The sequence below is a fragment of the Micromys minutus genome (assembly GCF_963924665.1).
Source record: "Micromys minutus genome assembly, chromosome: 8".
NCBI lineage: Eukaryota > Metazoa > Chordata > Mammalia > Rodentia > Muridae > Micromys > Micromys minutus.
In genome coordinates, this window is record NC_137977.1 from 487720 (window position 1) to 559570 (window position 71851).

A 71851-nucleotide genomic window follows, 5' to 3' on the forward strand; every position below is an offset into this window, starting at 1 on the left:
TCACAAGTGAGCCATTGCTTTTTCATCTCCATCATAGGAGTGGCATGGTGGCCGGAGGGAGAGGTGGCCTGAGTTAGCCCCCATTGCTTACTAATTCAGGAAACAAAGGGATGAAGGCAGCTTGGCTACTTCCTGGTTTCCCCCTTTAATTCAGTCTAGGACCATGGGATGGAGCAGCTTACAGTCAGTGTGGTCTTCCCACTTTAGGTAGCCTTTCTGGAAGCATCCTTGCAGATATGTGCAGAGGTGTGTTTCCATGGTGATTTCAAATTGCCAGTCAAGGGTAAGCAGCATTGTATGTATGTGTAAATGTGTAACACTGTGCGTCTAAGTTAGTTAATTAACTTAGTGCACGGGCTGGTTTTATGTCAGCTGTTACAAGCATGAGTCATTCAGCTGAGGAAATGCCAAGAGAGCCAACTGTAAGGCATTCTCTCAATTAGTGATCAATGCGGGAGGGCCCAGCCCTTGTGGCTGATGGTCCTGGGTTCTATAAGAGAGCAGGCTGAGCGAGCCTTGGGAAGCAAGCCAGTTAGCAGCATCCCTCCATGGCCATCAGCTCCTGCCTCCAGGCTCCTGTCCTTTTTGAGTGTCCTGACTTCCTTCAGTAATGGACTACAATCTGAAAGTATGGGCTGAATTAAAACCTTTCCTCCCCAACTTCCTTTTTAGTCATGGTGTTTTATCACTGCAATGACAAGGTGTGTGTATACCATGGCTCCTGAGTGGGAGACCATAGGACAACTTTTTTTTTTTTTTATTGAAAACAGGTTTTTGTTTGGTTGGTTGGTTGAATTTTGGCTCAGCATCATAGCATAGGCCTTTAATTAAAGCACTTACAGATGCCTAGTTCAAAAAACAAAAACCTAACACCAAACCGGAAGCCATGCTGAAGAGGAGAAGGAAAGTTTATGAGAACCAGATGGGATGGGGACACAGTAGGACCAACAACACACATAAACGCAGACACTGAGGCAGCATGCACGGGGCCTGCACAGGCCTGCACAAGATGGGGGTCCTGAAGCTGAAAGGAGAAGTGGGCTGTCTAGTGTCTGGTTCTTCACCCAAGCAGCGTCAAGTATGGGTTTCATCTTATGGAGTTGGCCTTAAGCCAAATCAGTTATTGGTTGGTTACTTCCACAAGAATGCGCCACCACTGCCCTAGCATATCTTGCAAGCAGGATGCAATGGTAAACCAAGGGGGTTGGGACTGGCTTGGTGTTGGCTTCTGCTTTGGTAGCATGCAGAGTGCCTTTCTGTTTCAAAGACAATGGAACATAGGACTGAAGGCTCTGGGGTAGGGACTAGCTTAATTTCTCCATGTTCATCGAGTTGTGTGGATGTTGTCTTTGGCTATGGGAACTTGATGTCTAAGCAGCAGCCTAGGTTGTTGGAAATTCCCATGAGCCCTCTTGGCTAACAACTCAGTTAACTGAGACCCAATTCCATAACCGGATGCTTTATTTGCTGACAAGAGATAGCACATTAGGATTCTGTCCTCCCACTGTTTGGCAATTTCATTTGGTTTGCCTTTAAATGGGTGTATATTTTAGGAAGTTCCATACAACCCCCCCCAATACCTCTTAATTTTAGTTGTCTTTTCCTGTATTCCCTTCTTCTACCCCCTGTCCCTCCCAAAATGATCCTTCTGTCTCAGCTCCTGCCAACCCATAATTATCTATTGTTTCCCTTTTCTAATGAGTTTTACTGTACTTCAGTCCAGTGGTTCTCAACCTTCCTAGTGTTTTGACCTTTTTAATATAAGTTTCTCATGTTGTGAACCTAAGCATAAAATTATTATTGCTTCTTCATAACTATAGTTTTGATACCAATATGAATCATAATGTAAATATCTGATGTGCAGGATCTCTAATATGTGGCTCCAAAGGTTGAATCACACTGCTCTAGACCCTTACTCTATACCTTGGTTATCCCTAATATCCACAGCTTTATATATATTTTTGAGACAAATTATCAAATTTGAGCCTCAATTCCCTTTGTAACCAAGACTAGCCTTAAACTTCGAATCCTCAGTGCTGTGACTATTGGTGTGGGCCACCATGCCTGGTGTAATAAGATGTTAGGGATCTGACCCAAGGCTTTATGTATTTAAGGAGAGGACTCAATGAGCTGAGCTGCATCTTCAGACCTTCAGTTTATTATATGAAAACGTATCTGTTTAAGAGACAGGTTTTTTTTTTTTTTTTTTTTTTTGGTTCAATACTAAGTGGTCCTTGTCTAAATCTCCACTGTGTTCTACACCAAAAGCACGTTTGTTACTTAGCTTTCTTTAGGACATGAGCATTAGCATAGCCCATTATATCGTTTAAAAATAGCAGGGCTGTGGGGCGTTGGTGGTGCACGCCTTTAATCCGGCGCTTGGGAGGCAGAGGCTGGTGAATCTTTGTGAATTCAAGGCTGCCCTGACCTACGAAGAGACTTCATGACAATTAGGGCTACAAGAAGAAACCTTGTCTGAAAAACAAAACAACTACAACAACAAAATCAAACAAAGCAACGGCAAAGCAAAAAGTTCTGTTCTGGTGTCCCTGCTGTTCAGCCTGTAGCTTTCACATTCACTGGTATAATGTGACTGCTCCAGGACTGGCCATCAAATCAGAACTCCAGCCACTGTTAGGAGAAGGGAGGGCCCAGAGGTTGTAAACACTTATGCCTATAGCCATGTCTCTCTGCCCTCTTCTAACTACAGGGACTTCTAAGTATATAACTAGAACGACTGCTATAGGCACGATTTTTTTGCAGCCTACTTTTAATAAGGGTTCAACCTCTCCTCTAGCCCACCACCGGGCAGAAAGTAGTAAAAGAGAAAAGTTATTAGGCTATGGGGAAGTGGACCTGTGCAGCAATAGTTCTTTGGGGGCGAGCTTGATCTTCTTCTGCAACAGTTCAGTCCCATAGCAAACACCAAATATGAATCAGCAGTCACAGACTGGTCCTCTGGGCAGGCAGACATCAGGCACGGACCAGCAGCTAGAGTTCAATCTACAGAAGCCACCATGCTTGCCAACTGGCCTGAAGTGAGGCTAAAGGAGCAGCAAGTTCTTGGAGAGTTTCTCTCAATGGCAGAGTTGCCACAAGTTGAGCTTAACAACACTATGTGAGGCGAACCAATACATGTGTGTCGCTAGTGAAGAATAGGGAGGTAGAGCCGACCAAAACTCAGTGCCTGGCCCCCACTGTCTTGTGGGGTCATGTTTATACTCCTTACTTAATGGTCCTTCCACATGTTTGCTATAGCCAAACATCCTTTCACCTGTGTCTGCTTCAGGAAAAGTCTTCCATGTGTTTGCTTTAGCAAGACATCCTTCCAGCTATGTGCCCCAGCAAAACATCATTTGATGTAACCAACTTTTTAAAGAACTAGAAGTTTCCATTTCAGTCCACTGCTGGGATTGGGGTGGGGGATGTCCAGCTTTGACTACATATTAAATTCCAAGTCAGTCTGAATTACAAGAGGTAGTGTCTCAACAACTAAACCACCAACCAATCCAAACAAACAAACAAACAGGAACAAACAAACAAACCCCAAAAGAGAACTGGGACGGGGGAGCCGGCTTGTCAGGCAGAAGCACTGCTTACATAAACCTGATGATCCAAGGTTAATACCTGGAGCCCAAGTGAAAAATGCCAGAGGAAATGGGAGGCGGAGACAGAAGCCTGCAAGAAGGTCTCTCTAGTTAATGCTTTGCCTTTCTTTCCCCTCCTTCCCTCTTATATTAATTAATTAATACAAATAACAGAGCAAGGCATGATGGCACGCCCTTGTCATCTCAGCACTTGGGTGTCAGAGGCAGGAGGATTACTTCTGATATTTAACCAGTCTGGTTCACACAGAAAGTTCCAGGCTAGCCAGAACTGCACAGCCAGACCTTTGCTTCTGTTGCTATGATACACAACATGAAAACCACAAACAAATAAACAAGCAAATCCCCAAAAAAGCAGGTGGATGGTACTTTAGTTTGCAGTTCACAGTCCATCACCAGGGGAGCCAAGGCAGGAACTGAAGCAGAGACCATGGAAGAAAGCTGCCTGTACCACCATGCTTTGTCTCAACTTCCCTCTCTTCCCCTCCCCCATAAGCCGTGGAGTCTGCCAATAGGCTCCTGTAGCCACAATCACAATACTCAGAAGAATCTGAGTCAGAAGAATTATTTGTTCAAAGCCACCCTGGGCTGTTTATCAAGTTCTAGTCCACACTAGGTTAAAAATTCAGAGAGTACTCGTGCGTGCGAGTGCATGTTTGTGTATGTGCACATGTGTGTGTGTGTGTGTGTGTGTGTGTGTGTGTGTGTATGTGTGATGTATTCATATGTTTTCTTTTAAGAATATTTTATTACATGCATTTACTATTTTTGTTTGTTACTGACCCTTTTAGTCTGTTGCTTAAAGTAGCAGCCCGATGCTGGAGAATTTATATACATTTATTTGGAAGCTAGAAAGACCAAGCACATGATCCTAGTATCTAAGGAGGGCCTTCTTGCAGCATCATGACCTATGTAGGGCATCGTCTTGCTGATTTGAATCTCTTTCTCTTCACAATGCCTTCATGGGTCCCTGCTGCCAAGAGATCATCTCACCTGAATTACCACTCAAGAGACCTCAGCATGTACCACTAAACACATGAGTCTGGGAATTCAATTCCCAGAGACACACATGTGGTGGCATCCCTAGGGAGCTGGTGATATAATGTCTCTGTGTGAGGGGAGGAAATGGCAAACTTAGGGGCTGGGGAACTCCATATGTCTTAATGTGACATTCATTCATATTTCGTACCTACTATGTACCAGGTACCCAAGGAAACCCTTAAGCAGAAGAAACCACCACCTCAGCATTACTGAGCCTGCATTCTAGTATTACTTTCTAATGCCACTATTTGGGGCTTCATTTTAATGCCCAGCATCTCATTACAATAGCTTTGGCAGACTCAGTCCTGCCTTGGCCGGTGTTGCTACATTTGTTTCTGTCAAAAGGTTTTGTACTGATAGTAAATTTTCCAGTTTAGAGATTTGACACTTTTTTCTTAGTTAACAGTTATCTTTTGTCCTAAAGGACACAGTTCAGTATATTTTTGTTGTTTTTTTTTTTTTCTTTTCTTTTCTTTTTTGAGACAGAGTCTCACTATGTTGCCTTAGCTAGCCTGGAATTTACTATGTAGACCACACTCACATAGATCTGCCTGCTTATGTCCAGAGAGCTGGGACTAAAGACATGTCCCACTGCCCTGGATAATAAATTTTATAGTAAAACAACTTGCTGATACTTCAAAGTCTCAAAACCTCATTTCTTTTATTGATTGATTTATTGATTGGTTGGTTGATTAGCTTTATAGAGTTTAGGTTGGCCTCCAACTCGGTATATTGTGGCCAAGAACACTCTTTGAGCTGATCTTGCTTCTATCACAAATCCTCCAAGTTCTAAAATCACATGAAGTACATCAGCTCAGAGCAGCACCAGATCAAGGTTTTTAAAATCCTTTTAATATTCATTGTGTATGTGTGCAAGCACTCAGGTGCATACCCTCCAACATGCACCATAAGGTTTGTAAGGAGGTCAGAGGACAGTTTGTGGGAATCCATTCATCCTTCTGCTGTGGTGGTCCCAGGGGTGGAACTCAGGTCTTAGTTGTCAACTAGATTGGATCTGGGCACTCTTTCAAAAGACTTTTCTTGATCTGGTCATCTGAAGCAGAAAGATGTATCCTAAAAGTGGGTGGTATCAGCAGGGTGTAGCGGCTTAAGCCTTTAATTCCAGTGCTCAGGGAGACAGGTAGTCAGATCTCTGAGTTCAAGGCCAGCCTGGTCTGTATAGAGGGTTCCAGGAGCCAGGGATATACAGAGAAACCCTGTCCTAACAAAGCAAGGTAAAGACAACAACAAATCCATAAAAGTGGGCAGTGTCTTGGTTGTTTGCTGCCCAGAGGATGAGAGGATGTGGAAGAAGGAAGCCTGTTTTGCACGCCAGTAGGCAAGCCCATCTCCTGTTCCCACTGCCTTCTTGGCTGATATTAGAGAGCCACTTTCTTTGGGCTTCCAGCATACACTTAAGGACCAGAAGTTCTTTAGGAATCCTCCATCTCTCTGGTGCCAGCTTGGGACTTCAGAGACATCTAGCATTGTAGACTATTACCAGGTTCTCAGCTGCTCCAGTCTGACTGACATATTCATGGTTGGACTATTCGGACTATGTCCTGTAAGTGATTCTAATAAATCATATAGTGATTTATTATTATAATGGTATAGATTGTAATAATTCATAATATATCATGCATCTACATATATGTCTTCATTCTGTCCGTTCTGTTTTCTTAAGATAATTGTGACTAATACCTTCAGTTTGGTATAAAGGTGGTATAAACCACCTTTAGTCGCTGAACCACCACAGCCACCCTTCCATCAAGGATTTTTGGCTTGGTTTGTTATACAGTCCAGATGGACCTCACACTTCTTCTGCCTCAGACTCCCAGGTACTAGGATTGCAGATGTACATCAACTCAGGCTGTCTGCAGCCTTCAGTGATCCCTAGTAGGTTACATTTTATCCTCTCTAGGCTTTGTCTTCTGTGTTCTCCTGCCTTTAATCAACTTCCTTCTCTCAAGTCTCTGAGCCCCTGATATCCTCTTTCCCTTGCTTCATTCCCTCACAAGTATCCTAAAGCAGAATTTTATTTTTTTTTCCAGCCAACAGTCAAACAGTGTACTGGGTATAGAAGACACTCTTACCTCTGGAACAAAGGAGGAGAAGGACAGGCAGTATTGTGAGGGAATTTGCATAAGGGTTCACAGCCCTTAGTTAGTAAATTTTCTATGTGTCTCTGGTATTTGAACTCATGACTCAGTGGCTGACTCACGTGGCTTCTGTCTGTCCATCCTGCCATTTCTACAGAGGCTTGGTACATGCTGAACTCTTGACACTAAGAAGGCCTTTGAAATTTGAAGGCTGAGCAGGGCTGGTGACTCAGGAGGCAGAGGCAGGTCTCTGAGTTCGAGGCCAGCTTGGTCTACAGAGTGAGTTGCAGGATAGCCAGGGCTACACAGAGAAACCCTGTTTTGAAAAAGCAACAACAGGAAGAAAGAAAGAAAGAGAGAGACAGAGAGAGACAGAGAGAGACAGAAGGGAAGGAGAGAGAGAGAGAGAGAGAGAGAGAGAGAGAGAGAGAGAGAGAGAGAAGGGAAGGAAGAGAGAAAGAAAAACTTGAAGGCAGACAGCTTGCTTTATTTGTGGATCTACACTGTGGTTTTGGCTAGACTTTAGCTAGGTACTACTTTATAAATGATCTAACATTTATACTGTTTTTGTTGGATAATTACATGCCTTTAATTGTGGTACCATAAACAGAGTAGTAATCTGACTTAGGATGTGCCAGGAGAAGTCATTTGATATCAGTCTATCTTAGTCCTTCCTCAGAGGCCAGAACTATGGTCAGAAAAAAAGCAACTTTGTGATACAGAAATGGTATCTGCTGACTAGAGAGCTAAAAAGTGCCTTCTAGCTTTGTTTTGATTTTCTTTCTAAGAAAGATTCGCCTGTTCTTATTTTATGAGCATTGTATACCCATACACGACGTACTGCATGCATAAAGTGCCCACAAAGGCAAGAAGATGTACAAAGAACCTGTCTCCAAAGTGAAACCAAACCAAACCAAAACGCAAAAGGGGTCTCACTAAGTAATCCTAGTTAGCCTAGCCCTAGGTAAAGCAGGCTGACCACAGACTTCTAGTGATCCTTCTGCCTCTGCCTCTTGAATCATGGGATTACCAGTATCTGCCATGAGTTAGCCAACCCTTTCCTCCTAGGGTTTGATTATATGGCAGTATCTGCTCTCTGAGGAAGGAGGAAAGCTGGTGACCCTGGTGTCTCTTCCCAGGGTTCTTTGTTTCCTTCATTCTTTTGACCAACAGCTTGTCATAGCCCGCCTGCTCCCCCATGTTAGTGTCAGTGAACTGTCCCTTCAGAGCACTGTGTTGTGGGACACGTAGAATGACAAGTCACTGAATCTTAAGTGCTTTGGTCCTGGTCTTCTGGCCTTTGCTTAAGGGCTTTCATATTGGCGGACATGCTCTTCTTCAGGGAAACAGCACAGCTTTCAGATCCTGTGAGCTTTTGGGGGCCCAGACACCAAGGCTCAGAGCTATCTGTCAGTCCAGGAATGTGACCTCTCTCTCTTTTCCATAATTGCCAGGGTGAGAACTCTCAGATTGCTAACCATCTGCTTGAGTCACTACTACCTTAATTACTTTACATCAGCTTTACTTGTTTGTTTTGTGACACTAGGCATTGAAGTCTGGGCCTGGAGCGTGCTGAGCTACTTCCCTACGCTAGAGAATTCTGATACTTTTCAAGATAATGAAAACATGAATCTGGGCAATAACTAAATGATGCTTAGTAACCACAATGCCCTCACACTATCCACGCTAAGAATAAAAGGTCTCCATCCTTGGTTACCACTTGTATGTTCTTCGGTTTTGTTCACTTATATTCATGGGCAGAAAATACGGCATTTAGAAAGCATCTTCCATCAGAAGACATTTCAGTAGTCTGGAAGCCTGAGTCTACGTTCACTGTTTGGCCTTTAAAGACAAATCATTCCTTCTGTTTAGCCCACTAATGTTGTGTTTAGATTAACATCTAAATTTGTATCGAACCTGACAGGAACTGAAGAGCCAGGCCAGATATATGTATGCTGGTCTCCGAGGAGCCTCTCGGATGGCATGTGGCAAGCAGGACCCTGGTCATTAGTCCATGATGAGTGTTTGTGTGAAGCAATATTTTTATCATTTTATGGACGGAGTAACTGAGGCACCTCGGGGTTAAGTGTCTAGGCCTTGAGTCCATTGCTGTTGAGTAGATTTAGGAGATCCAGCTCTCAGGGCAGTCTCTAGGACTTTGCATCCCAACTTAACCAGCTCTGCATGTGTAAGCTCAGGGCTGTCACTTCCCTACCCCCAAATCGCTGACAATCAATCTCAGGAAAGGAGGGGCTGAGGCTTGCTGGAATAGCAGAGGGGGCCAGAGCTTCCCTGTCCCCTTAGACTGGCTGCTGCTTCTGATCCCTGGAGGCTTCTGTCCACAAGGATTCAATCAGCCTCAGCTGGCCGGCTGGGGCGGAAGGCAGGACTGTCAGTCTTGGGAAGCTGCAAGCACCCAGGGTCTTGAACTTTATCGGGTTTGAATGTGTGATCCTGAAAGTAAAGACCAGAGAAACGACAGCACTCAGTAAATCAAACCAAGAGAAGATCAGGCGGTCAAAGACCAGAGAAAAGCTGTCTCAGCCCACATGGGGTCAGCTGCCTGCAGGGGGGGGGGGCGGGTCACACACTAAAGTCTACAGTCTCTGCCTCTGCATCTCTTTTTCACTGTCTTCTTATCTAGAGAACGGGGCTCTTCTTGTTCAGGTTTGGATTTTGTTTTCAAATACACACTGGAAGGAGGGGGATGAGAAAGAAAACAAGACTGAAGAAATCTAGAGCAGCCCATGATGGGTAATGTGCTCCTGCGGTGTGTGACTCAGGCATAGAGCACTACCTGGCATGCAGCGGGCCCTGACCCCAGCTCCAGCCCCATATAGAGAAGAATAAAGGTGGTGAGAGAGGTGGAGAGAGGGAGAGAGGGAGGGAGGAGAGAGAGAGCACAATGAAAAACCAAACTGGGATAAATCTACAACAGTAACTGAAAGGTTGTGCAGGGTCGGTTACTCCTCGACCAGTTTTTCTAAGCCCCGAATATCTAGTGCCAGTCTCCTAGGTAGCCCTTCTTAATGGCTGTGTGCGAATTCCCTTCCATCTATCTCTAGAATGGAGCTGGCAAGGAGGGCTGCTGAGGAGGACTGGAATTCTTTCTTTCTTCTCTCTCTCTCTCTCTCTCTCTCTCTCTCTCTTTCTCTCTCTTTCTCTCTTTCAAGAAGTTTCAAGATTGCTATCTTGCTTGCATTTGCAAAGGGGAGAACAAGGAATGTTTCCTCTTCAAAGGCACCAAAAGCCAGCAAAGGACCTATGTTTGTCTCACCCCCAACCTCTTCCCTACCATAATGCAATAAAGTCCTGGTGCTGGTACACAGAGGGCTCCAAACAGCCCCCCCCCCCAGTCAAATGGGAGTACTTTCCTGGGAATTCATTTAGTACGGGTCACATGTGCATGCAAAGTTGAAATTTTGGGCAGTATATTTGAGGCTGTCAGTAAGAATTCACAGACCTTACCATGTGCAAGTGTTACTGCCAAAGTTCTTAGTCTCTGCAGTGATCCCATGGGGAGTCCCTCCCTCTTCCCCTCTTTCTTTTTCCTTCCTTCCAGCCTTTCTTTAATTTAAAAATTACACTTAACGAATGTATGTGCCACACATGCACACATGTCCCACCTCATGAGTGAGGGTCATTGGTTTATCCTGCCAGCAAGGTGACCTTTGAGTCACCTTGCCCACTGTGTAGTCTTGGCTGGTCTGAGAATCACAGCACTGCCCCAGCTCTGAGAACAGTGATCACAGGCATAGTCAGGACACATTGCCTTGGTTTTTTTTTTTTTTTTTTTTTTTTTAAAGCTCTGTTTTACAGAAGAGGGAACTGGGACAGAGAGGTTGGATGATTTGCTTTCCCCAAACAGGAAACAGACGGAAGTATTAGGAGGTGGCACAGTAGCTCCCAGTTCTGGGCTGGCCCAGCAGTGGCTCTGATAAATTCCCTCCTAGTTTAAGTTATAGTAATTCTCAACTTTCCAAAGGCACTTCACAGCCTGGCCGAAAACTGCAATCTATGTGCCTTTCAGAGGAAAACAAAGCTTCCCTCAGCTCCTTCCTTGAAGCTGCCTGTGGCTCCACAAGAGGTGTCAGCCTCCTAGATTATAAACACTTGCAAGCTTGGAGCTGCCTCTCCTGTCTCTTCTCCTCACAGTGCATACTCCGACATGATTTGTCGGTGAGTGGCAGGAAGCTGGAGGGCCGCACAGTGGTAGACAAACTCTTCGGTCCTGATTCTCTGCATATTTGCAGCATAGTTGAATAGAGAGGTCATATTTCTGAGTAGGAACGTTTCTTGGTCACTACTCTCCTGGACTCAAGAACGGCATCTATAACTTAGCAAATCTCAAAAAAAAAATTCATTTTTCTGTTTCCCTTCTTTATTTTTTCTTTCCCCCTGCCTGGCCTTAAAAAAAAAAAACTTAAAAGAAAAGAAAGAAGGAACGAAAAGAAAAAAGAAGGGAAATAAAACAGCAAATGGCATTCAACATGGAGGAAGGGTTCTGAGGGACAGGTTTGGGCCCTGGGTTCCAGATCGCAGGATTCATTGTACCTGTGCTCTCAGTGACCCTCACAGTCAAGGAGACCTCAGGTCTAGTTCAACCCACAGAACAGGGAAAAAAAAAATTTTTTTTTTCCTGAGGCTTCCTTTTCTCTTTCTTCAGAGGCTGGGTTAGAGGACAAGGCTACACAAGGAGGGTAGTGGGGAGTAAACTATTTGAAAGTAATATGAAAAAGGGAGTCTGTAATTTACACCCCAGCTAAGGTGACAGAAGAACCTGCCAGAGAGCAGACTGGGGGGCAGCCAGGCAGAGTCCTACCATCTATCAGGACCTGGGACCAGCCTTGCTTCTCACCCTCTCGCCGGCCCTTTCCATTTTGAAGCAGCGAAACCAACTCATCTGACCATCCCAACTGACACCCCCAAATCATTATCTGACCATCCCAACTGACACCCCCAAATCATTATCTGACCATCCCAACTGACACCCCCAAATCATTATCTGACCATCCCAACTGACACCCCCAAATCATTATCTGACCATCCCAACTGACACCCCCAAATCATTATCTGACCATCCCAACTGACACCCTCTCCCACCCCTTTCTGCCAGGACTTTCAGAGTCCTGAGTTTGGGAACTGGGGTTCCTTGGTCTCTAGGGAAGTGGTGGCTTTGGCTGACACAACCCTGGGCCGCAAGTAACCATGCCAGCTGAGACTAATAATCACAAACTTCGTTTGACCAAACTAAAGTTGGAGAGTCTCAACCTCCCTAGGTTCAGTCCTGGGATGCAAGTCTATCACATCTGCCAGGGGTTCAGATATTCTTCATAACCCCCCCCCACCCCCGGAGATATGGAGTGTTCTCTAATCCTACAATGAACCGCGGGAAAGGTAGACTTGTGTGATTTGGTTTTGCCTTTATTAGTATTAGAAGGGAAAACTGTGGGACAAAGTTACAAACACTTGTAATGGCAATGCTCTGGGGGCCCGAGGCTTAAGGAGCACGAGCTCCAGGCCAGCCTGTCATACTTAATAGAAGGTTTTGTCTTAAAGATGAGGGCGGGGTTAAATGGCACTTTGGGTTTGTTTCATTGACCTTGGATCTTCTGCAAGCCTGGCAGCAATGCTTCAGTTCCTACAGCTTCTGCGTTAGGGTTTGTGTTAGTTCTGATGCCTGAGCATCCCCAGATCAGGAGACCCAGGGACAATGCCTCAACTGCAGTCACAGGTCGCAAAGGACCTTTGAGGTGATTTCAAGGTTTCTGAAGCAAGCAGGCAGCGGAGGGAGGCCGGCGCCGGCGTGGAATTTCTTTATCGGGATTCGAGAGCCGCTCCGCTTCTTTAAGGGATCCCAGAGAAGACACCTTTCGATCTTTTGTCAGACATCTTGGCCCTTAATAGCTAAATTTATTTGGTTTAAAGCGGCGATGGGAGACATGGGGAGGGAAGATCTTTCGTCGGTCATTGGGTGGCCCAGATAACAAGCTTTAAGAGAGAGGAGAGAAGAAAGTAAAAAGGTTAATGGCTGAGGGTGGGCCGCAGGCGCCCAGCGTGGGGCTTTTACGGCGGCGACTCTCCCGGGCCACCCCCTTATCGCCAGTGCGACTTACCGCCGCGTAAGAAGTACATTAAGTCACGTAAACAGCGCGCGGACAGGGATGCCACCTCAGTGACCTTTCGGGCAGGCGCGAGCCCACCTCTGTGTTGGGCTGGCGGCTGCCTGCCGGGGTCACCAGGGGCTGCAAATGCACGGGGCCGCGGGGGCAGGGTCGGGTCCCGCGTGTCGAGAGAGAGAGAGAGAGAGAGAGAGAGAGAGAGAGAGAGAGAGAGAGAGAGAGAGAGAGAGAGAGAGAGAGAGAACCAACCAACACTGAGAATTGGGGCGACCTTCGCTCTTCCGCCGTCACCTGATAACGTCTGGAGCGGTTTTGTTTGTTTATAGGAAAATAGGAATAAAACGGAGGAAGGGAAGAAGTGGAGTAAAAAGAAAGGTAGAAGGACACACCACGAACGGAGAGAGAAGGGAGAGGGAAAAGGCAAAGACAAGTGACAAGTCAAGAGAGGACCCTGGTTGATGGCTGGCGTTCCGGGTGTGGGGACACACTGTCCACACCCCTCTACTGGTCTGGGACATTGGGGAAGATCAGGGAGCCAAGGTGAAAGAGTCCCTAAGACAGTAAGGAATGTGGTGCAATTATAAATGCGGTATTTTTGTTGTTTGTTTTTTGTTTGTTTTTGTTTGTTTTTGGTAGTGCACAGAAACCCAACCCACATCCTTGAACATTAAGCAATTCACCAGTGAGTTATAGCCTTAACGTAATATCTTAAAATCTAAAGTTCAAAGCACGTTTACACAGAAACTGTGTGTGTGTAGCTACACCTCCTCCCCCACTCTTGAATCGCCGTTGGAGTAGATGGAAGTAGATGAAATGACAGGTAATGAGAGCTTGAGTGTGCAAGGCCAAAGGTGTGTAGTGATAGGTATCGAGGCCCAGATCTGTGCTGCCCCCCGGAAGTCGCACACCATCCAGTCCCCAACACCTCTTCCGTTTCAGCTACAGATCCCCCGCCCCCTGTCCTATTGGCTGCTGTGTTCTGGCTAGATTTGAAAGGCGAGCGGTGGTGTGGCGGGGCTAAATAAATGAGCATTAGGGACAGGCCGCTCCCCAGAGCCAGCCTTCTTTAGGGCTTAGGAAGAAGAGTCTGTTCGGAGGGCCTGCTCTTCGGGTCTAAATGGTTTTGAGCGAAAAGTTTCCGTTCAAGACTAGAAAAGCCGGCCCGGGGAAGACAGGAGGGGACAAGAGAAAAGGAGTTGAAAAGAGAAACAAAACAAAAAAATACACCAAAGGAGAAACTTCTTTGAGTTATCTGAGGTATGGTAGAGACCATCTCTACCTTGGGGCTCCCCTAGTTTGGTGTGCCTCCCTTCCCTCCGCTCCCCGGATTCTGCTGGCTTCCCTTTCCCCGGAGCGGCCCGGCCAGCCTGAGGCCAGTGGGGGAGGGCTTTGAAATGTGCCTTTGCTGCTGGGCCGGGGTGTCGCCGCCAGAGTTCGTGAGTCCGGGAAAAGCAAACTAGAGTTCGTAGGCAGCCTAGATTTTTTTTTGTTTTGTTTTGTTTTTTTGTTTTAGTCAACCAGACAGGTTAAACAGTTTTACTCCTACATGAACCGCGTGAAAACACAATCTCTAACCCATTCCCCTTTCGGAAAGTCAACCTTTAAAACCAAAAAAAAATTTAAGTTGAATTTTGTGGTCCTGAAAGGAAAAATAATGATCTATCGTTTTTTCTGTGGTTGGGGGCATTACTAACATGATTGGGAATGTGGAAGGTAAAATGATGGGTCCCTTCCCAAGCCGCTAGAGCCTGAATGTTGTCTAATCTGTCATTATGGGTTCCAGAGGTGCCAGGGCCACCCTGTTCTCTCGCCCCTGCCTAGCTGTCTGAAAGCAGGGGACTGCTATTATCCCAGGAAATGCAAGCAGGATAACCACCCCGAACTTTAAAAAAAAAAAATAAAGAAAAAGAAAGGAAAAAAAAAAAAAAAAAAAAAAAAAAAAGAGGAAGAAAGCCAACAACAAAACGACAGGACGGAACCAGGCTCGCGTCTGATCTCAATCTCCTCAGCCTTGAAGGCCTTTCACAACCAGGACGACAGAGTAATTTAGTTAGCCAAGCCGTTTATTATTTTATTAGCAAATACGAACTGTAAAGATTTTTAGGAGCAATCTGGAGACATTAGTTCTGAACAATTCGACTCAAATGAAAAAACCGATGTCAGAAGCTTTAATGATCTGCTTACAAATGAACTTCGCAGAAACCAACCCGATTAAAAATTTGGTTGGAACTTACCGGACAACCCAAAGCAAGGCGCTGGAAGCCGCGGTGGGAATTGGGCCGGCCCGTGCCAGTCTCTTGTGGAAGTAACTTCCAATGGAACATGGGTTAAAATTTAAAGCCTTCGAATCCTCCTCCAGCTGCTAGTCTCTCCATTCCAGAGCTTTTTTTTACTTTCAGCCTTTCAGAAAGGCAGTCACGTTGAAGCCACAGTGACTGGGGGGTGAAGAGGGGTTGGGGACGCAAAAAGAACATGGTAAATGTGACGCAGTTAGGCAAGAACGGTTTATAGACCCCTTCGGTAGCAGGCAGGTTTAAAATTCGAAAGTGTTTTGGCCGAGATTTACAGTGAAGAAGGAAAAACTGGAGAATGATTGCTAACTTCCTGGAATCGGAGGCTCCTTCCCCCTCCCCAGTAAACCCTGGCCCTTCTCTCTCGGCGCACGCACAGGTACACTTCAAGGAAAGAACCCCTTCGCGACGAGGTTCTCTCGCAATCCTGTTTTACAGCGCACCTATGTGTTCCTGTTTCAATCTGCTTAGGTCCCTCTCCTTTCCCCAATTGGAAAAACAATAAAAATAAATATCAAACGAAACTAAAACAACACCAAAGGAGAGTTCAAATGTTTTCAGGAAGATCTATAGAAAACATTTAATTTACCTGGGGCGTGCGTGTAAAAATCCACTCCCACAAGAGTGTTTCTCTGCTCTGTTCCCTTCCAGAAGCCTTCCAGCGCCCAGCCTGTCGGAAGAAATCCTTTTTGTGAGCCCGAAGGAATCGGACGTATCTCTGCTGCTGCCTGGACAAGCAGTACGCGACTCACTGCTGACAGATCGCCACTGATAACCCGGCCAGTGCTCCTTTCCAGTCCTTGGCCGCCTAAGAACCGTATCAGTTTGTACACAGTCGTGATAACCGTTTGGAGGGAGCGACTAAGGGGTGTGTGTGAGATTGGGGGTGGAGAAATGGTCTTTCTTTCTGGGTCCAGGGAAGGTACCCCGCTCCCTCTCAACTCGTTATCTTTGATTGACCAGAAGTCCAGAGAAAGCTCAAAGGGAACTCGACAACCAAACTAGCGTCCTTGGACACCGCAGTGTTTTTCATTCATGATGGTCCCACACCTCATAGATTTAACCTTTCCCTACACCACAACCGAAAGGTTAGCTGGGGAATGTCGTTTTGAACTCTACAAAACCTCCCAGGAATTTAGTATATATTTAAGAGCAGAGGCAAGGTAGGGAATACAGAAGGGCGCCTTTCCCAGATCGTAGCCTAGATCCCAAACGACCCCCACGACCTGAGCATCCCGAAATAGGGTCGGGAAAGTTTAAGGTCAGTTACAAGCAACTGCGCGCGCGCGCGGGGGGGGGGGATAATTTGGAAGGAGGAGCTGGGAGGGCCAGTTGGGCACCCACACCCCCCCTCTGACTTTGGGGGCGCTCTGACCCAGGAGGTGACGAGCCCCTCCCAGTGCAGCGGCGGTCGGTGCGGGTCTATGAAGATCCAGCTCCTCCCGAGCCAAGTTTCCCTCCCCCTTCTGCCCCGGGTGTGACTCCTGTGAGTGTGTGTGTGTGTGTGTGTGTGTGTGTGTGTGTGTGTGTGTGTGCGCGCGCGCGCGCGCAACTGGGGACCCGCGGATGTGTTCCAGCGCTGGATGAATATGGGTCGCTGGCCAGGTCAAGCTGTTGCCCCTTCCCCTCCCTTGGTGTCCTCTAGCTGGGCGCCCCCGGGGCGGACTCGCCCCCACCCTGAGGACAGGACTAGCTGCACAGCCCACGCCCGCAGGCTGCCTAGCTCTCATTGTCCGCTAGGGCAGAGCACTCCCCTCCCCCTCCCCTCCCCTCCCCACCCGCTTTTTTCTCCTCCCCTGGATCCCTCCTCCTCCTTCTCTTCACCTCCGCACCCAGCGGCTGGTAGAGAGCAGTTCCGACCCACAGCCTGGCACCCTTCGGCGAGCGCTGTTTGTTTAGGGCTGGGTGAGTCCAATCAGGAGCGCAGGCTGCAGTTTTCCGGCAGAGCAGTAAGAGGCGCCTCCTCTCTCCTTTTTATTCACCCGCAGCGGCTAGCAGACCCCGGACTCTCGCTCTCCCGCCGGCGCCCTCCGCCTCTCTCCGCGTCCCGGAGCACCCTCGGCCGCGGCCGCTCTTCACGCACGTCGCTTGCCCGAGGTTCGGCTGCTTCCTCCTTTGTCTGCCCCCTCCTCTCCCAACCCTACCAGTCGCGAGCCCTTGGGCCTCCAGCTCTCTGGCCCTTCCCGGGCTGTGGTCGGTTCCGAGGGTGTCCTCTCCTTCGCTCTAAAGGATTGCAGGGACTCCGAGGTTCCTGGGATATTCCGGACCAGCCCCCCCCCCCGCCCCCCAGAGCTTATCTGCCCGCAGCTTATCTCTGAGTTATCACAGAGTCGAGGGGCGGGAGCCCGTAGTCCAGTGGGCAGAGAAACTTCTTGCTATCTTGCCCGGGTCTGTGTGTGGGCATTAATTTTAGTGTGGTTATCTCAGATGAGCCTAAGCGATTTGGAAAAGCAGCCTGGTGGAGGCCTGCCTGGCTCCCCACCCCCTTCAAGTCTCCCTGTCATTCTTCCTGCTCTCCCCTTTGGGGTGGCCTCGGCTCTAGGGCGGTCTCACCCCCTCCCCTCCTGCGTTTCCCCTCCTTTTCTCTGTGCTCTGCTCCACCCTACCATGTCTAATTCCAGCACGATCTGGCCTTTCCCCGCTGGGGTTGACCATGGGGTGGGCCGGGGGTGGCCCGGCCGGCCTGAGTGCGCGCGCTGGTGGTTGTAAGGCGGGCTGTGTTTAAGGTGTGCGGTTGGCTGGACGTGGTTGGAGGTGAGGTTCTGCCGAGCGGGTTTCCGGCACTATTTCCTAGGTCCTTAGGACTTCCCTGGCATCCCACTTTCTCTGGGCTGGGTAACTTTTTCTGGAGCTCGCTTTCAATCTGGTCAGGGAGGTCCGGGAAGCTCCGAGAAAACGCGGCGGTTTCGTTTTCAGGGACAGGTTGCCTTTTCTAGCTATTTTACGCGCGGAACTCGCTCACTGAGGCATCCCAAGAAAGGGGGCGCTTACTAGGAGGCAGGGTGAGATAGCGTGGACACATTAAATTCTTCCGTGTCACCGGCTCGGAGTTAGCCAATCTCAAGGAAAACTTCGGCCGGTTTCGAGGTCACCCTTGAGATCTGGCGCGCTTTGCTATGGAGGGGTGGGATAAGAGGGCTCGGGACACGTGCCCTGGGTGACAGAGGAGGGCACCCTAGTTGTCCTGGACGTCTCGCCTGCTGCTGAGATCTCAACCGCTGTTTTCTGACCCCTGTAGCGCGGGGCAGAGGCGGGATATTTAGGGAGTGCCTTAAACCAGGAGAGCGGTGGGTGAAGCACGTTTGTGGACAGTCTACGCTTTTAGTAAGCCCACTGTCTTCCCGTCTTGTTCCTCAATCCCCTTCTAGGAACCAAAAGTCAGGTTGGAGCAGCGCCGGACAGTGGATGGCCTTGACTGACGGCGGCTGGTGCCTGCCGAAGCGTTTCGGGGCTGCCGCTGCGGACGCCGGCGACTCCGGGCCCTTTCCAGCGCGGGAGCCCTCCTCACCGCTTTCCCCCATCTCGTCCTCGTCCTCCTCCTGCTCCCGGGGCGGGGATCGCGGTTCCTGCGGCGCCAGCAACTGCAGGACGCCGCAGCTCGACACCGAGGCGGTGGCGGGACCTCCGGGCCGCTCGCTCCTGCTCAGCCCCTACGCCTCGCACCCCTTCGCCGCTGCCCACGGAGCCGCGGCGCCCGGGGTCACTGGCCCCGGGGGCGCCCTGTCGACTTGGGAGGACCTGTTGCTCTTCACTGACCTCGATCAGGCCGCGACCGCCAGCAAGCTGCTCTGGTCCAGCCGGGGCGCCAAACTGAGCCCCTTCGCGGCCGAGCAGCCGGAGGAAATGTACCAGACGCTCGCCGCCCTGTCCAGCCAGGGGCCCGCCGCTTACGACGGCGCGCCCGGCGGCTTCGTGCACTCCGCGGCTGCGGCGGCCGCGGCGGCGGCGGCGGCCAGCTCCCCGGTCTACGTGCCCACCACGCGCGTGGGCTCCATGCTACCCGGCCTGCCCTACCTGCAGGGCGCGGGCGGCGGCCCCAGCAACCACGCGGGCGGAGCGGGCGCCCACCCGGGCTGGCCCCAGGCCTCCGCCGACAGCCCCCCGTACGGTGGGGGTGGCGCAGCGGGCGGCGGCGCGGCCGGACCCGGAGGTGCGGGATCCGCCTCGGCTCACGCCTCCGCACGCTTCCCCTACTCGCCCAGCCCGCCCATGGCCAACGGCGGCGCGCGGGACCCCGGGGGCTACGTGGCTGCGGGCGGCGCGGGCGCGGGCAGCGTGAGTGGCGGTGGCGGCAGTCTGGCGGCCATGGGTGGCCGCGAGCACCAGTACAGCTCGCTGTCCGCAGCGCGGCCGCTGAATGGGACGTACCACCACCACCACCACCATCACCCGACCTACTCGCCCTACATGGGCGCGCCGCTGACTCCCGCCTGGCCGGCCGGGCCCTTCGAAACGCCGGTGCTCCACAGCTTACAGAGCCGTGCGGGAGCTCCACTCCCGGTGCCGCGAGGGCCCAGCGCAGGTAAAGAGCAGATCGCCCCGCAGTGTGGGGGTGCGGGCCGGGGACCCCGGGGCGCAAGCCTGTGTGGAACAGCTATTTACTAGAGATCCATCTGGACCAGCAAAGATTTCTTAGAACGTCTTAGTGGCAGACTCAGAGGTTAGCAGCGATGCTGTTGGGGATACTCTTGTCCAGGAAAGAGGGGCATATCTATGCATATCTATGACCTCAGAGCAGTGTGGTGGGAACGTACGCAGTGTGGGAGAGGGAGGGCCTGAGCACTTCGTGAGTAGCTAAGAACCCAAGAACCCGGCAATTGAGAAAAACCTGCATTTCAGTTTGAGAGATTTGTGGGACCTCTGCTTGTATCCTGTTTTGAGTGAGTGGTGAAAAAGATTCTAAGACTAGGTGCTCTTGGAAAGCTGGGGGCTTGATCAGGTAGACGTGTGGACACCTTCAGCCTCTTCTAATTCAGTCTGCTAAGCTGAGGAGCTCAGTCCCTTTCTTCGGTATTTAAAGGAGACACCCAAAGCCCTGAGATCTAGGCATCTACAGGCATCGCTGTTCCCCCTCCCCCACCAGTGAGCGGTCATTTGTGACATCTGTGGTCCTTAGGCCTTCAGATTTGGCATCTGCTGGGTGGGATTCAGGGATATGGCTCCTACTTGGCCAGGCCTGGACCTTCAGAGTTTAGCTCATGAAGTCACCCTCATATTCTCCGTGCCAGAGGCTATTGGTGTGTGAAGTGGGAAAACACAATCAGCTACCCGGAAAGACCTTATTTTGGAAAATGGCTCTGCTCTTAGAGGAAGGTATGATCAGGGCATGGTTTCTTTCCCTAGCCATCCTATTTTGAGCCATGTGTTCATCTATAAGTCTCTCCTCAGGATTCACCCGTTTGACAACTGTCCCTATAAGGAAAAATGGAGCTGAGGGTAGTAGTTAGTCTCACTAACTACTACCCTCATTCCATTACTACTAATTACTTCCATTACTACTAATGGAAGCACACTTTTCCAAATAGTCCTTCCCATGAATCTTGTGCCTCATTCTGGGAGCCCCTCCCTCCCTTGGGTTTAGGGATGTCCTTTCAGGGCCCCTGACTTGTTACACTAAATAAGAATGCTGTTCAGTTTGTATTTGGCATCTTCCCTTTCTTCTGCACCTTTAACTGTCATTCTGGAAGACAGGCATAGCAAGGACCCTGCTGAGGATGTTCTGATAGCTTGGGACTTGACAGAGAGCCTTGATAGGCTGCCACCCTTCCTGTCATAAAGACCATGCTTGGCTCCCAAGGGTAGAGACAGACTAAGGACAAGGAAGGGTGGCAAGGCTGTGAAGCTTTTGAGAAGAGGCAGGAGGGGTGAGGAGTGTGAGTAGGAAAACCCAGAGTTTGTGGGGCAGGGTGCTTGCTGTTTGAGTGTACCCCATTTCTGCCAGTTTCTTGACATACCTTCGAATTCCTGCTAAATTCTTTGCTTGTGAAGAGACAGTTCCATCTTTAGACATTGCCAGGACCAGGGTTGTTTGAGGGATGCCATCATAGGCACCAAAGAAGATTCATTTGGCTTTGAACTTAGTCTATATCCCCCACCCCATCTTTGGGCATTGCAAAGTTGGAAAAATCTGTAGTCTCAGGCAGATTTTTAAAAGGGTGATTTGGAATGAGGGGATTTGGGAATATCCAGATTTTGCAGTCTGCTAAGAAAAGAATTAACTAAGACAGAATTGGCTAGGAGCTTGTAGACCTAGGTTTGATCACACAGACATACTTGTTTCTTTACTGTGATTTTTTTTCCCCTCCCTCATCACTGCCAGAGTCTCTCTGTTTTCTTCCCTTGCTGACCTTGAATTTGCAGCCATCTTCCTGCAATAATAATAATAATAATAATAATAATAATAATAATAATAATAATAATAATAATAATAAACAACTATATTTAAAACCGCATTTGGAAGTAGACCCTGTAAGTGGTCTGAACAAAGAGTGCTGTGCTTAATCAACCTGCACAGTCAGTCAGAAGCCTGCTGTCTGCCTGGTGGGTGGATTTGAAACTGTTCACACTGAGATGAGCCTGGGTCCTCATAGCCCCCATCCCTAGGCCTTCCTTTGCTCCCACTGAGCAGAGCTCCATGTAGGGAACCACACCTGACTGGAGTCTCTCACTTCCCAGGAACACCCCAAGGAAGCACTTAGAACAGAGGTGCCAACCTCTTGGCACAGCTAGGTTTTATAATTAAAGTCTATTTTCTTTTGTTATTTTAGAACTACTGCTGTTCTGTTTGGCTCTTTTTGCAGGGAGACAAAAAAAGGAACTAAAGAATTTTTATTTAATTAAAAAAAGGTCTAGAATTTTAAATTGTCTCTGGGACCTCAGAGGACTATGTTCTCCCTGGGGGCATTCACACAATTTTCTTCAGGGGTCTTTTATTGTTCCTAGTCTGGAGGAGGCCTGTGGCCGGGTTTCCAGGGAATGCCTCACTCTGGTAGAGGGGCTCTCTGATAGGTAACATTTTAAAGTCAACAACAAAGGCAAGAGCCTTGTTTAACTTCAGTGTCCTTGAAGTCCTGAGCATTTTACTGACTGTGGTCAATAGTGGCTTTTAGGGCAGAGAAGAATAAATCTTTGTGATGTGTTGTAAGTTCCAGTGTCCCCAGGATAACTTTGAACTCACTTGTGTGGGATGTTGGTTTCACTTAAGTCTCAAGACATAACTCTAGAAATGAAGGACACTTTTTTGGTGGGGGTGGGGGGTAAGGTAAAAATTAATGGTAAATGCATTAATGCTAAAACCATATTTAAATATTTTTACCAGATTACTGACTGTCAACACAAACTCAGAACCTAGGGGTTGAGGGGTAGCACTGTCTTCTGGCAAATAAACCACTAAAGTGTGAAGTTATTTGCTTTAAAAGAGACTAAAATATTTCTTGAAGAATGTAATTTCAGTTCATAAAACTGATGTTCTTTTATAGTTACCTCCTTCCAGAGAGCAGCAAATACTACCATTGTTTGTTGATTATGATTATTTTGGGTTTTTAAATTAAGCTTTAGGTTAATTTCAAGTCCCCAAAACTAGCTACACGATCTGAAAGGTGGGAACAAGCATTTAAAATATATTTTAGATAGAAGTTGGAATATTTCAGTGTTAGATCCTCATGACATGAAAAATAAAAAGTAATCTCCGTGTTTACTTTCTCTCTGGGAAAATCTTTTTCTTACTTATTATTAATTGACATAAATGCTTAGACCAGTATTTTGATAAGGTCTGTCTTTTGGTTTTAATTGATGAAAAGGCATGTAAGAAGAAAATATTAAGAGTACGGAAAATTCTTTAGGAATTACTTGATAACAAGGAATGGGCAGCAAGTCCTGGGAAATTGAGGGTAGCGATCAGTGACTATCATGCCGCAAGTTGCATTTTATAATTATGATGGGCCTCCCCGTCAACCTTTAGCCGGCCCAGGGACCAGTAAAAGGACCAGAGCTGATCACTCCTCCATCCCCCCTCCCCCAGATCCTGTCATTCTTAGGACGGCTGACTTCTCTGGGGTTTCTACTACCCCCCCCCCCACAGTGGTCAGCGGATCTAGGGCGACTGAGGCCGTGGGCTGGCGCCTGGGGTTGCTCTCTAATTTCTGACCACCCGACTGGGACATTTGAGTGTGGTGTGCGCGGGGCTGGCGACCTCACAGACCTCTGGTCTTTGCTCTCCTCACAGACCTGTTGGAGGACCTGTCGGAGAGCCGCGAGTGCGTGAACTGCGGCTCCATCCAGACGCCACTGTGGAGACGAGACGGCACCGGTCATTACCTGTGCAACGCATGCGGTCTCTACAGCAAGATGAACGGCCTCAGCAGGCCCCTCATCAAGCCACAGAAGCGCGTGGTAAGTGCTGCCTTCCACTCCCTGTACTGGGATCGAACTGACACCGGGCAAGCCAGCGAGTGCTCTGCTCCCAAAACGCCCCGTGCTGCCTCTCAGTTTCTTAGAGCACACACACACATATTTTACCCTAAAGAGGTATTCTTCTTGGCCAGTATACAAAATGGATAACCAAGAAATAGGGGTTGCAGGTAACATTTGCAGAGCAAAAGTAGGCAAAGGAGGCTTGGCTTGTGTCCTTTTTGTCCCCTGCAATACCCGACCAGCCAGTAGGATACTAGGAAACCCACAGCCTTCTCCTCAGCGGCAGCCTAGCTGCGCAGTGCTTTGGTTGGCTCTACTCTTTGGGCTGTTTGCTCTTGGAGATCCAGGTTTAGCTCCATATTCCTCTGTCTTTTAAATTGCTCCGAGTATGGTGAAGATTTATTTGCTCAAATATTGGTTATTTTGAAATTGAGAAGGTAGAGTCTTCCCAAATTGTGAATGTCTCCAATTCAAGCGTATACCATCTTTTAAATAAGTATGGGGAATTCTTATTTTTTCTTAAGCTAATACAGTCATTTGTTAGGATATATAACACTTGAAATGAAAGAAAAGGAAAAGGGGGCGGGGGTTCATGAATTGCACTTTAAGGCTAACATTTGTGTAGCCCCAACTAATAGTATTCTAAATGCCATTTAAAGTAAATGCTTTGAAATTAGATGCCAGACATCTTAAGGATCCAGGTAATTTATTTAATTGTTATTCTCTAATTAGCAGAACAAACGCTATACATGTTGTTTGTGTTAAATAGATTAGCGTGAAATTGCATCACAGTGTAAGTCTGACACCTTAAGGAGAGGCAATTAGTTTTATGATTGTTTTGTTTTTAATGCATTTAAAATAAAGTAGCTGAGGTTAATTTGAGTAGAATCTGCTTTAAGCTTGTTACAAACTTTTTTGGGTCTCTTTTAAAGGTATCCTTAAATTCAGGATGTAATTGACTCAGAGGCTTTTGAGATCCTCATGTGTTTTATTAAAAAGAAGTCAGAAAATATTCCAAATAAGTTCTTGCTTTCATTTATCAGACAAGTACGAACAAGGAAACATTACTTTCTAGAGGGAAGCTGTAATCGCAGAGTCCAACTGAGCTCTGAAGGGGTAGCTTTTTTTGTCAAAACTGAGCAAAAACTTGGTGTACACGTGGTGGTCTGTAGGGTCTAGTTGAATTGCACGTTTGATTAGCTAACACCTGTAACAAACGTATTTAGAAAGCTCCATTTATTTCATGCACTTACTAGTCAAAAACAACTGTCCCCCATAAGAGAACCAATTTAAACGTTTGTAAACCAATTAGTTTTCTTTCTGTGTGGCAGGTGTCTTGGCAGTAACCAAGGTCAGCCAATATGCTTTGTCAATGAGTTATAAATGATACCAATTGTAGGGTGTGTCGCTATCAATTGCTTCCCTTTGTAAGCTTAAGGTTTTGGTGAATCTGGCTTAGTTCTCAGAAATCGAATGTTGGACCCCAGTTTGTTTAGCCAGAGGAACAGAACCAATCACTGTGAATTTGAACTTGTATTACATTGCAAAATAAACTATTTATGGTGTAAGTTGAAGTCCTTGTCAGTGAGGAGCAGAACTGAGATCGCTTGTTACAGGAACTTTTATAACCTGCTCACCTTCATTTCATGTTTATAGAGACTGCCCTCACTTAGGAACCGTAGTTGACAGTCATAAAACTCTTTGTTATAATGGCAAATTCTGATAACAATTTTGCTCCACATTGGCTCCAAATTCCACTGGAAACTGTCATAAATGGCTCACTTATAAAACGGATCATTTGGTCCGACCTTCACTGATTTTACATTTATGGAGAGAAAGACGTGCTCATCTGGAAACTTACTTCCTCTGAGTCCCATAGAGGGAAAAGAGAAAAGAACCCTCGGTGTGTCAAGTTTGCTAATTTTGTTTTTAACAGAGCAGTTTCTCAAGTAGTTCTATCTGCCAAGTGTGTGTCTTTTCACTAGATCCTGAGAATCATTCGCCCCAAGTTCTTAGAACCGGTACAGGACTAAAGGGCTCAAGGACCGTCCTTGTTTTTATGGTTTTACTGTAAAGGAGTGAAAGCCGTGTTTAGTCATTTATATTTGTCTACAGAGAACTTGGAAACCTGCATCTCTGATCCTCAAATATCCAATATATGTGCCCAACATATCTTTTCCAATTCTTTGTAATTTTCTATAGCCTTTGGAATTTTGTTTTATGTATATCTGGTCATAGCACAACTTGTTTTTAATAATTTTGAACAATTTCTTTAATAATCTAAATATAAATAAATTATATTTTGTCTTCCTGGGAGATGATTATATTGTTTTCAAGACTCCCTCTCCTAGAGATTTTGAGAAAATTTATTCTTTTAAGAATGTTAGGGTCATAAAGGGCAGCATGAGATGTGGCTTGTCCTGGTGACACCAGTTTACTCAGTTAACTATTCATATGAAGAACAATTGGGACAAATAAAATGTGTCAACATCACCATATGCAAGGCAGTATATTAAAAAATGTTATCACATGTGCTTGACTCTTTTGTAAAACAGAAAAAGTATTTTTTTATTCAGATCATGGCTTTCCCCCCCTTTTTTTTTCTCATCCCACCCCTTCCCTTATTTTTTTCTAGACAGGGTTTCTCTGTGCAGCCCAGGCTGACCTCCACCTGCCTCTGTCTCCCTAGTTCTGGGGTAAAAGGCTGTGCCAGACTCTCTCTCATCTTCTTGTGGTTCCTGGAAAATAGATGCGGTTATGTGTAATGCTTAGATGAGACAAAGCCATTTAGCACGTTGGTGGCTTTGTGCTTCAGGATTCAGGCTGCCTGGTGGTTGGTTGTATTCTTGCGAATGTTCTAGAATTTAGCTCTGTTTGGGGAAGCATTAAGCTTCTTTGAGGAAATGTGTGGAAACCTGACTTTGAGGAGCAGCCACTATGGACTCAGACATGATGCTGTGACCTCCGCATGTCAGTGTATGACGGCTTCCGGGTTGTTGCGTACCACACTCAGTAACAGGCCGGGGAGAGAATCTTACCTGTGGGATTAAGCACACTGCAGCCCTCAAGGTTTTTGGTCCAGGAAGGCCTGGTTATATTTGACAGATTTTTTTTTCCCCTGACAGGACATTTTATGTATAATTAACAGAAAAAGTGGGTTTTTTGAAGATAAAAACTTGATGTACATATAAAGTCATTAAAATATGTAAAGGTAGTATTTCTTTACTTACCGTGTTACGTGCTGTTTTTTAGCCTTCATCACGGCGGCTTGGACTGTCCTGTGCCAACTGTCACACCACAACCACTACCTTATGGCGTAGAAATGCTGAGGGTGAGCCCGTGTGCAATGCTTGCGGGCTCTATATGAAACTCCATGGGGTATGCCTCTTATTCTGTTTATGAATGCATGCAGTTAGTACGTGAATAAGTCAGAATCAGCAAATAAAAAGAAAGGTATAAAAGTGAATATGTGTGTACCCATGCCCATAGCAAATTCAAACTGCTCCTTAACTGTAATGTGATCTCCCCAGTTCAACTGCTAAGGAGCCAGGAAATAAAACCCACTTCCAACTAATCTGACACTAACAGTCTTTGTACAATGCAAAAATGAGCCAAGTGTGGCGGTGCACGTCTTTAACCCAAGACAGCCAGGGCTATACAGAGAAATCCTGTATCAAGAAAAACAAAGAAAAGAAATGTAAAAATCTAAAGTGTTTACTTCAAAATTGATAGTGAAATAGTGATTACTATAAATCTTACGTTTTAAGAAATCTGGTAAAGATATATGTCTGAAGAATTATATTTGAAAGCTTCTGTTAGAGTTTGCCATCAAAGGATTGCAAAGCTTGTTGTAAATTTCAGTACCTGTCTGGTTCTAGACAAGGTCTCATTCTATATCCTAGGCTGACCTCAAACTCACAACCCGGTGTAGCAGTCTACCTACCTTCTCCTTCTGCACGCTGAGACTTTCCTCACGAGCCCTTGCCTAATAGTGATCAGTCTTTTAAAGTAAACAACCTGTGCTGTAGGGAGAAGGTATTTGATCTCTTTTAAATAAGGATATTAAAAGTAAAGACTCATGCAAGAAATATTTGCTCTATAGTTATTTTAGATAATAAACATGAAGTTGAAAATATTAAAGTGTCTATGATAAAATTGTTTTCTAAAATAATTTCTATTTGTTGGAGAAAGGGGAAATCTTTATATGCATTTACCATCTATATATATACACACATATGTGTGTGTGTGTGTGTGTGTGTGTGTGTGTGTGTATATATACATATAACATATTAGTAAATATCAACAACACACATATGTGGATGAAATTTTTGCCAAAAGTCTTTAGTTTAAAGCTAGTGATGCTGGTCAGTTGTGTTCCCTAGCACACCCGTGTCCTTCGTACTGAAAAAAAAAAAGACTAATTTTTTGTGGTACTGGGATTGAACTTCTGCCCACAGAGCTACATCCCAGAGACTTTAAAATGAGGGCTTTCAGTACTTAGATCATCTAATGTCTAAATTTCCTTCAGTATAATATTTACATGTAATACCAATGTGGACATTTTTTAGGTGCCTCGACCACTTGCTATGAAAAAAGAAGGAATTCAAACCAGGAAACGAAAACCTAAAAATATAAACAAGTCAAAAGCTTGTTCCAGTAAGTATGATAAAATGCCATTTTATCTGGAAAGTGTTTTCTGGCTTTGACAGTGGAGGCAGGTGGCCTTACAGCTCATGTCTTGCAGGTAACAGCAGTAGCTCTGTTCCTATGACTCCAACTTCCTCTTCTTCTAATTCTGAAGACTGCACCAAAAATGCTTCTCCTTCCACACAAGCGCCGGCCTCAGGGGTAAGTGTGGAAGCCGGTGACTCCCGAGGGAGTTGTTCTGTGTTAAAAGTCTTCAATTTTATCTTATAAGCAGTATAATGATCTGAACTGACAATTTAGTGAATTGGTACCTAAGAATATTTCTCAGAGGGAATTATATTTAAATGTCAACAAAATGTAAAAACTTAAGCACTTTACAAACCTCTTAACTAAGGTCCAGCTTTTTCAGTGGTTAGAGTAGCCGGAAGAAAGGTATCAAAGCTTCAGAGCCATCAAGTTTCCTTTTCTCTCCTCCCTCTCCCTCTCCTAACCTAGACTGGTAACTAGGTGTGTATCAGCTCCAGATTTACTCTCAGATCTGATCAAGGCAGGTTCCTTTGCGGTTGTCCCCACTGCTCTTGCTGGGAGACTTGGTGTTTCCAGGGGTCCTTAATTCCAAAGGGTCATTTCAGTAATGACAAGCAATACCTGCCGGTTTCTGTGGCACTATGATGGGAACCCACTCTAATGGGTCCCCTGGACACCCTGGCTTCAGCCCTGTGTTCCACAGAGGTCCTGTCAGGCACACCCCATCCCCCAGGCAGGATTCTGAACTATGAGTGCAGCCAAGATTCCTCCCTGTCGGTTAGGGTTACTCTGAGACTGACACCCTTGTCTATCTAGAAGCTGTTGGGTGTATAGTCTGACCCTGGATTGTTTAGGGAACTTCAAAATACTGCAGATTTCGAAGCTCCACCCTGGAGTTTTAGTCAGAATTTCAGGGTGTGGGGCCTGGAAAGGTGTGTTTCCATTCAGTAGTCCCAGGTAGAACTGAAGCACCACACTAGAGTCTGGAAGCTTCCGCAGGCTCCCTCCATCTTGGTCTTACCTCAGTCACAAATCTAAATGAACAGACTAAAAACAGTACTCCATATTTGAGATGATTTGACTTTGTGGACCAAATTCCTTAATGAAAATAGAGTGAAATAATGATTCTATACATATATGAAATTGTCAAATAATTAAAAACATTGTAACCAGTATATAATGCATTTCTATAAATACTTGTTGAATGGACATAGTGAAAGAATAATGTAGCAAAAAGGTTTTACTTTTTTTTTCTTTGAGACCGGATCTCTTAGGCCTGTCTGAGATAGAACTCTGTGTAGACAGACCAAGTTTCCTCAAAGAGGTTCATCGGCCTCTGCCTCTGTTGGGATTGAAGATGTGTTCCATGATGCCGTGATGCTTAGATGCTTAACTGGTTCTGTTTGTTGAAATGTTAGGCTAAGGAGCTTTTATAAATGTGAATTAATGTGTGTGTGTGTGTGTGTGTGGTGTATTGTATATGTGTGTGATATTTGTGTGGGATATTCCTGTGCCCATTATGTATGTGTGCCACTTACATGCGTAGAAATCTGAACAGCTCTGTGGAGTCCCACAGCCAGCACCTATACCTGTTGATCCATCTCTTTACTTGGTGTTGAATGCAGCTTCAGTTATCCGAAGTGGTAGACTGATTTTGTTGCTGGTCAAGGAGTGAAAGATCAAGGATTAGCTGCTCCTACTCTTTGGTCCTCGGATTGTGTAGGTAAATAGGGCAAAATGATGTTTTTATTTATTTATTACTTGTTTATTTGGTGTATTAAGAAGCGGCTGCTACTGTCTGTCTTGTCTGTGGTAAGCCCCACGTTACTGTTGGGGAAGGTAGTGTCTAGTTCCCGTGGCTGATGCCTAGTTTGAATGTTATTGCCATAGGCTTCCTATGTTTGCTCGGGGAGTGGATTCGCTCTTGTGGTTTTGGGATGTAAAATTTCAAAATTGCTCTTAATAAATCCAGTCTGTTAGAAAGAGAATGGAAAAACTGGAAGAGGAACCTCATCTGACTGAACGAGGGTCCTATGAGCCGTGGGCTAGTTCTCTAGGCTTGCTTTGTCTCTTCAGAAGAGAACCAGGAGGCAGAGCAGAAAGAAGTTTCGGTGGGGACTCCGGAGAGGCCCTTTCCAAGGCTGCAGACTTTCAAGGTCCCAGCTCTGAAAGCTCTATGGGACCTGGAGAGCCTGAGGCAGCTGGTATGAGCCGCAGCTCTCCAGGCAGCTGGGGCAGAGCTGGATGACGTCTGCCCTGCATAGGGTTGCTTCTTCATTTTCCTCTTTACCAGCTTCCTGCAGAGAATACCAGGTTTCCAGAGAGATGGGTAGGCATTCCCTGCATGGTAACCCTACCACTGGTGCCCTCAGGCTGCTCCTGACTTGTGTGGAACTTTGGATATTGTCCCTCATGAAGAGTAATTGCAGGTGGCTTGTCCCTTCTCTAGAATGTTGCCAAGGAGGCCCTTTTATGCCTTTGTCCCTTAGCACTTTCTAGTGCTTTGTCTGGCTGTGCTGGACTGCTGTGGTTCTGTGGTGTGGTCGCTGTGGAGACAATCATGGAGCCTGTGAGCAGCTTGGCAGAAGGTGGCTTCACTTCTGTCTGGGTCACCATCTACTGGTAAGCCACTAGCTCTACCGACCACCGTAAGTCAATCACTGTAGTGGAAGAAACCAGGAGGTTCCCATGGGATCTGGAGTCTGGTGTTATATTACAGTGTCTTCACTGGCTTAGGGCACAGATCTCCAGGCTCACAGTGTGTGGCTGTGGGGGGGGGGGGTTCAATGTGCAATGACAACCCACATCTCAGGCACAGATGGTGGGGCTGGAGCTGCATGGCCCTCTGCTGAGAGGTGACAGGGGAACATGACTGCCTTCCCTTGGTGGAACTCAAGCACTGTGTTCACACGCAGGCTGCAGCAGCCCCTGAGTTGTTGTCCTTCGTTTCCGTTTGGGAAGTCAGTGGCGGTACTTCTAGCCTAGCTGCTTATGGACTGTTTACACCGGCACCAGGTTCTTGGTTCTCTTGGCCAAGAGACACTGGAGTGAGGCTGCTGTAGCCTGAGCCAGGGTTCAGGTCCCTTCCCAGCAGCACTGGGGTACTGGAAGGAGTCCTCTCTGTCTCTCTCTGTGATTCACTTAAGTCAACGCATTGTTTATTCACGTTGTATATGTGCGCATGCCGTGGCGAGCCTGTGGTGGTCAGAGCACAACTTTGGGAAGGTGCTTCTCTCCGCTGTGTCCCAGAGATTACATGAGGTAGTCAGGCTTGTGTAACAAGCAGCTTTTCTGTGGGCCGTCTTACTGTCATCCTTTCTTTACATTTTCTCGTAGTTTTCAGTACTAGGGACCTTTAAAAACATGGTCAGTCAGTCATTTATTTATTTATATCGAGGCAGGGTTTCATTGTGTGGTCCTGGCTCTCCTGTAACTTCCTGTGTAGACCAGGCTGGCCTTGAACTCATAGAGATCCATCTGCCTTTGCCTTTTGAGTGCTAAGATTAAAGGTGTTCACCACCATGTGTGACCTTTAACATGTAGTTAAAATTTGGCCTTTTACTAAGTTGCTAGGTTAGCCTTGATCTCAATGTTCCCCGGCAAACCTGAAGGCCACCATTCCTGGCTACACCAGACCATTCCTCCATCCGAGCGCGGGGCCTGGAGCATGGATTCTGCTCCAGAGCTCGACTGTGCTGCTTGCTTAGTTCCTGCCTCCTTCTGTCCCAGCTCTGACTTGTGCCTTAGTGAGTCCTCTGTCCAGGAGAGTAAGAAAGACTTCTGGTGAGCCATCTGGTCAGAACCTGGTCACTTGAGACTCAGTTTCTCCTTGTGGGAAGCTGTGCTGGTGTGGGGTACACAGACTGAAGGGAGAGGCAGATTTTTCCTACCACACAGCATTGGTAGAACGCACATTGATGCTTGTACTTACTACGAACATGCTCACAGTCTGTCTTATTATGGCTAACGTTTTTCTTACATGTAAGTGGAAAACACTTAGTTGACCTAATTGACCACAGAATTTGGTGTTTATTCTTCATGGCATATAAAAATACTAAAATCTGCTGAACGAGGTGGTACCAGCTTTTAATCTCAGCATTCAGGTTGATCTCTGACATAGAGAGTTCCAGGTCTGCTGGGGCTACACACTGAGACTCTGTCTTTAATTAATTATTATTATTTTTGGCCTGGGCAAAAGCCCACACACACCTGCGCAGGCAGGTGGATCTCTGAGTTTGAGGCCAGCCTGGTCTACAGAGCTAGTTCAGGACAGCCTGGGCTACACACAGAAATCCTATCTCAGAAAACCTCCTAACCAACCAACCAATCAAAACAAAACAAAAAACAACAAAAAAGTATTTTGAATTCCAGGTGTTGACATTGTTATTCAGTCATTGTCAGAGACATCTGGTCAGTGGTCTTCCCTGTGACTTAAAGTCTAACACTTGGTGTGTGTGTGTGTGTGTGTGTGTGTGTGTATACACTGTGGCACTCACCTGCTTACAGTGGTAGCCCATACCTGTAATCTCAGAACTTCACAAATCGAGGCAGGAGAATTTCCAGGTTGAGGGCAGCTTGGGCTATGTACAGAGAATTAATGTGTCTGCATAAAGAATCCATGAGCATATTTTGTCTACAAATAGTATCAGTAATTACTTGAAACAAGTTGAGATTACCCTGAAACTGTACTACTATTGGTCACCATTAAATGTGTAACACTGCACTGTGGAGTCTTGTTTGCTGAGTGTGGATGTATAGGAGGCAGCTTTTACAGGGGAGGAAAACAAGGTCTCCTACCTGGAAGTGTTCATAACTCGGAGGTGTGGGTGTAGTGGCAGGCGCGCACATGCATGGTCTTTCTCTGCAGGTCAGACTTGAAAGTACCATGATGAGCAAAGCTGTAGAGGGGGAGAGGGCTTCCAGCTCTGTTCGCAGTTGGAAAGGACCTATGGAGAACAGAAGAACCCTAAAGTAACTGGGTAATATTTAGTTTTCAAAATGTGTATGGATGAGTGTTTTGCCTGTGTGTGTGTGCGTGTGTGTGTGTGTGTGTGTGTGTGTGTGTGTGTGTGTGCATGTGTGTGCTTGGTGCCTATGGGGGGTCAGGATGAGCAGAAGGTGGGGTCCTCTAGCACTCCCTTCCAGGGAGCTGGGAATCTTGGGCCCTCTGGAACAGCAGACAGTGCTCTTAAGTGCTGAGCCATCTCTTCAGCCCCCAGTCTCATGTAGTTCAGCCTATGTAGCCAGTGGTGACACCAAACTTCTGATTTCCTAGTCTGGGTGTTACTGGCATGTGCTAGGTTTACAGGGATGTATGTGTGCCTTTGCCTAAATAGTTGCCCGTGATTTTTTTTTCCTTATAAAAAATTAGTCATTTGAGATTTTTGCAAAATGTATCTTGCGTATGTATTCCCTCCCTCAATTGGGTAGGGTTCTTGGAGAGAAAAATGGGGATAGAGAGCCGGTGAGATTGGTTCTTTAGTAAAGGTGGTCATACCCTACTCTGATAGATTTGGATTCAGTCCCAGGGCAGAGGTGGTGGAAGGAAGCTGACTTCCACACTAATAAAGTGTCATTCACATGCAAGCACCCTCAATTAATAAAGAAACTAGGAATTAAAAACAAAATGTAGATAGAAAGAAGTATCCAGGAGGAGTAGCAATCCACGGAACCAAAGGGAGATTGTTTGAATTTGTCTAGAACGCAGGGATTGGATGTTTGGGAACCAGAGGGAGGAATGAGCTTCAAAACAGAAGCTCAACGTTTTAAAAAGTATTTCAAAGCCCTGTCATGTCAGCAGTAAGGAAAGCCCAAACTATGTTCAGTTGTAAATAATGAACTTCAGCTAACCCTGGTTTCCATGACAGGTATGCATTCTGTCTGTTTGTTGGATTCCAACAATTACCATGTTTTTGATGAGGACTATTTTGATAACTGAAATAAACAATGCCAGCGCTCCTGCTTGCCTGTTTCACAGGCCTGTTTTCCTTCTCTCCTGGAACCGAGCGATGTGCACTGAACTCACACCTTACACATTGTTTTCTCAGCCTCAGCCTTAGGGGTGGGGAGGGGGCTGTCCTGCTGAACCTCCTGACAGAAGTTCTAACAGGTTTCTTTACTTGTGTTTCTTGTTGATGACAAACTAAGGCAGAAACCTGTGAATCCCATATTTGACACTGTCTGGGTCTCGAGGGTCTAAAGCCTGCTTGGATCTGTTTCAGAACTTTAATAGGCGCTTTGTTTTTGCCTTGCTGGCACTTCTAGGAAACTGTAGACACGGGCCTGACTTCCTACTGCAGGCACCCGTGAGTTTTGTGGTGATTTGAAAGAGTTAACATATACACTTAAGTGCTTGTCCTCAGCAGCAGTGACTTAGGGACAGACTCTTACTAGGATAGACCAGAATAAGCTCCGTGAAACCTTCAGAAGAGAGTGTATATACCTGGGCAGGTTCACCTTTGAAGTTCCTTTCATAGACATTAAAAATTTTTTTTGCTTATTTTTTGTGCCTGAGAATTTTGCCTGCATGTATGTATGTGCCTGTAGAACTCAGGCCCTGGGTGCCCCTCAACTGCACTCAGTCATAGATGGTGTGAGCCACCATGTAGGTGCTTCGAATTGAACCCCCAGTCTGTGCAAGGGCAGCAAGTGGTCTTAACCACATCCATCGAGGTTAAGAGATGGTCCACATCTCTCCAGGGATGTTGTTTGTATTTATTGTGACTTGGTCTTATGTAGTCCAGGCTGGACCCAAACTTATCTGAGACTGGCCTTGAACTTCTGATGCCTCCTAGGTGCTAGGATCCTGTGTGGAAATTTGAACCTGTGGCGGAATTAGAAAGCATTGCTTCCGTTCTCTAGCTCATGCTTTACCTCTCACCCAGTTCTTTTGTTTGATTTTTGCTTTGTTTTTGTTTTGAGACATGGTTTTTATGTATAGTCCTGGCTGCCCTGGAACTCACTCTGTAGACCAGGCTGGCCTCAAACTTAGAGATCTGCCTGCCTCCTGAGTGCTTGGGTTACCAATATGAAAATTTTTATAAGAAGATTTTTCTCTACTGTGTTGGAGTCAGTTTGGATTTACCAAGATGTTGTTGCTAGGCACAGACAATCGTCCCTGCATAGGACCCAGAGGAAGCATCAGTGACAGACTTAGCCTACACAAGCTATGGATTACTTTTGCTGGCCCTGGGGCAGAAAGTTACTATTTCTCCCACCCTCTTGTCCTTTGTGGTGTTAGGGGCCAAAGGTGCTCAGCAAGTATATACGCCTGAGCTTACTACCCCAGGTCTGCTATGTTTTTAAAAACTGTTTATTTATGTATACATAAATGTGTTGTGAGTGTATTACACATACATAAGTGTGTGCTGATGGAGTCCTGGAGAAGTCTCAGATCCTTCAGAGCTACAGGTGGTTCTGAGCAATTATGGGTGCTGGGAGCTGGGTGCTGGGAACCAAACTAGATGGTGGAAAAGCAGGATGTACTCATAGGCACTGAGCCATTTCTCTAGCTCATCTTCTGTCTGTCTGTCCATTCATCCATTTATCTACCCACCCACCCACCCATCCACCCATCCATCCATCCATCCATCCATCCATTTATCTACCCACCTACCCATCCATCCACCCATCCACCCATCCACCCACCCATCCATCCATCCATCCATCCATCCATCCATCCACCCACCCACCCATCCATCCATCCATCCATCCATCCACCCATCCACCCATCCATCCATCCATCCATCCATCCATCCATCCATCCATCCATCCACCCACCCATCCATCCATCCATCCATCCATCCATCCATCCACCCATCCATCCACCCATCCATCCATCCACCCATCCATCCATCCACCCACCCAGAGTGGGGTTTTCCTATGATGGTCAAGTTGGCCTTGAACGCCTGGGTGCAGCTGGTTCTCCTGTTTCAGTGCCCTACCCTACCCCCATCCCTGTAACTGGGAAACCACCGCATCATCACCATTTGAATGTTCTGCATGCACCTCACAGAACACCTGATTATTGCTTACATGTATGTGAATATATGTATGTATGTATATGTGTATGCTTGTATGAATTTTCCTTGCTCGGCCTCCTTAGTATTGGATTTCAGGTTTGAACCACTTTCCCCAGCTTGGACCTCTGCTGCTTCTATTGGGAAACAATTTGCTGTTTTTTGCTTTTTATTTAAAATGAGTGTTTTGCCTACATGTATGTGTATTTACCACACGTATGCCTGGTACCCAGAGGGCATCCAACCCCCAAAACTGGATGATTGAACCACCACATGTCTGGGAATAAAACCTGAGTCTTCTGCAAAAGCAACAAACGTTCTTAATAAGCTGTCTATCTCTAAGCCCCAGCCTTGTTAGCCCCACCTTCTCACCTGTAAGTTAGTGCACACGGGACAAGAGCTTAGTCTTCAGCAAGACTCTTTATGTGCCAGGTACTTTTAATTATCCCTCTGAATGGACACATCTCCCAGAGATCTGTCTGCCTCTGCCTTTCTTGACATTAAGACTATGCCAGGTGTGTGTGGGTGTATGCATGTGAGTTAAGGTATCCATGGAAGTCAGAAAAAAAAAAACAAAACATATTTCCTTTGGACCAGAAGTTCACAAACATTTTTTGGGCAGTCCAATCTAGATCTGGGACCCAGACTTGGTTCTTTAATAGCAGTCAGAAAGTGCTTTTAACCATTGAGCCATCTCTCTAGCCCTATTTAAAACTTCTGTTACGTGTACAGGTGTGACTAGTGAAAGGGGCCTGGTACCTAGGAACAGGTAAATTGATTCCATTCCTTCAGGGTCCCCGGGGCTTCTAGCCTTAGCTCATCCAGGTCCCACACCCCCAGATACAAGTGTACCTGCCTTGTGTATACACAGATGTGCAGGTGCCAACGCTGGCCTCTGTGGAGGTCCTGGGCCTAGAGTTGCAGGTGTTAGGGAGCTTTTTAATGTGGTTTCTGGGATTTTGCCCTTGATCCTAGTGATGTAGCAGCAAGATTCTTAGCTGAGCCATGTCTTTCCAGAGCATGGGCTTTACCAAGAACACATTCTCTTAATCTAAATTGAATCAACATAGAAAATAAAATGTATTATGGTACGACAGGGAGATATTAGGCAGAACTTATGATGTTATATGTAAGATTAAACTTAATAGTGTTATAAACAGTAAGTTGCTCTTTATAAGACTATTTCAGGTTTTATGACAAAGGGGTCATAAGCATGTATGAAGGTTCGAAGACATCTTGTGAAGCCCATTCTCTTTCTTCCCACCTAGATCCTGTGGATTAGATCAGTCATTGGGCTTGCTAGCAAGTGCCTTTACCCACCAACCCTCAATGTTACGAGATGATTAAACAGACCCTTTCCAGGAGGCTATGCGGTATTTTGGCTCAGCATTTGTATTTCCGAGCTCTCTGTCTACAGAGTGAGAAGAGCTAAAAATGGTTGGTTACCCGCTCAGTGGTGAGCCCTGGGGTCAGGCACTGTCATTGCCTCATTTATAAACCAGGACACTGAGTGACTCCCTAAGGTCACAGAACACTCTGGTGTTGAATCTGGGACTGGAAGCAACGTCTCCTAGCTCCTAAGTCAGAGCTGTCACCCCTCCCCCTCCCTCAGGGAGTCGGCCAATCAACTCAGTTATTAATATCCCACTTGCTACATGCTTCAAACCATGAACATAAATATTTTGTTGGCATCTTATCTTCACATTCCCTGTGTACCAGTCACCCTCCTCAGCTCACGGCCTTTCTAGTAACATGTAATTCCATCTGAACACTGTCAAGCCTTCACAGAAAGTCACCCTAGCAGGGAATGTTTAAATAAGGATTTCGAATACTTTCATTTTCCAAACCCCTCCTCTTTTTCTCTGTGTTATGATAAGGTAGTAAGAAACTTCGCCATCTCCTTCTTAACATCCTATGGCTTTGAATATACATTAGAAAACAGTACATGCTCAAGCAAGGCTTAAGTGGTAAGTGACATATGTTTCTTACAGCTCTGAAGCCAGAACTGGGCGAAAGTGTGAGGCAGCACAGCTCATTCTCCTTCGTACAGTGCCAAATTCGAGTATAAAACACACAAAATTGTCATAAAACGTGAAATAATGCTACAGGAGAACTCAGCTACAGACAGAACTCTGGCTTAGGATGATCTGAAATGTTATCGCTAAATGAGTCTTTGAAGAAAATGAATTCCCTTACTGGAATTGAAGCAATTTATTATGTATTTCATGGGTGTCTGCCAAAAGGGTTACCAGCAAAATGAAGACTTAATGGGTCCGAATTAAATTCAGTCGGATAGATAGTCTTGCTCATGTTTCGGGTTACCTGCTAATTTCTCTGCATGCCAATACTTTCAAAGACAGGTGTTGTTGGACTTAAAGAATCCAGTGACTGACATATCCAGCTTTAGGACAGCCCAGTACTCAGTTTATGTGTCTGTTTTCTACAGAATCTCATATAGCCTAGGATGGCCTCAGACTTGCTATCAGGATGGCCGGGAACTCCTGATTTTCCTGTTTCCACTTCCTAAGAGTGGTGACAGGGATTTGCCAGCCTGCTTATGTCATCTGGTCCTTCAGGAGGACCAACTCCACAGCCTGCTATCTGGCCTGTTGGCATGGTCAGCTTTCACTATTTACAAGAGTCTTTGCCAGTGCCCACCATTTTTTTTTTTTACTGTATCATTTTTATTGTATCAAACTATGTTTGATGTTGTCATTAGATTTAGTACTTGATTTGTAGGGAACCCTGAGTATGATGTAAAGTTTATTCTGGGGTGCACAAATTAGCAGCCGGGAGGAGACAGATTCAGGCAGCCAAGAGCTAGCTGAAGCTCCCCGTGACTATAGGGAGCTGGCAAGACTTGTCCTCCTACAAGGGAAGAATAATTCCTCCCATCTGGCCCTTAGGAGTATTGTGTAGCATAAATGAAAGATGCCCACAGACTGCTTTGAAGCTTAAGAACAGCCACCACTTAAAACAGACGCTTGAACACTCAGACACCGCACTAAGATAGTGGAAATAAATCTTTACTTTCTAAAAGGGAAATGTAGAGAAGGACCCTGTGTTATATGAAGTAGCCCTATTTTCCAGCTTTTATTTCTCTGATAGCATTTTTATAGCTGGTATTTCCTTAGTTCCCTGATGTGATGGCTGAGCATCTTCTGACTTTGGTTGCTTTCCCGCTGAGGCTCAGGGTTTGGGACCCTCCCCCACCTCCTGAGAAGCATAAGAAAATGGTGACACCCCCAGCGTTGAAGGGCTTTGTCTTGGGGTTGTGGACAACGTTTCCGGATTGACTTCAAGTTCCCAGAAGACTACAGTTTATATTTGCCCACCAGCATAGCTTGAACCGGCTGCCTTGCCTACCTGATGCTCTCCTTGAGAGTGGAGCGTGAGTCTAAGACAGCTTGATTCTTTGTCTATGATGGGTTGGTTGCAGCTAGAGAAACTTTTCTCCCTAGGCAGGCACTGAATTCCACAAAGGAATCTGGGCAGTTATGGGGACTAGCTATTTTTTTGGAGTGGGGTTCAGACTGGACGCTGTTATCTAGAGCACGAGAGCTTTGCTGTGAGGAACAATTCTCAAGTCCTCGTGGACCATGCGTTCTGGTACTTTCCACATGTCACCTTGGAAACTGAGTCTGAGTCTTGCCCTATTCTGCCTCCGCCTGGATCAAAATAAGCCCTTTCAAGTGGACATACCGGCTTCCATGCAAGTATTTTCGCTTTACTGGGATTTACTAATACATTTTTTCCTTTCTTGTGGAAGGGTATTGGAGTCCCACAGGAGTTTAGCCTAGAGGCTACAAAAACACAGCTTTGCCTAGGAATGCCTGGTTTCTCCTCACAGGATTTGTGTGCACAGACTCACTCAGGTGCTGGGGAGACAGATCAGGGTCTGGAAGCTTAGAGTCCCACACCAGAGCATGGATGATCACTTGCCTCATAACTTTTCTGGGCACAGATAGCAGTGTCTTCCAGCGGAGAGGAACACTGTGAGAAGAAACGCAGACACCCTAGCTGAGTTCTGGCTGTTTCTTTGATACTAGACCTCCTGTAGCCCACCCATGCTGGCTGCTGTTCCGTATGTAGCTGAGGTGGTACTGAACTGACCCCTCTGACCTCCTCAGCACCCCCTGGTGTCTCTGGTACTAGGGACTGAACCCAGGGTTTGTGCAGCTCAGCGAGAGCTCTAACAACTGAGCTCTCTCCTCCTCAAAAGCTTCACTGGGATTTTCTTACAACGTTAAGGTTTATGCTATGTTGGCAGCACGCATCTGTGATGCCAGCACCTGTGAAGTGTGAGGCAGGAGGATAGTGACTGAGCCCAGGCTATCCTCAGCACAGCCCCATTTCACGTTTCTGCACACCCACACGTAATTTCACAAGCTAGAAAGCTTTAGCTGTTCTCTTTTTGAGATAGGGTCTCAGTGTTAGATCAGGTTGGCCTGGGAACTTAGACCCTTCTGCCTCTGCCTCCCAAAAGGCATGTGCCCTTATGGCCAGTATTCTGTTCTTTTCAAAATTAGACTAGTGTGGCATGTGTTGTGTGTATAAGCACATGTGCAGACCTCCCATACATCCTGTGCAGGAAAGCTTTCAGGAGCTCTTTTCTCTTTTCCCTGGGTTTGGAAAGTGAACTTCCATCGTCCCGTTGTCTGGCTTCTTTGGTCTTTGCGATTCCTCTCTCTGGTGTGTTCGCCGTCTGTTCCTATGGAAGCTCTCCTCAGTTTCCCTCCCTGGAAGATGTGAAGGCAGGGCAGGGAGGAGATTACTGCTGAGAGCCACCTGGTCTAGGCACGGTTGTGTGCACTGACTGCTCAAACGTATCAAATCTGAATTCTTTAAACCTTTACCAGTGGGTGATGTGAGATGACCTGCGTGTGCCTCGTGAGCAAACGGGCTTTCCCCATGTTCCCTTCTGTTTGAGTTGTTCCTGGAATTGCTTCTTCCTTTCCTGCCTGGCCACGCTGCTGTCTCCCACCTACCCTGGTGTGCATGCTATGCTAAGCCCAGGCTGAGTCTGGCGCTGATAACACATTCTTTCAACAGGAAGTGCCTCCATTTTCAGTTGTCTGTAGGAGGGCGGAGGGCAGATAAGCTGAGAACGGAACACAGAACAGATTTCTACTCCACCCTCTGTGCACTTTGATCTGGGAGAGAGAGGGGATTTCTGCCTGGTTTGAGCTGCCTATCTGCCTGGGGAAGGGAGGAAGGATGGTTAGGCTTTGGCTATCTAAGTGATCGTCTCTGCTTTTCCCCAGGAACATTTGTTTCGGTTCTAGAAGAGCCTTTGGCTAGATTGAGAGGCTCACCATTTGATAAAGTCCTTTGAAGAACTTAATTAGATGTGGGAAAATGTTAACTCATGGAAATTCTTTGATTCGTTTGTTTTGACGTAGGGGCTCGCTGTGTAGCCCTGACTGGCCTGTCTCTAACTCAGAGATCCACTCGCCTCTTAAAAGCTGGGATTAAAGGCATGCACCACAACTAAATTCTTACCAGATCATTTTAATTTTTGTTGTTGTTTTGTTTTGGATTTGTGTGTGTGTGTGAGACAGATGTTCACCACTGTGCTCAGTTTCACCCTCCTGCCCCCTTTAAATCCTTTAAGACAAGCCAGGTTGAGCTCTGCTTCACCCTCCTGGGCACTGAAATTTTAGGTATGAGATATTGTGCCGTGTGTGTGTGTGTGTGTGTGTGTGTGTGTGTGTGTGTGTGTGTCAGGAGGGAGAACTTCTGCCTGTGTTTCCGGAATGCCCATGCTTGGTGAATGTATGTGCACGGTTTCAAGATTATGAATGCTTTCTGATTTTCTTCTCCTCAGACGATCCATGAATAAAACCTATGAGAGAAGTATTTAAGGTGAAAACCAGGGATGAGCTAGGAGAGTTAGTGACCCTGCAGTAAGAAACAGCTGTGAGAGTCACTCCTCGTGGTCACCGTGCTCCCTAACTGGAGCAGAGCGGTGTGTTTCTCCTAGGCTTGAGTTTATGCAGGGCAGCTTGGAGGTGCGTCCCTCTCTCTCCCTCGTTTCATCAACCTTGCGGTCCCATTCGATGGCCTCTAACCTCGGCCTCTGCCTTGTGAAGCCAGCAGCCTTGATTGTTCTGTTCCATTAGAGTATTCAAAGGGAAATGCTCAGAGAGGAGTAAGTGGCAAGGACGTTCAGTGCTCTCAGATCCCCACTCCTGTCCTGATGGGGCTTACGCACAGGACATGGAATCCATGCCCTGATGGTTTTCACTGTAGGACAGGATTTTTCCCATCTTGCTACATGATCTTATTATTTTTAATAATTGCGTAATAGTTCATGGAGCGGATGACCCAGGTTTTCAGACCATTCCGTGTTGGATTGTTCCCATGGTTTCAACTATTTTAAGTACTCCAGTAATGGATGGCTTCCTTTGTGCCACCTTTCCTTTCTTTTGGATTATTTCCTTATATGTTCTAGAAGTGGAATTACTGAGTTCAGCAGGGCATAAGCTTCTCAGTGGCCTTGGGCACTTTTAAATGCCTTTTGTCAAAACCAAAGTATAATCTCATGGGCCACAGACAAAGAACCTGTATGATTTCTTGACACTAACTTTAGTAATGTTGTAAAGACTTTAAATTTTATTTTTCCTTCTGTGGTGAGAGAGAAAAAACCCAGAGTCTTAGTATTACCTCGAGTATATACCACTGGGGACATCTGCAGGCCCAGACTTTTCGCATTTCCTGTTTAAATCCCATTTTCTTAGAACTGGTGAAAGATGCTTGTATTACAAGCCTGGCATCCTGAGTTCAATCCTAGAAGGCAAATAGAGTTGGAAAGAGAGATAGAAAAATAGATTCCGTGAGGATGTCTGTCCACATGCACGCTGTGGCACATACATACCCCACCCTCATTCCCAATCTCTACCCCACACACCGTGGCTTTAAGAGCTGATATGCACATCTGCATCTTGGGGTTTGTTGGCCTCTGTTGGACTGTGAGCTTCCTATATAGTCTAATAGTCATACAGAAGAGTTATTTCTCAGAAACTTGGAATTGTTTTTCAGGTAGAAGAACAACACTAAAGGCATTGGCATTTTCTTGGAATTGGGGATGTAGCTCAGTGTGTGGTATGTCTACATGTGTGTTTGCATGTATGGATTTTAGTGCGTGGGATGGCCTGAGCCTTCCCTTGTTTGCATCTTCTTAGATCTGGAGTTATAGGCAGCCCACCTGGCTTTTACTTGGTGCCTTAGTTAGGGTTTTTGCTGGGAAGAAACTGTGACCAACGCTATTTTTATAAAGGCAAACATTTAATTGGGGCTGGCTTACAGTTTCAGAGATTCGGTCCCTTATCATCATGTCAGGAAGCATGGCAGCATCCGGGCAGACATGGTGCTGGAGAAGGAGCTGAGAGATTCGAAGGCAGCAGAAGTGACTGTGTGCTTCACTAGGTGGAGCTTGAGCATGAGACCGCCCCACAGTGATATACTTCTTCCATCAAGGCCACACCTCCTCCAAGGCCACACCTCTAATAGTGCCACTCCCTATGGGCTAAACTTTCAAACACACAAATCTATGGGGCCATACCTATTCAAACCATTATGTTTGGGTTCTTAGGACAGAACTCTGGTGTGATTGAATTAATCTCCCCCCTCCCCAGAAACCCAAGCTGGCTTCCAACTCATGGTACTCCTCCAGCCTCAGCCTCCTGAGTGTTGTGCACAGCTCAAAGGTTTTCTTTTAAAACATTTTAAAAACAGACAGGAGCCAAGGGTCATTTCAAATGGTTGTTGAATGTCTTGCATTGCTCTTTATGAAAAGCTGTTACTAAAATTAAGATGCATAGCCTTCAGGAGGCAGAGGCAGGTAGATCTCTGTAAGTTTGAGGCCAGCGTGATCTAGGCCAATCCTGTCTCACGTCAACAGACAAATGAACAATGCACAGCCTGACCTCTCGCTTTCACTTGTCCTGTGCTGAGAGGTAGAACTGGGGGGAGAATAAACAGTATTTAACAGTGTTAAAGTAATAACAGAACTTCATGTGTGTTGTCTTTGCTATGGTCTAGCACTTACAGCAGAGACTTTTATATACACATGGCAGTTAACAACAATGGGGTAGGTACATTTAGATATCCAATTTGTTTTATTTTATTTTCAGACAGGGTTTCTATAGCTCTGGCTGTTCTAGAACTTTCTGTAGACCAGAATGGCTTCGAACACAGAGATCCACCTTCCTGTATCTCCCAAGCACTGGGATTAAAGGTGTGTGCCACCATCACCACCTGGTTTGTTTTTGTTTTTGTTTTTGAGAGATCGTTTTATTTATTTATTTTTATTTTATGTGCATTGGTGTTTGCCGGCATGTGTTGCCCGTACAAGTGTGTCAGATCCACCGGAGTTACAGTCACAGTGGTGAGCTGCCATGTGGCTGCCTCTGTCGAATGCTCACATAGCAAGGTGTTATTCGGACATGATTACAGAGGTGCTGAGTCAGCCTAAGCCAGGTAACCTGTGTGCAGATGGAGGGGTGGCCAGCTCAGAACTTTGGAATTCAACCCGTCTTCACCAAGCAGGCTGATTTAGATCCCAACCCAGAAGCCTTTGGCCTCTGAGACTTCTGCCTTATCTTAAACTATGAGCTGGACACTGAGCTCAGCTTCGGGCTGGCTAGCCTTCCCTCCCGGAGCCGGGCTTTGTTAATGGCCCTGGGGGAGTGCCTTGGTGCAGGCTCTAGGCTGCCCCAGAAGTAACACCTTGTTCCAGAGAAATCTGACACAGCCAGAGACCCGCAGTTTGGCTGTTTCTGGAATAGGTGGGTTGGCGAGAAGCCGGGTGTGACAAACATGACTTTACAGAAGCTACTGGTTTCGTGTCACTTGTGTGCTTGTAGTGGAGTGTCACACTGCAGTTATTCCAGTAACTTCACAAGGATGGACACGTACACCTTCAGGGCCAGCCTGGTCTGCTGAGTAGGTTGCAGGACAGCCAGAGAAGCCCTGTCTCAAATGACAATACTAACAGCATCAACAGCAAAAGAAACCAAACCACACAAAACAAAACCCTTGACATCTTAGTAGCTTGTGAGGTTTGCTTCCCTCCCACCGGTTCTCCTGATATCTCTCTTCAGACACCAGAGCATCAGATCCATTACAGATGGTTGTGAGCCACCATGTGGTTGCTGGGAATTGAACTCAGGACCTCTGGAAGAGCAGACAGTGCTCTTAACCACTGAGCCACCTCTTCAGCTCCACTTTGATTTTTTATGATTGTAATATTTACATTAAAATCTGAGTTTAGGGATTTCTTTTCTGTCTTCCTTCTTCCTCTTTTCCATCCTTTCCTTTTTCATGTTTACTTTTGAGTTTGGGTGTTGCTAAGATTGGTCTTGCACAAACTGTATTTTTGTGTCTGTCTCCCCATAGTCTGGGCTAGCCTAGGACATACTGTGTTGCTCAGGCTTGCCTTGGACACACAATCATCTTCCTCTGTCTCCTTCACTCCCATGCCTGGCTCCAGGTCTTGGACTCTCATTCTCCTGCCTCAGCTTCTGAGTACTCAGGAATCCAGACCTCTGTTACCAGGCCAGCTTCTTCCTGGGTTTTGTCAATCTGACTTTTTGTTGGGAAAGAGAAAGATGGGGTCAGTGGATAGTTGGGTTTGGTCTGTTTTGTTGGAAAGTTTGTGTGAGGAGAGCAAGTCACATGACTGGAGAAGCCAGTTAGGCTTCTTCCAGGGCACTGACTTCCAGCTTCCCACAGGAGCATGAGGGCTGGAGGAAAACTCAGGCTTGAGGAGAGGAGTCCATTGGACCACACTGCTTTCAGGGAACACAGCCCCAACATACTCCCAGTCATCACAGCTGTGTCTGGTGCTGGGGTTCTTCAAAATAAGGGCCAGAGCATCAAGATGGCTGTTTGAGGAGTTTATCAGGGTGATGCTTCCAAACATTTGAAAATTTTAAGGAATCCTAACCTGTTTCAAATGAATACCCAGTATGGGATGAAGCCCTGAAGGCTGGGAAGAACCTGGGGTGCCCGAGTCTTGTGAGAGAAAAGTCATGGCCAGAGTGGGAACAGCTGTGGCCGGAGGTTTCGGGCAGCCTTGCAAGAACAGCTGGTCCTAGCTATTTCTAGCTATTGGCCATGTGTGCCTTGTTAGTTAGCGTGGTTCGCTTTCCTTCTCCACTCTTAAGTTTGACGAACTGGAGTTGTTCCTTCAGGACCCCTTCCTGTCTACCTCGGCTTTGTGAAGGTAACAGCGCTGTTCTAAGAATGTCTGGAGCAGTGAATAGCACTGGGGACAGTGGCCAGCACACTGCCTGGCCCTTTATTTGGGCAAGGAAGAACAAGGTTAGCTTTACTTCTTCCTCCTGAGTGGCTTCAGTTTTGCTGACTATGCCATTTGTTCCTTGGTGTTGAGGCAGGAGGATTGGAGCAGCTAACAACATGATGTGTAACCATCTATCCTTCTCTGATCTCTTTAATCAGGTGGGCGCATCAGTGATGTCTGCAGTGGGAGAAAGTACCAACCCTGAGAACAATGACCTCAAGTATTCAGGTCAAGATGGCCTCTACATAGGCGTCAATCTGTCCTCCCCTGCCGAAGTCACATCCTCGGTGCGACAGGATTCCTGGTGTGCTCTGGCCCTGGCCTGAGCTGGTGCTGCCAAGAGGCGAGGAGGGCTCTGACAGCTCCGTACCACTTGTGTCTGACTTTGTCCAGCAGTCCAGATGGCAGCAAAAAATGTGGACATAAAACATTCCTTCGATGCGTGATTTCTGTGCCTTTGTTTTGAAAGATGTATATTTCCAAAGAAGCTTACTGAAGTAAGAGATGGGCTTTTGCAGGAAGGGCCAGCACAGCGGGCATGTGGCCTGTTCCTGCCAGCCTGGGCTGCTTGCAGCCAGCCTGCCTCTGGTTCTGCCCCGCATCAGTGGGAGACACTGTGAAAATGATGACGGGGCCTTGGCTGCTGAGGAAGATTGAGAGATTAGAACCTTTCTGTGTATTGCTCTGAATCATGTGCTTCTCGTGATCCACCTTGGTTATCCCAGAACTCTTTCATCCACGCTTTATGTGCACATCTCACAAGCATTCGTGGGAAGGAGCTTGGAAGCCGTTTGGTCCATCCTGGAGCTGAGCGCATTCCTGGGGTCTCGACAAGAATATTAGTTTGCAAGATGACATTATGACAGACGCTGACTGACTTATCTCAACGTTTATCGTAACGTGGGTGATCTGAGGTCACTTGGAATTTGTAAACAGGGTAGCAAACAAGATATTTTTCTTCCATGTACACAATAATTTTTTTAAGTGCAATTTGCGTTGCAGCAATCAGTGTTAAATCATTTGCATAAGATTTAACAGCATTTTTATAATGAATGTAAACATTTTAACTTAATGGTACTTAAAATAATTTAAAAAAATGTTAACTTTAGACATATGCTTCTTACATCCACAGCCCACTTCTGTATTCCCAATTGTTTAAAAGGAAAAAAATTCAAGAACAAATCTTCTCTCAGGAAATTGCCTTTTCTCCATTTATGAATTTTTATACAAGAACACCGACATAGCCCCATTTCTTTTACTGAGGAAAAAGTGCTGGAAATTGCAACAAACCTTTACTACCTAAAGAATAGCATTTGTACATATTCTAAGCATCTGTAAACACTCTTGAAGTCTGTACTGCGTGACTAACCCACAGGTTGGTTTACATTATTGTTTTTTTTTTTTAAAGGGATATCGTATGGAAACCTATTTCACCAGAGTTTTAAAAAAATAAAAAGGGTATTGTTTTGTGTTCTGTACAGTGAGCTCCTTCCTTCTCATCTTACTTCACTGCTGTGTGTGACTGGAAGGTGTCACATAAGACGTGGTAGTGTTTGTAAGCTGCCTTGAGACCTTTATTTAAAGAGATTGTTCCTTGGGGGCCATTGTGTACCTTGGATTATTTGGAATTGTCACATGGAATGCCGATGGGAACTGGACCTTGATGGAGGACACTGAGGTTATGAGCGGTCCGCTCCAGGTCACTGCTTGACAGCATTGTAGCCAGTTCTGCGCCTCTTTGTGAATGACTAGACTCCAGAGCTCTAGGTCAGGACACTTTCCTTTCTGGTCCTCCCTTCTGCAAAGTGCACTTCCGGGACTGCAGGACTGACACCCACCAGACAATCTTTGTTGGGTAGACTTTAGGAAGTTAGGCAATTATTGGTACAACTAGAAATGGTGGTGTCTAGCTTCGGCTCTTTGAATGTCTGTCATTTTGAACTTCTCAAAATCTTTTTTTTACAGATATTCTTGGTGTGGTAGATGAAATTTTAGGGCAGAAAACTACAGGCAGTGCTGGTAGGTTCAGGGTTGGTGTGTAACTGGGGAATTCACTGCTGGCTAAGGGTGCTAGGTGTAAACCAGACCACCAGGCTCCAAGTCTCTGCTCAGCCAGAGAACAGTTCTGTGATCCAGCTAACGGTCACTTTCCATAATCTGCAAAACAAGCCACAAACTCATGGGGTTGCTGTGAGAGTCCATGTACTCTTCCCACTACAGTGCCTGTCACACGGTAGTAACTGGAATTTGAAGAAGGTTGGCAAGAGCTCCTACTCCTTGGGATCCCAGCATTTGGGAAGCAGGAACAGGCATATCTCTGCAAGGCCAGACTGGTCTACAGAATTCCAGGGCAGCCAGAGCTGCACAAGGGAATCCTGTCTTGAAAAACCAAAAGGATAACCTACCAACCAAAAAAACCAAAGCACCAACAAAAAGGCGTGTGGGGCTCTCCTCACCCCCAGCCCAGGGTATGGTGGGCGTGGGCAGAGTGTTTGTGAAATTCAGTCCATCTTGAGCCAACTGCTTTATAGATGAGGGCTACTCTGAGAGCATCCCGGGCACTGGTCCAGTCCCGTTTCTGTACAGGTCTCATTACACGCCTTGTAGAAGATCAGGAGTTCAAGTTAATAATAAGCTTCCAAATGATCACTTTTGGGAGGTGGGGAACATCTTATAAAACCCTCTCCACTCCTAAAATGCCATATAATTGGTAGTCCTCTAGAGGGTAGACAGAATCCTAGGAACCATGAACTACATGACCAGAGGGAGAGGAAAGGTCAGGGTTCTTTGCAGCATGCTATAAAGCACAATTAGTAGCACTTATCTGGGTTTTAAAATGATGCTGTCTTACCTGTGGCCTAACAGAGCAGAAGTCGCTCAGGTCCAACTGTACAGGGTCACCACGATCTCCTAAAGCTCGACTCACAAAGATGCTCTACAATCTTCAGACAGGCTTTGGATTTGCTGGGTAGCCCTGGCTGGCCAATAAACTCTCAGTCCTTGTGCTGGGATTACAGGTGTGCACTACCAAGCCCAGTTTATTATTTCTCAGTAGGGAATTAACTTAAAAAAATGTTGCTCCTTAGCTTACAAAGCCCCTGGGTCCATTACCACAGGCTGCAGAATTTATGTCCTGTTCCCCTTGTCTGATTTTAGGCTTATACAAGCGAAGCCTCTGTCTGGGGTCTATCTCCAGGTTCCCTTAATGTTGTTTCCTGGTGTCTATGGGAGGTCAGGAAAGCAAAGGGAGCCATTCACTTCTCCTGGCAAATAAATTAGCTTCTTGCTCAAGGGAAATGTTTTCCACAGGCCTTGGAAATTTGGTACAGTTTCATATCTCAGATAAATTAGCCCCTGGGAGGCAACACGGGCCAAAGTGGCTTTGCCAGGTCCCAGTCCTGTACAATGCGGGGGGGGGGGCTTTGCATTTAGTCCCACATGGGCATCAGTGGGCTCTGTGGTCCCTGTGCCTTTAAGAAGAAAGTAGTGGGTACGAGGAGACTGAGGAGGCAGAGGGCAGACATTAATTCCTAGTGGAGCTGCTCTGGGTGGAAATATTACAATTGGCAGCACTGGCTGTCTAAAGAGTGGAAGGTTAAGGAGTGTGTGTGTGTGTGCGCGCGTGCGCGCGCACGAGCACATACACTCACGCACATGTGCATGTCTGTGCTTGATGCTAAGACAGTAGCTGGAGTTTGAGTATTTCAAGAGGGAAGCAGACATTAGTAAACTTGCTAGAACAAATGTGCATCTGCAGCACCGAGTGTGGCCTCAGGCCCTGCACATGCCCCGTTGCCATGGTACCACTGATTGCCACCTACACTGCAGTCCCCAGCACCCCTTCCAGTGTCTCACGTACCCCTGACTCCCGAGAGGCCCTGGGCTTCAGTATCTTACCTCTTCTGCCTTTGTGCTGAGATTCCAAGGATGTGCCACCAGGCAGCCATCTCAGCCCTTACCAAAAGCTACTGTGTGAGTGCCTAAGGGCAAACATGGCTCCTCCCCTCCTCCCGTTCCTGCTGCTGGGAGCCATGTTCCAGGCCAGCGGTCTCTTGAGCTTTTAACCCAGAAGTTCTGGCCCCTTCACAGGGTCACTTATCAGATATCCTTCCTATGGCACGTTTCATAACAGTAGCAACATTACAATTGTGAAGTAGCAATGAAACTATGTTATGGCTGGGGGTCAGCACAGCATGTTGACTGTATTAAAGGGTTGCAGAGTTAGGATGGTTGAGAGCCATTGCTCTAGCCAATTCTCCTGGACCTGTCAGCTAGTTCTTCTCTCCCTCACCCCCAACCCCTCTCTGTCTTTGTCTTGTTTTCTTTTTATTTTGAGACAAAGTTTCCCTAAGTTGCCCAGGTGGGCTTTGAACTTGCCACCTTCCTGTCTTGGTCTCCAGAGTGACTGAGGCTGAGGCCTGTGCTACCAGTGTAAACCCAAATCATTGGCAAACAGTTGCTGGACGCTTCTGACAGATTGTTCAATGGGTCCAAGCAGGCTTGTGACCTGGGTGGGAGTCAGGTACAGAAGGCGTTAGACATGGGGTAGGGGTCACGGAGCAGAGAGAATGAAGTGTTTTGAGGGTTCAACACCACAGCTTAAGCTCAAGGAAGCTCACTGGGACTCTGGTTAAATGGATTCTGGTGGACAGGATGTCACAGGCAGAGCTGAATCCTCTCAGGGGGGCACCCATGCTCCCCAAAGTCCAGCAACACTTCCCACATCTGCAGGAGAGAGTTACCCTACACTGTTTTCCCATGGCTGACACACATCACTAATTTAGTTGAAGAGATTTTTATTTGGCTTGGTTTTTATTTACTTTTTTTAAGGATTGTAAAAATTGCTAAACCATAGCAATTAAAGATAAACTGTCTGCTTAGCAAAAGCGTATCCATGTTACTTACAGCCACCTCTTTTAAGATAATTGTCTGGACAGCTTTTTGTGCCTGAGAATGGCATTGAGTCTCAGGGGTTCCTCTGTCCAGGCAGAACGGATTCTATCACACTCAAGAACATAATTGGTAAGATTCGGCACTGCCCCTCATCTTGAACCTGTTAGGTCTGGGGCCCATCACAGAAAACTTACACATCTGTATGGACCCAGACAGGAAAGTGGAAAAGTTTGGCAGCCACTGGGTCGGCAAGACTAGGAAAAAACAGCTCTGCTTTGCTTGCTTCATCAGTGTCTTTTAGTGCGTTTTTTTATTTCTTAGAAACAGCCAACTTTTCATTGTTTCCCTCCGAGTCTCCTTAGCGGTCACACTTTCCTGTCCCCCCACCTGTGCTGGATGGTGTGGTCAGCGCTTTGTGGCTGCTGTTCCTTTAGTAGACTGAGGAGATGGCAGCGGCCACTCAGGTCACACCTGCTCTGCTCCAGTTTCCGTAGAGTGCCGCCCCCTTTACGAACTTTCTATAACTATGAGGCACTCGCATAGCTTCAAATTGTCTATGTGGTGGAGTGGAGGCTGGCCTTGAACTCCTGATGCTCCTGCCTCTCTTTCCTCAACGCTAGGATTGACATGTTTGCTCTACCAATCCTAGCAGTGCAGATCAAACCCAGATTTTGTACACAACAGGCAAGCACTGTACCTGCTGAGAGATATCCTCAGCCCATTTAGCTACATTTTTGTGAATGCTTTTAATGTTCTGAGACCAGCCTGAGAAAATACTGCCTCCCCTCCAACGCCAGAGAGCATAAAGAAGGTCTCACTGCTGTAAAGCCTTTTTGAGCTTTGCTATGTCAGAAGATCTTTCCCAGGACACTTGTAGAAGATCTTGGCAGTGGTGTTGTGGGCTCTGTCTTCCTTGGTGAGTCCTATTACAGCTGCATTTCTGCTGCTGTTATTACAGTGATAACTGCATTGTAGTGATGTTGCACACAGGAGAAACTCACACAGCACTTGTTAAAACAACACCAGCCCTGGGTCCCTCCTTACCCCTAGGATCTGGAGTTACAGTAAGGCAAGGAAGATGCACTTTTTGGTCTTCATGTTCATTAACTTTTTTTTTTTTGGGGGGGGGGATTTTGTTTTTTAAGGCGGGGTGACTCTATTTGGCCCTGGCTGTCCTGGAACTTAATATGCAGACCAGAGAGGTCTGTCTGCCTCTGTCCCTCCTGAGTGCAGGGACTAAAGGTGTGCACCCCCATGCCTCTCCTCTGAGATGCACACAGTGGGAAATGGTCTCCCTCACTCCCGTGCTTCAGCCACTCTCTGTCTGATTTCCTTCCTTTTCTGTTTCCATTCTCTCCCCAACCCCTGTGTGTCTATGTGCTGAAGGGTTTCACTATGGAGCCTGTGTTGGCTTCTGATGGGCCTGCTGCCTCAGTTTCCTCAGTGCTAGGATTACAGGCTCGAGCCATATGCCTATCTTATCTGTCACATGAGGTAAGTGTGTTAGCTGGCGATGCACACACAAGGAAACCAAAGCATTCGTGTCATAGCTTTGTATATGCGGCAGCAGATCCTGAGCATCTCTTGGCATGTTTCCTGTTTCACGTAGTGTGGGCATGTCCTAATCCATTCCCTGTTCTTTTGCTCTCAGGCAATGCTGAAGTTGACAGTCCATTTCTGTTGGTTCACAATGTGCAAGTGGACTGTGAAACACACTTCTAGAAGTAGGGTTTTGAAGGCAAGCATTTTGACTGTTTATTGAAGCCGGGTCTCATGCAGCCCAAGCTGGCTTCACGCTTGCGATGGAGCTGAGGGTGGTCTCCATCTCTGAGACTGGGACCCCTGTGTAACCAGCCAATGGGCTGCTGGAGATGGAACCCAGAGGCTCCTGCACACCCGGTAGGCACTGAACCAAGTGAGCCAAATCCCAGCCGGACCTTTCCTTTCCTAGTTCTGCCAAGTTGCTCTCACAGGACTTACCCCAGTTTAGACTCCTGCTGGCAGTGTGCGAGAATGTCTATTTTCTCTTAGTCAAATGAGTCTGTTATCAACCATTGTGATCTCTGTCTCTAGTATCTGAGTTTTGTTTTGTATTTGTCTTTCTGTGGATGAGACTGAGTGTGTTTTCCTGTGATTAAGAGTGATTAAGGGGCCTTTCATAGCTCTCTATTGTTTTTGAGACACAGACTCAATTTGTAGCTCTGTCTGGCCTGGAACTTGAACTTCCTATGTAGACCAGGCTGGCCTCAAGCCTGTAGCCATCTTTCTGCTTCTACCTGACTAATGCAGGGTTACAGATGTATGCACACACATCTAGACAACCTCTCCCTTTTCTTTCTACAGTGCTGGGGATAAGATCTATACTCTCGTGAATGCTAGGCAAATACTTTACTGAACCATACCCAGAGCCTTTCCTTCTTTTCCCTCCCCCCCTTCTCTCCCACTCACTCCTCTGTTTTTCCTTTTGTTTGGTTCTGTCTTTCAAGACTGTGTTTCTCTGTGTGCCCTTGGATAACCTGGAGTTCACATAGACCAGGCTGGCCTTGAACTCACAGAGATCTGACTGCCTCTTCTTTTCAAGTTCTAGGATGAAAAGCATGGGCCAGCATGTCCACCTCTTCTCTTCTTTTTATGTGGTAAGGGTAAATCATACATTCTAGGCAAGTCCCCCACTCGCTATGCAACACATTCTCCTGCCTCACCTTTTTGTGTTCTGGGATTACACGAAGTAGTACTGTGTGAATAGATTTGGTCTTTTCTTTTTAAAAGATAGTTCAATCTATTGACTTCAGAGTAGAGGCTCCAGACCTGTGGGCTGAGACCCCCTTGGGGTTGACCATCAGATATTTACATTATGGATCATAAGAGTAGTAAAACTACAGTTATGAAATAGTAATGAAGAGACTTCTGTGATTAGAGCTCACCACAACATGAGAAACGGTATTAAAGGTGGCAGCATTAGGAAGGTTGAGAACCAGTGATCTAAAGTTTTGTACAGTGGTCATAAAGAACTTCTTCTATTTAAGGGCTGTTGCAGATCCTAACAACCTGTTACCCACATGCACACCATGGTACACAGAATCATAAATACATATAATAAAGGTTTTAACAATTGGGTTTTCTTTGGTATTTTTATCTCTACTTATCTATGTGGTAGGGGAGGAGAGAGAGGGAGAGAGTTTGCATATGTGCACATACAGGTCACGACAACTTTTTGGCTGTCCTGCCTTGTTCTGAGGATGTGTCTCTCTGCTTCAGGCTGGCCGGCTAGTGTTCTGGGTGAGCCTTGTGTCCTGTTCTCTGCAGGGGAGCTGGGGCCACAGGTTCAGAGCGTCACTTCTGTCAGTTAGTGACCTTTTGGGACTCCAGAGCTTTTGCCAGAGCACCTGGCTCCTGGGCTCCTTAGGATTTTATTTTTGTGATTTGTACTTTTCCCTTATGTAGAATTTTGTTATACCATGTAGACAATGTATTAATTCAACCACATGCTTTTCCAAATGACGATCTAGTTGTTTCAGCATTATTTTCTTCCTGCCAATACTGAAATCAAGAGTACAAATATTACTTTTCATATAGTCTTGTGTTTGTTTCTGGTTAAGTTTCTGATCATACAACACTTCTCAATTTTATGCTAATTTCTTCCTTGTCTTCACTTCTTAAACTATTTCATGTGTGTGAATGTTCTGTCTGTCTGTCTGTATACCATGCACATACCTACAGAGGCCAGAAGATGGTCTTAGATCCCTTGCAACTGGAATTACCAGGAATTGTGAGCCACTTTGTGGGCGCTTGGAAATGAACCCGGGCCCCGTGGAAGAGCAGCCAGAGTCCTAATTGCTGTGCCACCTCCTTCCTTTGTTGAAGCAGAGTCCTACTGTGTAGCCCGGCCCCTGAACTCAGCACACGTCCTCTGGTTTGGCCTAGGGTCACGGGCCTGCATCAGTGTTTCCAACTACCGTAACTTCTAATTCATTGATATACTTGATTATGTTGGACTTTTCTCCCAGAAGCATTCTGAATTACCATGTCTTTCTTCAGTCTGTTATTTTTTTCCGTTTGTTTGTTTCAGGACAGGGTCTTTTTGCATTTTCTAATGGAATATGCAGTAGGTTGATTTTTTTTTTTTTTTAAGGATGGTGGCTACTGTCAATGGGAACGGTAGCATTCCTGCTGTCTAGTAAGCAAGTATACATAATGTACCCAGTCCTTTAGATTCATTGCTTTAGAGAAGGGGGTGGGGAGTTGAGTGACTTCTCATGTGCAGCTCAGGAAACCGTGTCTCAGAGATGGTAGTCCAGGCTGGTCTGAGTAGATCCTGGGTTTCTAAACTTGATTTTCAATGTCTATGGCTCTGGGCTGAGAAGACGAGAGCAAAGCTTGGGTTTGGATTGGCAGATGCCAGTGGTGTCTTACCATGCCAAGCAGAGCAGTGGTGTCTTACCATGCCAAGCAGAGCAGTGGTGTCTTACCATGCCAAGCAGAGCAGTGGTGTCTTACCATGCCAAGCAGAGCAGTGGTGTCTGACCATGTCAAGCACAGCTTCATTAACCACTTTACAAGTCAACATGGCACTGAGACGCACAAAAATATAATTTGCCTTTTTGTTTTAATCTTTTTTGGTATGTGTGTGTGTGTGTGTGTGTCTGTGTGTGTGTGTGTGTGTGTGTGTGTGTGTGTGTATGTGTGTCTGTCTGTCTGTGTGGGTGTGTGTCTGTGTGGGTGTGTCTGTTTATGTGTGTGTGTATGTGTGTGTGTATGTCTGTGTGTGTGTGTCTGTCTCTGTGTGTATGTGTGTCTGTCTGTGTGTGTGTCTGTCTATGTGTGTGTGTCTGTGTGTGTGTGTGTATGTGTGTCTGTCTGTGTGGGTGTGTGTCTGTGTGTGTGTGTCTGTCTATGTGTGTATGTGTGTGTGTGTGTGTATGTCTGTGTGTGTGTGTCTGTCTCTGTGTGTATGTGTGTCTGTCTGTGTGTATGTGTCTGTCTATGTGTGTGTGTATGTGTATGCGTGTATGTCTGTGTGTGTGTGTCTGTCTCTGTGTGTTTGTGTGTCTGTCTGTGTGTGTGTGTCTGTCTATGTGTGTGTGTATGTGTGTGTGTGTATGTCTGTGTGTGTGTGTCTGTCTATGTGTGTGTGTATGTCTGTGTGTGTGTGTCTGTCTCTGTGTGTTTGTGTGTCTGTCTGTGTGTGTGTGTCTGTCTATGTGTGTGTGTATGTGTGTGTGTGTATGTCTGTGTGTGTGTGTCTGTCTATGTGTGTGTGTATGTGTGTGTGTGTATGTCTGTGTGTGTGTGTATGTCTGTGTGTGTGTGTCTGTCTCTGTGTGTATGTGTGTGTGTGTGTGTGTGTCTGTCTCTGTGTGTTTGTGTGTCTGTCTGTGTGTGTGTGTTGTGTGTAGGTGCCTTCTTCTACCATGTGGGGTCCTGGGATTGACCAGCATGCACCTTTACTGGCTGAGCCGTATCACTGTCCTGCTGCCCCTTTTTAAGGCAGGGTAGCTGAGGCTAGACTCAAATTCCCCAGATAACCAAGAAGAATCTTCAATGCCTGGTGCTTCTCTCTCTACCCTTTAAGAACTGGTGTGAGAGGCATGCGCCTCCACATTTGGTTTATGCTGTATTGGAGTTTGAACACAGAGCACTGTGCATGCTAGGCAAGCACTCTACCCACTGCACCACCTTTCCAGTAAGGAATTTAAAGATTGTGTATGTCTCCAAATACTGACTCTAAATTTTCTCCAGGAAGCAGCGCACATGGTCCATGGTCTCCACACACACACACACACACACACACACACACACACACAGAGTACATGCTTCCTCTGAAAACCATTTTTGGAGGGGCCTGAATGGAGACAGACCTGCCAGGGTTGACCACATCATCTCTGCAGGTGTCAATCCTGAGCTTTACTTCTTGTCATAATTTCTCAGCACCTCTAAGGACAATGTAGTTTATTACAGTAATTCTAATATATGTTCATTTATTTTTGCTTTTAATTACACTTTTTATCAATTATTTATTTACTTTTTGGGAGTATGTGCTTGCCAGAGCACATATGTGGAAGTCAGAGGGCAAATGGCAGGAGCTGATTCCCTACTTCCATCATGAGTCCCAGGAATCAAACTTGGGTGGTTGGTGATAGCAATCACACTCACCGATGAGCCATCTTGTTTTGTAGTATGCAGGATGCTCTGGGTTTAATTCCTAGTAACACACACACACACACACACACACACACACACACACACACCACACACAGACTGACAGACAGACACACCTAGACTAGAACCAAGAAACTTGTAACCACACTTGTAACAACAGCATTCAAGAGGCTGAGGCAGGAAGGGCTCAAGTTCAAGGCCAGTCTGAGATATAAATACATAGTGTGATCCTGTATCAAAGAACGAAATCATCAAACAACAATGAAAAGAAATCAATGATAGAGATAACAATAAATAATTGAAAAATTAATTAGTGTGTGTATGTGTGTGCGAATGTGAGTTTGTGTGTGCATGAGTTTGCATGTGTGTGGGTGTGGTTTCTAAGTGTATGCATATGAGTGCACAGCATGTTGTATGTGTGTAAAGGTCAGATACAACCCTCAGGAACTGTGTTTTCATTGAGTTCTGGGGTCCAGCTTAGGGCTTTGTGATGGTGCCTTTGTACACGGGGCCATCCTTGCTGTGTATAATAACTACAAACGTGGGTGAGCTGTTGTAGACAAGCCTCTCTATCGTCCGTGGAGAGTATGGAGTGGGTAGGCAGTGATGAACTTGCCAATCACTGTGTAAACTCTCAAATACATTCCATCTTTGTCACTTGAGTTTTAGAAATAACGATAAAAACAGAAAACAGAGCAGGAACCGTAAGGGTTCCCAGGAGGCTGAAGCTGTTTCATGTTTATCCCAGACAGGGCTGAGCACCAGGAGCTAAGGACTGTCTGCAGCATTATCTGGATGGCATCAGAATGCACTCACCCTGTCTTACTGCCAGGTTCCTTTCAATTCCCAAATAGTTGTTAATTACTACTAACTAGTTTCCAGGTGGATGTTAATGGCCATTAACCAATTTCCTCCAATTATATTGCTTTTTCAAAAAGAGGCTGTAGCGTTTAAGTGACATTTTTATTTAATAATTTTATGTGTACCATGGCACATGTGTGGAGGGCAGAGGAGAACTTGTAGGATTTGGGTTTTCCCATCCACCAAGCAGGTCGCAGGGACTGAACTGAGGTCATCAGACTTGGTGGCAGGTGCCTTTATCCACTGAGCTGTTTCTCTCCACCCCTAGCATCTACAGTTCCCTTGGTTACTGGAAACAGTGCGTACTAACATGGCCCTCCATCCCCCCTCCATTTTTCACACAGAGTGAGCATGGTTGCTCCAACAAAGCAGGTTTTACCCATGGGTCCAGGGAGCTAGGCCTTCTAGTTCTCTCTGATCACCTTGGTAACTCCTTCCACCTTCCCTCCACATTGAACTCTTCCCTAACCCTGAGTCTTAAGTAACTCCTTTGTGACTATATGGTCACAAAAGGAGGTGACAGACAGACAGATGGATAAGGGTCCCAATGTAAAGGAGAACCTGACTGAACTATTTCTGTAGGTTCCGCTTTCTAAATCACCCTTAGTAGGCGCTCGGATGGGAAGGGACCAAAGCTTGGGCTTATTTGGACTCCTTACATGGAGTGAGACTGTGTCTGTACCTTACTTTTCTAAAGCTCCTGGCTGTGATTGTTCTATTTTGATCATTATATCCCTTGGGCAGTCTGGGGAAGGAGGTCCCCAGGCTGGCATGGTTTCTCAGCATACAGAGGTTAAGAGGTGGGGCGTGCTGGTTCACAAATTCTGTTCTTGGAGGTTTAACATTCCAGCAGGGTCAGGAAACAGGAAGCCAAACAAAAGGAAAGGAAGACAGGAGGAAGAGAAGAGGGAGGAGAGACCTTCTAGCCTCCCTCAGACCCACCAGGCTGCCCTAGCTTTGAGTAGAGGAGGCTACAGAAATCAAAGAGGCTTTTGTTTGTTGTTGAGTGCTTTGTTTTTAATTAAAACTTCATTGTAAAGAACTTACAAGTAACATATAATTAATTTTAATGATATGTAAAAACAAAACAGCATAAATCTTTCCCATATGTACAGTTTGAGAAACAGCACTAATGAGAAAACCCCGAAGTCACAGAGCAAGTATAGTGCTATCTGAAGACCCTCTCGAGGGGTGACTTTCGAGTCTAACTGAATGCCAAATGTTTGAATTCACAGCACAATTACTTGTAAATTCACCAAATTATCACCTTCCTTAGTCTTTTCTAGATAAGAAATGGTTTTCATGTAAAGGATTCTCAGCTTTTCAAAGCCCTTCTCCCCGCCAGCCACCAGTAAGAACTTTCCCCAACTGTTGCCTGTGAAAAAGGCTTGGGAATCCCTGCAGGGAGGCCTGTCCTGTTAGTGATGTCTGCTTAGCTGCCCATTTATTTCCTCTCTCTATATTCTGCTGTTATTAGAGCCAATTAAGGGAGCAGCAACCAGCTACCGTTGCCACAGATTTTAACGAGTGGGGTGGAAAAGGACTAGGTCTACCACGTGTATGATTTTCTTCTAAACACAAGCATTGAGGTTTGCAGCTGTTCTCCTTTCTTATCTGGCCTTTTCAGGAGGGATGCGGTATAATAATTCCTTATGTTCTGTGGCCTTGGGTGCCACAAGCTGGTGCAGGTAGAAGAGGGCAGACTGTGTTCAGCCACACACACTGTCGAACCACTCTGTCTGCCCAGTGCCAGTAGCTGAAGGTAAGGGGCATCGTTCCGCCTAAGCATGTCCTCTGAAGGTGGGTTGTGATGGAGCCCAGCTATCTCCATTGCTGTGATGAAATGCCCTGGCACAGGCACGCCAAGGGACAAGGGCTAATTCTGCCCTACAGTTCAGTGGAGGCCAGACAGAGGCAGGGAGGGCGTGGCAGGAGGATCGAGAGGCTGGCTGACCACTTTGCAGTTAGGAAGCAGAGAGCGAACAAAAAGTGTGGTTGAGCTAGGCCCACCAAGTAAGTGTTCAAACACATGCACCTATAAGGGACATTAACATACAGACCACAGTAATTGGTGTCAGCTTTCTGCGTCATGATATGTGACTCTGCCAGCCCTCATTCCTTGCCAGGAATGCCAACCGCCTTTGCCAGGATCATCACATACCTGCCACTTGAGTTTTAAGCTCCACCAGCCTCTTGTTCGAGTTTGCTTTTTGTTGCTATGAGAAAGCCTTGTCCAAAACCAACTTGGGACAGGAAAGGGTTTATTTCAACGTACGCTCCCAGCTCATAGTCTATCACTGAGAACGTCAGGGCAGGAACTGAGACCACAGAGGAACCCGACTCACTTGATCACTTCCCGTGGCTTCCTCAGCCTGCTTTCTTACATGCCCAGGGTGGCTACACCCACAGTGAGTCGATCTCAAACAGGACACCCCTCACAGACATGGCCACAGGTTGGTCTGATTTGGGCAGTTCCCCAGTTCAGACTCCCTCCAGTGCCTGTGGACTGTGCCACGCTGACAGCCAAGCTGGCCGACTAGAGCATATCTTCAGCTGGGCCGAGTGTAGCCGGGAGATCAAGCTTCTTGTGCCACCTGCTCACCTTCAACCTTATCTTATTATGTGGGACCCCCCACGGCCACACCATCGAGGTGACATTCGCATCCAACCCAATGCTCCGAGGCTCTTGGGTGGAAAATCTTACTGACTTTGGCAATGTCACTGAATGTCAGGGTCCAGGGAGGACAATGTCTCCTCACTTCCCTCTGTGAACTTGCCTGTTACTTCAGAGGCGTTGGGTCCCAAGAATCACAGGAATTTCTGGTACTGAGTCTCCTACAACTGGTACGGTCCCTGGCTAAACACAGGCAGAGGTGAAGTCACTGGCTAACGACAGGTGAGTTTAACCTGGAAGCCACTGGACTGACAGGCGAAGCCTCTCACACATATACACAGGTCTGTGACCGTTTCTGAGGGGAAAGCCCATTGCTCTCATCAGATCTGTAAAGACTCTTGCAAACTATAGTGAGGCAGGACCCATCGAGCGTGCTCTGCACGGGAAAAAGGTACTATTGAGATTTTTAAATACACCTGAATCAATACTGTTTACTCCACAGACATACCTGCTTTCAAGTTTTAGGTATTAAAATAATCTTTCTTTTATGGGATAATGATGTTAGTAAGCAGTAAATGCAACAGCTTGTCAAATTGGGAGCTCTGAAGTCTCAGACTCTGGAAAACATACATCTAGGAAGTTGCCTGTACATCTATTTATGCATAGCATAAGAGGGAAAGTGATGGAAACTTAACTTCTGGTTCTGAGGAAATTATGACTGTCACGATGAGCTAATCACCTAAGCTTTCTGAGAATCATTTTTCTTACATACAGTGAAGAATTTGGGATGGTACCTGTTAAGGTTTTGCCCAAATCTAACAGTGCAACGAGGGTGAAGGCTTTGAGGCTGGGACAGGGTACATCAGGGCCAGGAAGGAGAAGGAAAAGGATTTGTTTCAAAAGCCAGAGCAGGAAAAAAAAAAAAAAAATGTTGGTAATGTTCAAAAGTCTGGGCTATGGGATTCTGCTAACTCATACGCCATCCTTCCTTCACGATGTGTTCTTAGCAATAGCAATGTGACTTTTTTTTCAAAATATATGGCTATTGTCTAAAAGTAGGTAACATACTCTCTTTTTTTCCTCTTCCTCCTTGTATTTCCCCCTTCTTCCCCCTCCATCTTTTCTTTCTCAAAACAGGTTATACTGTGTAGCCCAGACTGATTTCAAACTCCCAGTGTTCTGCCCCGGCCTCCGACTGACTTGAACTTTGCCTTTCTAATCCCGTGAATCTCATTTGCATGAATTTTCATCTTATTTATATGGACCTGACCACTGGCGGAGCTACACACAACCCACCCTGTGTACTTGGCAAGAGCCCTGTCTTGTGGCTACCCCTTGGAAGCAGCACCTGGTTCTCAAAGTGCTGGCCCATGGCTGTGGCATGACATTGCCTGAAAGCTTGTTGGGCACCTCAGACCCCATGCCAGAGCTTTTAAAGATTTTCTTATTTATTTCATGTATGAGTAACTGTCGCTGTCTTCAGACACACCAGAAGAGGGCATCAGATCCCATTACAGATGGCTGTGAGCCACCATGTGGTTGCTGGGATTTGAACTCAGGACCTCTGGAAGAGCAGTCAGTGCTCTAACCACTGAGCCATCTCTCCAGCCCGCGGTAGAGCTTTTAATACCAAGTCTGGTTGCAATGTGACTTACAGTTGAAAGAACTGGTTCAGATGACCTTGAAAGGAAAAGTCCTGTGTGAGCTACACCAAGACCGAGCCCTTGAGTAAACCATAAGTTTGGGAGAGGAAGATCTGTTCCTGGAGACTCACCAAGACAAGCTCTGTAGCACTGGCCTCAAGGCTGTCGGAGGAGCTGTGCTGGTGAGGGTGGGGAGAGCTTTGTGCTTTCAGCTCAGGTTTGCTAAGAAACCCCCAAAAGCTATGAAGACATCAAAGTCCGCTCCACTCAGAACATGCGAGCAACCGCCTTACTGAGGATGAGGGCTGTGGATGACCAGTAGGCGAATAATACCCAAGACATCTTCTAATCTTTGGATCAGAGGTGCCTTTGAAGAGTGTTTTGTGGAAAGGCATGAGCTCACCATCTGGCAGCAGCCATGGGAGAGGCATCCAGGGAAGCCCAGGGTGTTAATGTGTGGGTGACTCAGGTGCCACCCCGTGACAGCCACTGCCTGCGTAGGAACAGGTGGGTGGGTTGCAGGGGTACTGCACCCTTCCTGGTACCTGACAGAAGCTGAGCTCCAAGACGGCCTTGATCTTGTGCTCTCCTGCCTTGGGGTGTGCCGACTGCCTGTCATCTTTTGGCCTCCTGCCCCTTCTCCTCCTGCCCCCTTTTTTGGATACATGGTTTCGTTCTCTGTATAGCCCAAGTTAGTGTCCTTCTTCAGCATCTTAAGTGCACAGGTATAACCAGGGTGAACAGTGGGTAGCCCTGGACCTTGGTTTATAGAGGGTCTGTGCTCCCTGTTTTCAGGAAGCTGGCTGCCCTTGAGCTTCTTCTGTATGCTACCCCTTTATTTAATATACTTAATATCAGCTACCACATGCTATCCTCTCTTATCACCATTCTAATACTATTAGAGGATTTTGATCATTTTCCCCTGAGATAAGGCATCCTGATGGCCAGTTGGCTTGGAGCTTAACTATGAAGTATAGGATGATCCTGGGCTGTTAGCTTCTCAGCACCAGAATTACAGATGTGTGTCAACAGCAGTGTCTTTGTTCTTGTTGGGTTTTGTTATTTTCAAAACAGGGTTTCTCTATGTAGCCCTGGCTTTCCTGGGACACACTCTGTAGACCAGGCTGGCCTCGAACTCATGGGATTTGCCTGCCTCTGACTGGTGAGTGCTGGGGTTAAAAGCATGAGCCACCATGCCTGACTGACTGCAGTGTTTAATAAGTGCATATCTTTGTCTTTATTCATGAATACAAGATATTGCATGTTTACCTCACACCATGATGAGTCTACCATATGGATGTGTCTCTGTAGACTGGACTCCTAAAGTTCATCTTCACTACTGAGCACCGTCATGCTGACACGTGCTTACCAATCTCTGTTGTCAACTTTTATTTACTTTATTTGATGTGTGTGAGTGTTTTGCCTGAATGCATGCATGTCCATTACCTGTGCACAGTGCTTAAGGAAGTCAGAAGAGGGCTTTGATAGCCTTTAGCTGAACTTACAGATGGTTGTGAGCCCCCACATGTGGGTGTGGGGAACCGAACCTGGGTCCGATGAGCAGCCAGTGCTCACCACTACTGAGCCATCTCTCCAGCACTGAGTCCATTTTTTTTTTTTTTAATGGAAAACAGGAATTGGAGAGATGTGTCTCCATGAAGATCTGAGTTCAGTTTTCAGAGCCATGTTGGATGGCTTATAGCTGCCTGTAATCCAGCTTCAGGGGATCTGATGCCCTCTTGTGGCCTCTGTGAGCACCCCAGCTAGCTCAGGTACACACACACACACACACACACACACACACACACACACACACACACACATCATGAAATATAGGGCTGGAGTGATGGCTCACTGGCTAGGAGTGCTGGCTGCTCCTTAAGAGGACCCAGGTTTGATTCCCAGCACCCACATGGCTGTTCACAACCAATGTAAACTCCAGTGTCAGGGGTCCAATGCCCTCTCTGTCTCTCTCAGGCACCAGGCACACACGTGCTGCTCATCTAGCATTATGTTCATGAAATGTGTGCAGATGTGCATGTGTGGGGTCCTCACACTCTTTCAGAAGAGACCCAGATCTCTGGGAGCCGGAGTTACAAGTTATTGTGAGCTGCCTGACATGGTCGTTGGAACTGAGCCCAGGCCTTTTGCAAGAACAATTCAAGCTCCTAAGCATGGAGGTACCTCTCAGCTCTTTAACTCTTGCTTATTTATATGTTTGTTATTTATGATACAGGGTCTCTCACTGGCAAGGAGCCAGCTGACTCAAAGAGGCTGGCTGGCCAGTGAGTCCCAGGAATCCAACAGTCTCTGCCTCCTCCGTCCTGGGCACCGCTGACATGGGTGCTGGGAATGAAACTGAGGTCCTTGTGCTTGTGCAGCAAGCACTTTACTGACTGAGCCTCCTCCTCACCCCTGTAGAAGCTTTGACACTGGATTAGAGGATTTCAGTAATGAACACAGAAGAAGGTACTCAGGGAGACCCTGCCATCGTTCTGCCTGTGATCTCTTTAGGGGAAAACACAGTGCTTCCAAGCTATCTCATGCCTTTGAGCTGCACTCCCCATCCCCTCTACACTTTCATTTTTCCACTTTCTACTGTCCATCTGTCCTATCAATCTATCTATCTATCTATCTATCTATCTATCTATCTATCTATCTATCTATCTACTTTTATTTCTTATTGCTGTGTGTATGCATGTACATTAGACAGACTCCATGTAGTCAGGACAACTTTGGTTCTGTATTTCCTCCATGTAGGTTCTGGGGATTGAACTCAGGTCTTTAGGCTGGGCAGCAACACCTTTACCCGCTGAGTCATCTTAGCGGCCCTTTCTTAGCCCACTTTCCCCTTTCCTCATCTGAAAGTTTGCTCTATGGACCCCTGCTGAGCTTCTCCCTCCCTGTACCTGGTTGGGTCTCACTAAGTGATCTCTCTGTTCGTTCTTGGCTCCTTTCAGAAGATCAGTTCTTAAAGAAGGTGTGTGTGTGTGTGTGTGTGTGTGAGCGTGTGTGTCAGCAAACAGCACACAGCTGAGTTATCAGCTTCTTGATCGGTGACTTGTCCAAATATTATTTCTTGTCAACCTTACATCACAAGCCCTCAAGGCACGGGCTATGCCTTTACATGTGCCATGGACAACATACTTGCTGTTGGCACTTGGCAGCTGTCTAACATTGTTGTTGTGTGTCTAAGTTGTTGTTGTGAGTGTGCATCATAGGAAGATGTGAGCCGACTTTCTGGGGAAGTAAACTGAGTTCTAGAAAGAACTTCTTGGGAAAATTAATAACACAAGAACGTTCTCAAGAAGGCTGTACATTCTCACCCATATTCTGGGAAAAGCACGGAGCACAGGAGGAAAGGCTGAATGAGATGCCAAACACTTGAACCACAACTTCATGAAGCTTCAGTGCTGTCACGTTAAACCCAGAGTCACAGACATGCACTGACGGACAGACACCTTGTGATGATCCTTCAACAGTGTCAGTTGCTGACTGGAATGACTTAACATCTACTTTTTTTTTTTTAAATGTTTTTTTATTGATTCTTTGTGAGTTTTACATCAGGTACCCCTGTCCCACTTGTCTCCCCGTCCCCTCATATCTGCCCTTTGTCCTTGAAACCTCCCTCTACCCTGAATAAAACACACACTCTCTCTCACACACACGTACACACTCACAAACACACACTTACACACTCACACACACTCATACACACTTCCACACTTACACACTCACACACACTCACACACATACTTCCACACACTTCCACACACTCACACTTACACACACTTACACACTCACACGCACTTATACACACTCACACACACACTTACACACTCTTACAAACACATACATACAAACAACAGCAACAACACAGCATAGAAAACATCTCATCGTGGAAGCTGTGGTGTGTCAGTGTGTCTCACAGTGTAACCCTGTCCACACATCTTCACTGGCAGATGTTCCTTGTAGTGAGTCACTGGTCTATTTGGAGATCTCTGGCTTCTATGACTCCATCAATTGGATTCTCATGGGAACTCCTGCTTATCCTGTTGTTGCCTTGTGTCACGGAGATCTTGCAGCACTGGATCAGAAGGACTGGTCCTTTTATATCTTCCAACCTTTTGGATGCTATAGGTTTTGGTGGGCTAATTTAGAGCCCTAGGCACTGGCTCTTCCTTATCTGCGTTCCAGGTCTAGTCCTCCAGCACTGCTCCAGCTAGGTGACACAATGCTGTCACTAGCATGAGCCAGGGTCAGCTCTCCTGCTCGAATACCTTCATGGCTGGCTCACCAGCACCCATGCCTCCAGAGCCAGCTCCACTGTGCTGCCTAATCAAAGTTTGGTGCCCACTTTCCCAAGTCTTGCAGCCTTCACGCTAGGCCAGTTCTCTCTTTACTGGTGAGGTACAGGCCAGCTCTCCCTACTGTCACGCCATCTCTCCTGAGCTCTCCCCCTCAGGGTTGGCTCACCTGTGCCCCCAGCCACCAGGGTTAGCTCTGCTGTGCTGTCCTGGTAAAATGCCTGCTCTCCTGAATGCTGCAGCTTATAAGGGGCAAGGCCTGCTCTCCCAAGATTAGGAGAAGACTAAGGGAAAGTCTGAGGGCCTCTGTGTCACTGAGTCAGATTTTAAATCCAATGGAAAATACTTACCCAAGGTCATAACCGGAGGAAATGACAATCATTTTAGGATTTAAAATGTATTCACTTTCATTGGTCTGTTTTTCTGTCTGATCCTGTCCTAATCTTTCTCCCCCATTCCCAACTTTTGAACAAGCTAGAGTCATCTGAGAAGATGGAACCTCAATTAAGAAAATGCTCTCATTGGATTGGCCTTTGAACAAGCCTGTGGGTTTCCTTTTCTTTCGATTGATGATTGAAGTGAGAGGACCAGCCCTGTGAGCAGTGCTACCTCTTGGCTGATGTTCCGGGTGGTATACGGAAGCTGAGCAGGGAGAGCAAACACTCCTCTATGGTCTTTGTATCAGTTCCTGTCTCCAGGTTTCTGTACTAACTTCTTCAGCCACTGACTTTTACCTGGAAATAGAAGTTGAGTGGAGACCCTTTCCTCCTCAAGTCTCGGTGCTTTATCACAGCAGTAGAAACCTTAACTAAGACAACTGTAGGTATCATTATTGGGCTGTTAAAATCTCATGAGATGATGGCACTTCTAAAATAGCCAATGAATGAGGCCGGGGAACAGCAGATTGAGACATTCTATGAAACACACCTAGAAGAGAGAAGGAAGAAGGCCCAGTTGGCGGAAACATCCACCAGACAACATGGGAAGCCTCCCGGAGTGTGTAGGGCATTTCTGATGAGTCTTCTAGATGCTTTCAAGGAGCCATGATGGCTCTAGAGAGCACTGGGGAATTGTATAGCTGCTGCCAGTGAATTTCCAGACTCAGGACCGATCAACACTCAGTCTCTTGGAGTGCGGTGAGCACAGGTTTATTTATTTGGGGGGATTTTGAGTCAAGATATCAAATAGCCTAGGCCAAGCTCAAACTTGCTGTGCAGGTGGATGACTTTGAGCTCTTGGTACCCGTGTGTTCACCCCTCAGGGGCTGAGATGACAAGTATGCCTGAGGCACAAGTGTTTAAACAGCGTATTTAATGGAATTATAGAGCTTGATTTTCTCCGTGTCTCAGGTCTCTTGTTTCACTTATTCTATAAATGTGTAACTTTAGACATGAGGACTCATCTCTCTGTGTCTCATTACATTAATGAGGTTATTATTAATACCTACACATAAGGTCATCACACATATTAAATGTGTCTAAAGGAGAAATGAGTGAGGGGCCTATAAATGTTGACTAATAGACACCTGGCTTGATTTGTGAGGTCCATGGATGCTGGTTTTGCTCCTCAGCTGGTAATCACAATTTTCATTTTCCTATTTTGTTAAAATATGCAGAACATAGGCCTTACCATTTTAAGGGCTGGACATGGTTGCATGTATCTGTAATCTTAACGTTTGGAGAACTAGGCAGGAGTTTAAGGTTATCCTGGGATAGATACATAGTTAGTTTGAGGATAGTGTGGTCCACATAGCCAGACTGTATAGAAAAAAAAAGTAAATTTAGCTATGTTATTCACTTGTAGATGTACTGTTCAGTGGCCATTAGGTAGATTCACTTAATTTAAGAGGAACAATATGGGCCAGGGAATAGCTCAGCATGGAAAAGCATGAGCCATTAAGCCTGAAGACCTGAGTTCAATTCTAAGAACCATGTGGTAGAAGGAGAGAACCAATGCCAGCAAGTCTTCCTCTGATGAGCATGTGCGAGCGCACACACACACACACACACACACACACACACCTGAGGAAGGGGAGTGTGGGAGGTATGAGTATAGTGCTGGGCAGTGCCAGCAGGGTAAGGCTGGTCGGTCCAGAGGTGAGCCTGGTCTGTGGCGCTGACCCTGAGCAGCCCACAGGGGCAGATAGCATTCTTCTGTGCCGTCCGTTCCTGCCACTGCTGCTTTTCTCTCCATCAGCTCTTTGTCCCCGAGAGGGACGGTCTGGGCTTTGCTCCATGTTGCTGATGTCATCTTTTGCAGTGTCATCGGAAGTTCTAGGTACAGCCATCATAAGTTTATGACTAATGTTTTCTAAGATGCTTAGATGACGTGAGGCACTGAGGTCAGCAATTCTACTGAATTCCTTGAAATGGATAAGACCAAAGTATCAAAGGCCATTTTCTTAAAGTCAGAAGGAGGGGGGAACAAACAGACCTTAATCAAAACAAGATGTCTTTACCCTTGCTCTCTGAGAGTGTGTCCCCATACTCCAGGCACTGGTCATTAATGATACCACTGCCATGAAGCTAATAAACCAATGAAATGCCGAGGAAGTGATTGACCCCAAGTAAGGCACACATATCGCAAATTCAACCTTAGGGAAGTGTTTCCAAATTTATTTATTTATTGATTTGTTCCTTCAGGAAATGTTTACTTAGTAATGGGTATATCCCACAAACCATAGTGGTCACTAAAAGATGTTACCCTTTTAAGGAAGCTTCTTTTAAAAATGTATTTTACTTATTATTATGACTGTGTGTAATTACATATATGTGGCATGTGCACATGCCATTGCACTTGAACTTGTGTGTGCTTGCACATATATGTGGGTGCATGAGTGTGCAGGTCTGTGTGTGTGTGTGTGTGTGTGCGTGTGCTGTATACTCTCCATTTTACATGGGTTTCAAGGATTGAACTCTTTATCAGAACAGGTGATATTATTACCTGCAGAGCCATCCCAATACCCTGAGGAAGGTTTCTAGCAACTTTTAGAACAAATGTCCTTTTTTTCTTAATTCTGAACCTTATTATTTAAAATTTTTATCATTTTATGTTTATGAATGTCTTGGTATCTTTATGGCCTTAGGATGCCCTGGCTTTATTCATGTTAAGGAATTCATATAAGAATTTCTGACTTCAGTGCCACACATCAACTAGATGTCTTGTGGGTACCTGTTGCCTGTAGAGGCCAGAAGGGGGCATCAGAGGCCTGGGGACTAGACTCTCAGAAGGCTGTGAGCTGCCACATAGGTGCTGGGAATCAAACCCACATCCTCTGGATGAACGGCTTGTGCTCCTTACCACTGCACCACCTCTCTATCCCTTAAGACAATTTGTTTGTTTGAGATATGGCCTTGGCTTGCCTGGTGTGTACATGTGGACCAAGCTGAACTCAAACTCACAGAGACCCACCTGCCTCAGCCTCTGGGATGCTATATTACAGGGGTGTGTCTTTTTTTAAAATTTTTTTTTAATTTTTAGAGATAGATTGTTCTGGAGCTGTTTAGAGTGACCACAGCCCAGAACACATATTTAGGCTACTCCCAAATTCCGTGTTCTAGCCTGGAAGCAGTTTCATGAAGTTTTATAGTTTTATGGAACAAAGAAAGTCACAAATTAAGGCAAGTTTAAAATACATTGGTGGGCTACACCAGAAGGTCACCACAAGGTACTGACGTGACAAGATGAGGCAGGCTTTCGGAAGGTCCTGGCTGCTGAAAGCTAGTGGTCTGTAAGTTAACAGATACCAAAAGGTTTTCATTTTGTAATTACATCAATTACAAAAGAGGTGGGCAAGTGGCTGTTCCAGGAGCTAAAGCTAACCAAAGATAAGGCAATTGGCCTCTGTGCCTAACATTCCAACCTCTTCACATCACTGTAGTTCTAACCAGTCAATCAGTTTTTTACAGACACAGCTTCTTCCCGGGGAATTCTCATTCACGACTGCCACACTGGCCAAGCATTATGCTTGTGCACGTGGGAGGGGCCACATGCTACTTATTATTAGATAGTAATGTCCCTTATATCTGGAAGCTCATTCCTAAGAGCAGATGTAGGTGAGGCTAAGTAGTGGGCAGGACAGCAGCCTTCAGGAGGGAATGTGTGTGTGTGTGTGTGTGTGTGTGTGTGTGTGTGTGTGTGTATACATATATATATACACACACACACACCATCAAGCAAGAAGCCCTGGGTTATTCAAACTATTAGCCATCATTATCTGATTGAAACATTGAAACACATGCTAGGGTACTATAGCTAAGACTAACTAATCAAGAACATAGTTTAGTGAAATAAAGTAAAAATATGTATTAAAAATGCCAAAATTTACTATTTTTTAGACTATGTTAGCTTTATGCCCCCTCCTCCACTGCCTTTACAGTTATTCATATCTATGAGCGATCTTATATTTAAATGGTTAGAGATGAAGTCCCAAACGTTCAGTTGTGAGCCTCGCCTTTAATGGCTGAGACATCTTTCTAGCCCAGGAGCCTATATTTTTAATTTAAGTCTCTTCTTCTGTTTAGCAGGTGTCAAATGACACAAGCTTGTAGGTATACCCCAAAGGTCTTGGGAATTTATATTTTAAAGCCTGAGCCTCATGTAGCTCAGGATGACCACAAACTAGTTATGCAGCCAAGGATGACCTTGAACTCCTAATCTTCCTGCCTGTATCTCCTATGTGCTGGAAATACAGGCACGTGCCATGATCCTGGGTCTGTGTATTTCTGGGGGATTGAATGAAGGGCTGTCTGTGTGCCAGGCAAGAACCATCCTAACAGAGCTACATCCCCAGCCAGCGCTGGGAAT

General features: G+C 46.3%; 1 protein-coding gene across 1 annotated transcript; it reads left to right on the plus strand.

Annotated features, from left to right (window-relative positions):
- Positions 1-18563: 18563 nt before the first annotated feature.
- Positions 18564-47113, plus strand: GATA6 (GATA binding protein 6; the record flags this gene model as incomplete). The annotated part of the gene is made up of 6 exons (XM_080919736.1): positions 18564-19680; positions 23383-23549; positions 26823-26948; positions 28139-28226; positions 28315-28418; positions 46727-47113. 6 exons carry the CDS (start codon positions 18564-18566, stop codon positions 46892-46894), a joined length of 1770 nt encoding a protein of 589 aa, XP_080775862.1. The 3' UTR covers positions 46895-47113.
- Positions 47114-71851: the final 24738 nt, after the last annotated feature.